Genomic DNA, 72089 nt, shown 5'->3' with positions numbered 1-72089 from the left:
TTTTATTTATTTATTTATTCATTTTATTTCAAAACTATTTAGATGTGCAATTTAAGAATTTAAGTTGACGATTTAGACTATTTAAATGTTTAGTTTTTAATTTAAGATCAATTAAATTTGTCATAAAGCATACTTTATTAGTTAAAACAATACTATTTATTTTAAAAAATTTGTAAAATTTACTTGTATTTACTGTCGTATGCGTATTTTTTTATTTTTTATCCCGTATCCGTATTCGCACCGAGTACAGGTAATTTGTACAACTTAGAGCCTCACACATTCTTCTCCATAGACTAGACCTGTAGACCATATTATTAACACAGCATGTGAGGGGTGAATATGAACATTTATTCAATAAAATTGAACCTCTAAATTGGATCATGCTTACAATCTTAGGAACAAAGTTGAACCTATACTCTAATATTTTAGGATAAGCTCATAAAACTTTTGGTAACACTCATTACCAAGTGCTACAAACGCAACAAGGAGTTGTGAATTTCTGAATGCATATTAATAATTTTTCCAAATTGCAGAATGAAACAGATGCTGCTAAAATTCATATGGTAGCTGCATGCCAGTCTCCTTATGGACAAAGGTTTGATTTTTTTTTTCGAATTCAAACAAATGGCTTAGCTACCTGGACAGAAGATGAAGCTTGTTTTTCATGCAGGTCTGATGATTACATGGCTTCTCTTTCAAAGGTTCACTGCCTTTGTCGAAATTGGGTCTTAAACTAAATTGTTCTGTTCAAGTTTATTGAGCATGTTGAACAATTGAAGGTGATGAAGCATCAGATATTTTCTATACGATATTGATGGTATGTTGTCGCTTGTCAGATTTTGTATTATAGAGACAGTTAAAATGAATTTATCATTTTTCCTTACGAAGTAGGTATGATTTCTGATAAGGTAAGGATCACCTGCCTTTTTTATCTACTAATGAAGAGATAAATTTATTAGACATCACTAGAGAAATAGAGAGTAAACATTTGTTTTGACACTACTATTTAGTTTCGCATGAACAAATCTTTTTGGTTAGATTAATTAAATCTAACCAAGTTAGCTCAATAATTTATTGGCCCAGGCGCCCAGCTAAAATTATTTACACAATGTGTGCGCAAATTACATACTAAATTTTTTTTTTTCAACTTCTGTGTTTTTTTATTATTATTTCTAATTGTTTTTTTTTTCTTGTTTTTCTTCCGAGAGACTGAGGAGGAAGAGGAGTATTTTGACGAAAAAATAAAACAAAAAAATACATAAATTTTTAGTTGCATAATAAAGAAATTGTTTTAAATTGTACAGATGTTTTAGTTGAATAACTAAAAAGAAAACATAAAGATTTTGTTGTATGATATTGTGATTTATGCACAATTTATAATCTAATCGAATTTAGTAGACATTACTACAGATTCGAATTTCAGACTTTTAGGTAAGGATGGGAAAATTATGTAATTTAAGTAATAGTTCATTGATAATAAAAATGTTTTCCTTAGTAAAGAATATAAGTGAAATAATACTCTTGTCAATAATTTTTTGTTGTTGACCGCACATGCACTGTTAGACTTTGGAATTAGAAATGATTAAAGGTTTTTTATCCTGATTGTGCCTCATGGTAACTCCTCGTAGAATGTAGCAATTTAGTGCTTTCTGCATTCATCTTACTAAATTGTGATGGGGGTAAAATTTACTGATCCAATCCCTACACTTATTAAAATTACAATTCAAAGATGGAAATATTATTCTGAAAATTGGATCCTAAAATTAATTAAGTGGAATAACTGCCAATTTCAGTAAAAAAAAAATCTCAAATATTTGCTAATCAAAATTGAAAAGATTTTTGGATCTTTTCTATAAAACGAGCCTATATACTAAAAAAATATGATTTCAAACTTTAAGGAGTATTTGTTTTTAGAGACTTAGAATTTAGTATTTTGTTTTGTGGCTAAAGATTGAAATTAAATTTTCAGTATTAGAACACAAAATTTTAATTCTATCACTATCTTTAAAAATTAAGAACACAGAAGACTAAAGAGATTAAGATTTTAATAATTTTTTTTAAACACACTCATTTAACTTTTTAAATTCCAAATCTACTCTTCAATCTTTATTTATCTTAAACTAAACCTAATATTGAGACATAACTCAGTTAAGTATATTTTACATTAAATACAATACAAATGTTTAATTTAGTCTCTGTCTCTTAGTCGTTGTCTCCTATAACAACCTGAATTTTTATGCCAACACAATGTTTTTCAGAAAATGTTATTTTCAGCAATAGTTTTATTTCGATTAGTCGATTCCGAATTTCGAAATAAAATAAATGATAATATAATTTTATTATTATGTTATTAATTTATTTTACATGCTATAATTATAATAGAGTTTAGATAATAATAATAATATTATTATTATCAAGTTAGATATTCGCCGATATAAGTAAATATCAGTACTCTTTGATGAGCTTAGAGTTGCTAATGATCCATCATATACCTTTTATCATTAAGTTACTAATGGCATTTATATCAGTAACTCATATATTTAACCCTATATATTTATTACTTATGTTTTAATATAGCCATTTTTTATAATTATCCATTTAAAATAGTTATAATTTGAATCACTGACTCATCAACCAAAAAAGGTAACACCCAACCCCCATGTACCACCAAACCATATTAGTCATCATGATCACCATTAATCATCATCATTTGCATCTCTTTAACGGAACCACTAAAGAAAAAAAGAGACAGAATGTCGTGAGTGAGAAGAACGAGAAACCATGACACCAAAAACCTTTTGAACTTGATTTCTTGAGATACGTAGCTCCCGGCAAAATTTTGAACTAATTAAAATGTTCATATCTTTCATCTCTTTACGTTGATGTCACTTTTGATTGAGAGAAGTCGACAAAGAAGCCACTGTTCTCCTTGCATGTCTCGACCAAATTGAAGAGTTGGAGGGAGTAATTGATTTTTGAGATTTTCGTCTTCAATTTCTCATTCAGGAGCTTTCTCTAGTTTCAGTTATTGTAATTTCGTACAGAAGTATGAGTTTGGTAATTTTTCACCAATTAAATATTAATGTGATAAGTGATTGTTGGTTTGGTTGATTATTGATTGAATTTGATTAAGTTTATGTTAAAATTTTGTTGAATTATTGTTGTTACTTGTGAATTGTGGTTCGGCCATGAAGAACAACCAAGTTGCGGTTATTTTGATGATTTTAGGATGGTTATGAATGAGAATTGTTGAGAAAAATTGATGACGTTTGATGGCCGAAAGATTAACTAAAAAAGGTAAAAAATTGGTAACCGTAAAGTTCAAAAACAGATTTAAAATCATATATATTTTCAAACAGATTTTAATATAGGATTTTTAGGTTTTAAAAGTTGTGTTTGTCATCAACATTATTATTTTGAGAATGAAATTATATTTTGACAAAAGTTGAGATTTATTTTATAAATATAAAATTTTTGGAGTATTTTGAATAAAAAGTAAGAGTTAAAAGATAAATAGTGATATTTTATAAAAATTATGAATTACTTTTATAAATATTAAAATATGTGAGATTTAATTGATATTTTTCTAAAAAATATTGGGATAAAAATAAATACTTACAAACTTGGGATTTAAAATGTAATTTCTAAAAATTTAAGAATAAAACTTTAAAAAAATTAGTTTTGGTATATCAACTTATAAACATTGAATATTAATACTCTTTTAATATTATTTTACTTATATCAATTTAATTAGTATACATTTTCATTTAGTTATTTTTATTAAGACCATTATTTTTATTAAATAAGAAAGGAAAAGTGAGACAATAAGACTTTCTAAAATAATTAGAAACACAAAATTATATTAAGAATTTTATAAATCTCTTTTCATAAAATATTTAGGAAAAGGCGAGCAAATAGTACAAACATATTTTGATATATTAGGAATAACAAAGTAAAAAACTAAAGAAAGAGAAAAGAGATGGAAACAAAAAGAAAACGAGCATAAATATGATAGTAATTCCATTGAGAAAGTTGCTTTCTAAGAATACATCGGCCACAGAGGGACCTATTAGGCCGGGTTGCTTACAAAGATTTATCTTAACATATAATGTAAGAACCCGAGTTTTCACGAATAAAATAATTTAAATGCCCAAATTAAATTCTGGAAAGTTAGGATGAGAATTGGGGATTTAAATATGATTTTTAGACTCAGTAGGTCCTTTCGAGTCAGAAAAAGTGTTTTCTAACAAAAAACCGTGAAAAATTGCAAACCGGCAGTCGAACCGGTTGAACCGGTTCATGTCTGCTCGGTGCTGTGCGAGAAGCAGTGAAGCAGTCGAAAACTTTAGAAAAATATTAGAAATGAAAAACCGTGCGTTAGTGTTAAAGGTTTGGCCCAAAGCTAAAAATGTTAACGAGTTGGACCGAGTCCAAGTTGGGTCCAAACCCAACATATATAAGGGTTTATTAATGAACCCAAACACTCACAACACACTCAAACACACACACACCCAGCTGAGAAGGAGAAGAAGAGAACCTCCATTTTCACTATTCACTTCAATCTTCACGAGCTCATATCTTGAGCTACAGAGCTTCGATCGCCACACCGTTTGCGGCCACGCGTTCCTTGTAAAGAGCTCTACAAAACCCATATAAAAAATAGAGAGGTAACCATGAAATATTTTCTATGCTTCTCCTCAAAGTTTCAATTTTTTAGGATTTTGACTAAGTGAGGTTTTGTAATTTTTGGGTGTTTAGGTACATTCTAGCCTTTGATTGATGTTGGTTTTGGCTTCCAAAACTATTGGGCAAGGTAAGAGGCATTGAAACTCTTGTGAAATTTCAATTATAATGAGCCCTAGGTTGATTTATGATGGTTTATGTATATATAGCTTGATTATGGTGATGTTTGGAGCTTGTTGATGATTGTTGATGCTTGTTGGAGATTCTTAGTGGCTTAGATTGTGCTTGAAATCTTATCTTGGGCTCAATTTGGGGTTTTGGTGCATATTGGGGATCGACTAATGTATGGTTTCAGTTTTTTCTATGTAGTATATAATATTCATGAACACTTAGGCTAGTGACCCATAGGCTAGGTTTGGATTTGAATGATGGTATGTGATGATTTGTTGATGATTTGATGATTGATGAGTTTGATTATAATGATTAATAAGGATATGATGAGGATGAATGATTTGTGAAGTTAATGAGGGTTGATATATGTGATATATTGATGTTGATATTGTAGATGAGGAAAATTGAAGGAAAAATGTGGTAAGCTTGGTGTAATATGGCATAGAGGGTTAATTTTGATGAAAAGTGCAGTTTGGAGTGGGTTGGTTTGGTTTTGGTTGGGTTTTACAATGAAATTGTGGAAATTGTGATTTTGGGTAAAAGTTAGTTTTTGGTGAACTTTGTCTGATCATAACTTTTACCTCGGTTTTCAAAATTGTTTGAAATTTATTTAGAATTAAAGTTCATTGAAAACTCTTTAAACCAATATAAAGTTTGCAAAATTTGGAGTTTTGTAGAGGAAGTTATGATCATTCAAAGTTGGTATTGAAAATCTGAAATTCTGCAAAGTTGCAGAATTTCTGAATTTCTGATATGTGCGTACGCAGACACACCCTGCGAAAATCTCATTCTGTGCGGATGCACAGACTTGTGCATACGCACAGGCAGAAAAGGGTGTGCTGCTGGAAGCGGTAGCACAGCTTGTGCGCATGCACATCAATGAAGAGTTACGACCTGTGCGCACGCAAGTCGGGAAGGGTAGTCTGTTGGGGGTGCTTGCACAGCTTGTGCGAGTAAACAAATTGTAAACTTTAGTACCTGTGCATACGCACACCTCTGTGTGCACGCACACTTTCAAAATCTTCATGGGCGTGCGCACGCACACCCCTGTGCAGACGCACACGCCATGTTTCACAAATTTAAACTTTATTTTCAATTAATTTACCTTCCCAACAAGGTTGTAAGCTTCTATAACACCATTTTAAGGCTTTTGGGCTTAGTTTTGAGTATGAGAATATGAGAGATAGGCTAAGGGTTTTAGTTAATGATTATTATGAAAGATTAGAGAAACAGAGGGTTAGGTTTCTGGTGTACTGAGGATGGGTTGGCAGAGTGAGGAGAGGAATGGAAGTATGAATTGGCAATGGTTGAGATGAGTCGAGGAATCTGAAGGAAATAATGGATCCATGACATATTGAAAATGTTTTCTGAAAACCATTGATGTATCATTGTATTTTGAGATTATGAGACGCTATGTGCCCAGCAGGGGCCGAGGTTGGATCCCGCCTGTTCGAGGTAGCGGCGGCGGCGTAAGGGCGGTGGTTTGTCCTACTTGCGCTTAGATGTGAGGTCGGTGGCAATAGATCCCACTCGCATCCCTTTGGATCTATAGAGCGTATAGGCGCAAAACCCTAGATAGTAATCCGAGCACTATATCTCGGGGTTCCCATATAATGATTCCAAAGGGTAACATCTCCATGGAGATGTGTCGAGTTGGCAGTTGAACCGACAATGTGATATCACAGCCAATAGGGCAGTCATTTATCATGTGCATTTTCTATTTGTTTGTATGCTTTGCCGACTTGAATTCGTTTGCCTATTTGTATAACATGTCTAATTGCTATTTGAATTACTTGTCTTATATGCTTCTACTTATGTTTTACTCGCATTGTATATAATTGTGCTTTCCACTGGGATTGAGGAGATTCGGAAGGTGGTGGCAATGGGATCGCACAGAGGATAGGTTGGTGAAGGCTGTGGGACAGCGGTATTTGGTTAGAGTAGAAATCCCTTAAGAATAGATTGCCCTTTTGATATACTAAGGTTTTAAGTCTTTTGTTAAGGTTTTACGTATTATGCTTATGGTTTAGTATGCCTTAAGATTGAATATTGTGATGAATACGGAGTCTAGGATTGCCTTTGGCGTCCCGGGGTCTTATATCCTACATCACTGTTGATGAGCGGATAATTTATACGCTTTTTGGCATTGTTTTCAGTATGTTTTTAGTATGTTTTAACTAGTTTTTATTATATTTTTATTAGTTTTTAGTTAAAATTCACTTTTCTAGACTTTACTATGAGTTTGTGTGTTTTTCTGTGATTTCAGGTATTTTCTGGCTGAAATTGAGGGTCCTGAGCAAAAATCTGATTCAGAGGCTGAAAAGGACTGCAGATGCTGTTGGATTCTGACCTCCCTGCACTCGAAGTGAATTTTCTGAAGCTACAGAAGCTCAATTGGCGCGCTCTCAACGGCATTGGAAAGTAGACATCCTGTGCTTTCCATCAATGTATAATAGTCCATACTTTGCCCGAGATTTGATGGCCCAAACCGGCGTTGCAAATCAGCTTTAAAATTCCCAGCGTTTAACGCTGGAACTGGCATAAAAATTGGAGTTAAACGCCCAAACTGGCATAAAAGCTGGCGTTTAACTCCAGAAAAAGTCTCTACACATGAAAGCTTTAATGCTCAGCCCAAGCACACACCAAGTGGACCCAGAAGTGGATTTTTACGTCATTTACTCAATTCTGTATACCCTAGGTTACTAGTTCACTATTAATAGGATCTTTTGACATTGTATCTACACCTCATGACACATTACACGTTTCTCATTGTATTTTCTACGGCATGAGTCTCTAAACCCCATGGTTGGGGGTGAGGAGCTCTGCTGTGTCTTGATGGATTAATGCAATTACTACTGTTTTTCATTCAATCATGCTTGCTTCCATTCTAAGATATCACTTGTTCTTAAACCTGATGAATGTGATGATCCGTGACACTCATCATCATTCTCAACTATGAATGTGTGCCTGACAACCACCTCCGTTCTACCTTAGATTGAGTAGATATCTCTTGGATTCCTTAATCAGAATCTTCGTGGTATAAGCTAGAATTGATGGCGGCATTCAAGAGAATCCGGAAGGTCTAAACCTTGTCTGTGGTATTCTGAGTAGGATTCAATGATTGAATGACTGTGACGAGCTTCAAACTCGCGATTGTGGGGCGTTAGTGACAGACGCAAAAGAATCACTGGATTCTATTCCGACATGATCGAGAACCGACAGCTGAATAGCCGTGCCGTGACAGGGTGCGTTGAACATTTTCATTGAGAGGATGGGAGGTAGCCATTGACAACGGTGAAACCCTACATACAGCTTGCCATGGAAGGAGCCTTGCGTGCTTGAAGAAGAAGACAGTAGGAAAGCAGAGATTCAGAAGATAGAGCATCTCCAAAACCTCAACCTGTTCCCCATTACTGCAAAACAAGTACTTATTTCATGTTCTTTTGCTTTTTACAATCAACCCTGATAATTATTGATATCCTGACTAAGAGTTACAAGATAACCATAGCTTGCTTCAAGCCGACAATCTCCGTGGGATCGACCCTTACTCACGTAAAGTATTACTTGGACGACCCAGTGCACTTGCTGGTTAGTTGTGCGGAATTGCAAAAGTGTGATTGCAATTTCGTGCACCAACTGCACTGTTACCATATTTCTGTTGTGTTTTTCAGATGCAGGTCGCAACCCACCTCGGTGAGTTGTCTGGTTGGTAACAGAAGCAGAGGATCGCGAAGTGAGTCTTTTTGAGTTACTTTATATATGTCTCTCACTTTTGTACTTTGTTTTGCCTAGAGGCATGTACTGAGGGAACAAAATTTGTATAAGTCATTTTAAACTTCAGTTTCTTGTGTCTATATTTTTGGCTAGCCGGCTTAAACTCCACGAGCCGTGGCTAGGTCCTTATGATATTATACTATCATATTTTGGTATATCGCATCTGTTTCTTGTGCTTTAAGTTAGACGCTTCGTTAGTACGTTTTGTGCTTTTAAATCCTATTTTTTGAGTTATGTCCTTCATCGGGCTTCTAGATTATACTGTTCTATATATATATATATATATATATATATATATATATATGAGCTTAGAACTGTCGTAATCTCTGGTTAACCTTTGCTTTACGACGCGAGGTAAAGCTTAGGCTAATTAGGATGTTACATACAACAGCTAGAAAGAGCTACACCTGTAAGGCGAGATTACTTACAGAGGTTATGTTCGGCATTTAATAACTAGAGACAGCTACACCTGTAAGGCGAGGTTGCTTACAGAGATTGTGCCAACTAAAAAGTCATGTCCGGAACTAGTACCGGATAATGTCCGGAGCGGGTAGAAACTGACAGATGATCTCATTACCTGCAGTAGGAATAGACAGATATGAGGGGCTTTGTTGTGTTTATTGGTTGTTGTTGTTGACTGAGTATAGTATTAAAACGGACTTAACTAATTACCCCGATCCTACTAAAAACTCTCCAGTTCTTACCCTTGCTTTTTCCTCCCTTCATACAGAGACGAGAGTCATCTCCTTCGAGCATGACCATGGACAGATATGAGGGGCAGCATATTTTAGACGGCGTGTCCAATTTAGCATAGACTTTTATGTTTAGTCTCTCACTTTTGACTAGATTCACCGAGAGATTAGAGATTGTATAGCTTTGTTAGATTAGTTCGAATACTAGTTTAGGAGGTTTCCTAAATGGACCGGGCCGGGAGTGTCATATATATATATATATATGTAAGTAAACGTAAGTTGTATAAGAGGTAGGGATGAAAACAGGCCAGACTAGGTTAGACTTTATTCTTAACTGGTCTGACTGTTATGTGGTTAATTGACTTGGGTCTGATCTATAACTTATTATAGACTTTTTTATAGTACAAAGTCTGACCTGTTATTCACTCTGATTTGGTCTGTAGTATGTTAAAAGGTCTCATAATTTTTTTTTACAAAAATAAAAATATTATTTAAGAAAAGTCAATTTTTAATAAAAATATTTATATGTAATATGTCATATTTAATATTTATAAGAATTTTTAAACTTTTAAAGTATTTAAAATATATAAAAGTATTTATAATAAAATATAATAAATTTAAAATATTTAATAGTTGTGTTAATAATAAAATAATTTATATATTCATGTTTTAACAGGTTCACACAGACTAGGCCAATAAAACTAAGAGCAGTGCTACACATACAAGTCATTTAGTTTACAAGTCATACAAGTTAGGAAAAACTTAACAAAAAGCACGCTGGCCCATATCCGATTTGCATGGCGTGCTTCGCGTTCCTCCTTCTCCTCCTCCTCTTCCTTCTTCTTCTTCTTCTACTTTTCTTCTTCTTCCTCCATGAAAACGAGTTTCTTGTCAAATTTGTTCAATCTCCTTCGTGCGTTCTCTCTTTGCCTTTTCATTCGTTGTTTTATCTGCGTTTATCATTGGTATTCTTGCCTTGTTTTTTTTCGATTTTCATGGTTTTTGAAATCAAGCTTTGAAATCGTTTTGAAGATAATGGAACTTCAAAAATACACCCAAATGATTACAGAAATACACCCAACTGATTACAGAAATACACCCAAACGGTTACAGAAATTCACCCAAACGATTATAAAAATACACCCAAAGGATTACAGAAATACACCCAAAGGATTACAAAAATACACCGAAAGGATTTAAAAAATATACCCAAAATTCGTTGAAGTACAACTTATGCATAATTTAGAACTCTTCCTCTTTCTCTTCCTCATCTTCTACTGCTTCTTCTTCTTCTTCATTTTCTTATTTCATATTTTCATATTTAATAGTTGTGTTAATAATAAAATAATTTATATATTCATGTTTTAACAGGTTCACACAGACTAGGCCAATAAAACTAAGAGGAGTGCTACACATACAAGTCATTTGGTTTACAAGTCATCATGGTTCTGAAAACCGGACCGGATCGGTCGGTTCAACCGGAAAAATCGGGAACCGGTTACCTGGCCGGTCCGGGTAACCTCAAAAACCGAGTGGCAAAAAACCGGTGGAAAAACCGGTCGAACCGGCAGTTAACCGGTGAACCGGAAGAATCGTCCAGTTTTTTGACGGTTCAGTGGTTTCGAAATTCAAAAGCCAAACGACGTCGTTTTGGCTATTTACAAAAAAAAAAAAAAACTGGTGTACGCGTTAACCTTGACGAACCTAACCCTAATCAATCAGGTCAGCCACCCACCAAACCCCCGAAGCTCTCAGCCTCCTCCCCTTTCTTCCCCCCTCATCCACCAAGGCCACCATTGCCACCGCCCACGAAGCTCCAGCTTACAGCAGCGCTCCTCATTCGCGACCCAGCATCGCTCCTCATTCGCCACCCAGCAGCGCTCCTCAGCAGCCGCGGCCACCACCGCGTAGCCCGCCTCCTCGTCGCCGAACCTCGACGAGCTCGCCGAGCCCGCCTCGCATTTGCCGGTAAGACTGATTTTGCTTGTCTTCTTGATTTTGAACATGCTTCCTTCTAGCTCGCCTGTTCTGTTTGAAAAAAATAACAGGGCATCTGATTCTGTTTGTTGGTTCATGGATAACATGCTGATCTTAATTTTTGTTTTTGATTCTCTATGCTACCTGTTTTGTTTGCTGATTCTGTTTGTTGGTTCATGAATATGCTCTATGCTTCTGTTTGCTCTATGCTCGACCATTCTGTTTGCTTCTGCTTTTTGTTGCTTCTGAATGGAAATGGTTTTACATTTTTATTTTACCTGAATCAGTGATTTCTGTGACTGTCAAGCTGCATGAAGTTGATCTATGCTGCCTGTTCTGTTTGCTGGAATCTGGAAATAGTTTTTGATTTTCTATGCTGCCTGTTCTGTTTGTTGGAAATAGTTTTTGATTCTCTATGCTGCCTGTTCTGTTTGCTGATTCTGTTTGCTGGTTCATGAATATGCTCTATGCTTCTGTTTGCTCTATGCTCGACCATTCTGTTTGCTTCTGCTTTTTGTTGCTTCTGAATGGAAATGGTTTTACATTTTTATTTTACCTGAATTAGTTGATTTCTGTGACTATCAAGCTGCATGAAGTTGATCTATGCTGCCTGTTCTGTTTGCTGGAATCTGGAAATAGTTTTTGATTCTCTATGCTGCCTGTTCTGTTTGCTGGAAATAGTTTTTGATTCTCTATGCTGCCTGTTCTGTTTGCTGGAATCTGGAAATAGTTTTTGATTCTCTATGCTGCCTGTTCTGTTTCTGATTGTTTTAGATGGAACAATCACAAAGTAACTCACAGCCACAAGATAATGCTGCTCAAAATTCTCAAACTGGTTCATCTAGAGGTAAATCTGATCCAGCTTGGCAGTATTTTACAGTGAGGTATGACAAAAATAACAAGGCTCAATATACATGTATTTTCTGCTTGAATACTTATAATGGAGGGAGGATATATAGAATGAAATATCATCTTGCAAAAATCCCTGGACAAATTAAAGTCTGTAACAAAGTTACTAAAGATGTTGAGCTTCAATTCAAAAGGCTTTTGGAGGAAAACAAAAAAAATAAGGCAGAAAAAAGAAAATTTACATCTGAGTGTTATGATGTGGAAAGTGAAAGAGAAGCGGAAGAAGAGGGTGAAGCGCCTAATCCTATACAACCTCCGGCTCCTGCAACAATGGGAGACAAAGGAAAGAGAAGAGCGATTGCTGCTACTCCAATTGGAAGTTATTTTAAGGAAAGGACTACGCCAGGCTCTCAACCAGCTTTGAAAAGTGTATTGGCCAGTAAACAAGTTAAACACAAGGTTAAGTTGGGGCTTGCAAGATGGATCATTGATGCACAGATTCCATTCAATGCAATTCAATCGCCTTACTTTCAACCTGCCTTGGACGACGTTGCTGCAATTGGACCTGGTTTCAAGGGACCGTCGTATGACGAAATGAGAGTTCATTTGCTAGCCGATCTTAAGAAGGAGTGTCAGTTACTTGTTGAAGGTTATAGGAGCTCGTGGAAAAGGACTGGTTGTACACTGATGGCAGATGGCTGGACTGATCAAAGGCAGCGTACGTTAATTAATTTTCTAGTTTATTGTCCTGCTGGTATGTCATTTGTTAAGTCTGTTGATGCTTCTAATATGATAAAAACTGCCGATACCTTGTTTAAATTGTTTGCTGAGGTTATTGAGTGGGTTGGGTCTAGTAACATTGTGCATGTGGTTACTGATAATGCTGCGAATTATGTATCTGCTGGAAAACTCATTCATGAAAAGTATCCAAACATTTTTTGGTCTCCTTGTGCTGCTCATTGCATCAATCTTATCTTAAAAGACATAGCAAGTCTTCCTCACATAGCTGACCTTGCCTCTCGTGCTTCAAAAGTGACTGTCTTTGTTTACAATCATATGATTTTCTTGTCATGGCTTAGAAAAAGAAAAGAGTGGAAAGAAATTGTTCGACCAGGTGTAACACGTTTTGCTACTGTTTTCATTACTTTGAAAAGTATATATGATCATAAACAAGACTTGCAAGCATTGGTGATTGACAAATATTTCACTTCTCATAAATTATCCAAGAGTGTCAATGGGAAGATGGTTAGTTCAATTATCTTGGATAGTAAGTTTTGGGAGGATTGTTTTACTACTGTTATGCTTGTTGGTCCTCTAATTAAGTTATTGAGGCTTGTTGATGCTGATGAGAAACCTTCTCTGGGTATCGTGTATGCGGGCATGCAAAGAGCCAAAATTAATATCAAGACAATGTTTAGAAATAGGAAATCTGCATACACACCCTATACAAGTATCTTGAAAATGCGGTGGGATAAGCATTTGAAGCGTGACCTCCATGCAGCAGCATACTTTTTGAATCCAGATTACTTCTATAGTGAGGGGTTTGTTGAGAAGGCAAATATCTTGAGGTCTTTGCTTGATTTATTTGATATTGAAACTCTTTGCGATGACTCGGTTGCCGCAATGCAAGAGATACAGTTGTATCGAGATCGAAAAGGAAGTTTTGGAAGGGAAAGTGCATTAAAAGCAATTAAGAGACTTGAACCTGGTAAGTATTTATATTTCTATGTTCAATTTACTTTGAATGTTTTTTAAATATTGAATGAGAATTGATAGTTGAATTTCATATTCTGGTAGGTGAATGGTGGAGGCTACACGGTGGGAGTGCTCCTAACTTGCAAAAAATGGCAATTCGTCTTCTTCATCAAACATCTTCATCATCCGGCTGCGAGAGGAACTCTTTGAACAAATCCATTCAAAGAGGAGGAACCGATTAGAGCATCAAAGGCTAAGTGACATTGTTTATGTCACTTATAATCTACGCCTTCAATCTAGAATGCATCGCAAGAAGAAGAATTATGATCCAATTGACATTCAAAGCATTGACACAGTAGATTTTTGGGTAATGCCGGATGAAGAAGATCCTGAATTTACTAATGGAGACATTGAAGGCATTGAAAATTTAATCTATACGGATAATGCTATGCCTTCATATCCTACAGGTTATTGAAATAGCAAAACTTGTTTCATTTCCTCTCAATATCTGATGTATAGTTCTAACTTTAATTTTTTCTTGGTTTTCTATTTTATTTTATTAGATGGAGGAGATGTGGAACTTGATATGGATTTCCCTAATGTTGCTGATTCTTCAAATACAGCTTCTTTTGGTGTTACCTCTGATGATGGTGGCTTTGGATTACCTGTTTATGATGGAGATGTTGGAACACTTAATGATAATTATGATTTTTGATGAGTTGCATCTTTGATTAGTTGAAAACTTGCTAGTAATTGTATCTTTTGAATGTAGAACATTATGGGTTTGTCATTATGTACGTTTTATTTTTTGTTTAGTTATAAACTTTGATGTTTGAAGTTGTTTGTGAAACTCTAATATTAAGTAATGGATAATTTATTATGTGAAATATTAAATTTTATTAAGTTAGAAATTATTGAATTTATATACTTAAGATTATTTTAAGTTTTTTAATAATTTTATTTAATATTTAATTAAACCGGTTGAACCCCGGTCGAACCAGTGAACCATTAAACCAGTGACCTCACTGGTTCATTGACCGGTCCGGTTTTCGCAACCTTGCAAGTCATACAAGTTAGGAAAAACTTAACAAAAAGCACGCTGGCCCATATCCGATTTGCATGGCGTGCTTTGCGTTCCTCCTTCTCCTCCTCCTCTTCCTTCTTCTTCTTCTACTCTTCTTCTTCTTCCTCCATAAAAACGAGTTTCTTGTCAAATTTGTTCGATCTCCTTCGTGTGTTCTCTCTTTGCCTTTTCATTCGTTGTTTTATCTGCGTTTATCATTGGTATTCTTGCCTTGTTTTTTTTTTCGATTTTCATGGTTTTTGAAATCAAGCTTTGAAATCGTTTTGAAGATAATGGAACTTCAAAAATACACCCAAATGATTACAGAAATACACCCAACTGATTACAGAAATACACCCAAACGGTTACAGAAATTCACCCAAACGATTATAAAAATACACCCAAAGGATTACAGAAATACACTCAAAGGATTACAAAAATACACCGAAAGGATTTAAAAAATATACCCAAAATTCGTTGAAGTACAACTTATGCATAATTTAGAACTCTTCCTCTTTCTCTTCCTCATCTTCTACTGCTTCTTCTTCTTCTTCATTTTCTTATTTCATATTTTCATATTTAATAGTTGTGTTAATAATAAAATAATTTATATATTCATGTTTTAACAGGTTCACACAGACTAGGCCAATAAAACTAAGAGGAGTGCTACACATACAAGTCATTTGGTTTACAAGTCATACAAGTTAGGAAAAACTTAACAAAAAGCACGCTGGCCCATATCCGATTTCCATGGCGTGCTTCGCGTTCCTCCTTCTCCTCCGCTTCTTCCTTCTTCTTCTTCTACTCTTCTTCTTCTTCCTCCATGAAAACGAGTTTCTTGTCAAATTTGTTCGATCTCCTTCGTGCATTCTCTCTTTGCCTTTTCATTCGTTGTTTTATCTGCGTTTATCATTGGTATTATTGCTTTGTTTTTTTTCGATTTTCATGGTTTTTGAAATCAAGCTTTGAAATCGTTTTGAAGATAATGGAACTTCAAAAATACGCCCAAATGATTACAGAAATACACCCAACTGATTACAGAAATACACCCAAATGGTTACAGAAATTCACCCAAACGATTATAAAAATACACCCAAAGGATTACAGAAATACACCCAAAGGATTACAAAAATATACCGAAAGGATTTAAAAAATATACCCAAAATTCATTGAAGTACAACTTATGCATAATTTAGAACTCTTCCTCTTTCTCCTCCTCATCTTATGCTGCTTCTTCTTCTTCATTTTCTTATTTCATATTCTCATAATTATTTTTGGGAGGAAAAAATCAAACAAAGAAAAAAATACATAATGTTGCAAAATCAAAAGAAGAATGAGGAGAAACACGACAATGAAGATGAAACACTTCAAAAACGAAGAAGAAGAAGAAGAAGAAAAAGAAGAAAGAGGAGAAGAAAAAGAGGAGGTATGAAGAAAGAAAAAGAAGAAGAAATAAATGACTTGTATGACTTGTATGGGAAAACACTTGTACGTGGAGAATTCCTCTAAAACTAATTAGTAAACTTAGGTCCGACTTTTTAATATATTAAAACTTTTACAAAAACCTGACCTTATATCTATTTTATAACAGACTAAATTAGGCCAAACAGATTGCAAATTTCTGATATGCCATTAGAGCTATTTTCATCCCTAAGACCTCACTAAACAACAAAAATAATATGTATAACTTATCGGTTCCGTTACGTTACCAACATCATATCTGCCAACTTCTGCCAACTCTTATTTATAATTGTGTTTCATGGAAGCGTGTTCATGGATGTGTCTAATAAAAATGTCTTTTTTATAACTGTGTTTAATAGAAGTGTCTTTATCGATATATTTTCTGGATGTGTCTCTTTATATATGTATTTAAAATATATTAATTATTAGACACATCTACGAACACACTTCCATGAAACACAAATATAAATAAGAGTTAGCAGAAGTTGGCAGATAATATGTTGGTATCCTATACTTTTTCATAACTTATTAGTATAAAGTAGGGTGGGATACGGTATAATTTTTCAATGAGAAATATTAGGAGGTTAGCAGAATTTATGATGTTTAATCATTAATTAATTATTATCAATATTTTTAATGGTCTAAAATGATATTTAATAGAATAGAATTATTTTTTTTTTTATGATTAAGTGCTAGACAGATTTCAATAAAAGTGTTCGGGTATACACTTTCTCTTTTCTAATACTATTAACAAAAAAAAAATGCAATCTGATCTTTAAAATGCTTTTCTTATGTTTTTTAAATTTTTGTGGCTTACTTATTATCATTTAAGATATTTTTATCAACCACGTAAACTTTTAGCACCATTTTACTAGTTTACATTTTCTATTTTTAAAGATCATTTGGGATGGTTAACGATTTTTTTCGGGTAGCAGGCAAGTAGCAGATAACATAGTAGGTTTCGGCGTTTGGCAATGGAAAGGGCCGCGATTGTTCGTTCTCTATCGTGCACTTCTATGGCTTGCGGCAGATACCTCTTATCCCGCTCCTGCAGAACTTCTCTTTCTTCATCCATCCTCTTCCCCTCAACGCCAAAGCCAAAGCTATCGTTATCGCCATCCCCAACTGTAAGACACTCTTTGCAACGCCGCCGCTGGAGATTTGCCCCCTCGCCTTACTTGAGCAGCAGGAAGCACTTCTCGTTGCTGTGTCCTAGAGCAGTTGCATCCCCTTCTATTCCATCATCTCCTTCTTCTTCTCCTTCTCCAGGTACGTTACGGTATTGGAACTGTTTAATTAGTAATGCTTTTCTATATCTTGTTTGCAGTTAGTTAATTTTATGATTTTCTTGGATGCACTATGCAGAGTTTCCTCATGTAAAGGACGAAGTTGCCCTTGAGTTGGGGTTTGAGAAAGTTTCCGAGGAATTCATTCCAGAATGCAAATCTAAAGCAGTGCTTTTCCGGCACAGGAAGACTGGGGCAGAGGTCATGTCTGTTTCCAATCACGATGAGAATAAAGTATTTGGTATTGTTTTTCGCACTCCTCCGTAAGTGCTCTGTTTCTCTATCAAAGGATATTTACTCTTCAGCACTCCATACAGCCTATTCTGTTCACTGCCTAACTGTCACATTTTTCTTGTTAGAAGCAATTACTTAATGAAGATGTATAGGGAATCAACTTTTAGTTAGCCAACATTACCCATCTTTACTGTTTAACTTTACTCCATACAGCCTATTCTGTTCAGTGTTCAGAACCTAGTTATCACATTTTCCTGTTAGAAGCAATTACTTAACGACAATGTATGGGAACCAACTTTTAGTTAGCCAACATTAGCCGGCTTTAGTGTTTAGGTTTATAATTTTTTATTTAGGATTAAAGGTTTATGATTTAGGGTCTATAATAGAATTTAAAATAAATAAAGTTTTAAAAAAAGTTGGTTGATATTAGCTGAAAAAGGTTTGTTATCTAACATTACTCTTAATTAAATATTATGCCGGAGCATTGTCTTCCTTAATTAAAACTTCAATCACCAAATTATTGACTATTTTCTAATGCAGGAAAGATTCTACTGGTATTCCTCACATCTTGGAGCATAGTGTATTATGTGGATCAAGAAAATATCCTTTAAAAGAACCATTTGTTGAATTATTGAAAGGAAGCTTGCACACTTTCCTCAATGCATTCACATATCCTGATAGGACATGTTACCCGGTTGCTTCCACAAATACTAAGGTAACCAACTCTATGACATTATCAGTTTAACTTTACCCTTTCATTCTTGAATCTAATAATTGGGACTGAGATGAGCTGCAAGATTGGTATCTTTCTGAACAGGATTTCTATAATTTGGTTGATGTCTACCTAGATGCGGTTTTCTTTCCTAGATGTGTGGAGGACTTTCAGACTTTTCAGCAGGAGGGTTGGCACTTTGAGCTCAATGATCCTTCTGAAGATATCACTTATAAAGGTTCGTAAAACACAACATGTATCTCTTCCAAGTAAAGGTTCATGATGGTCATTGAGATTTAGTGACTCCATGATTCAAATTGGTCCTTGCGATTTCAAAAATAACAATTTAGTCGTTGAAGCTACACACTATGAATCACAAAAGGACGTGAATCATAAAGTGTAACCGCAGGATTGCTATTTTGAAATATCCGGGCCTAGAATATTCCTTTATCTCTATTTCTTTGTATCACTCTAGGCCTTGTAGAATTTTTCTTGCATTAATAATTTTGGCATTGTATGTTTTTCAATAACTTTCCGTAATGTTTTTTTATCTGCTTCCAGGTGTTGTATTTAATGAAATGAAGGGTGTCTATTCTCAACCAGATAATATACTTGGCCGGATTTCTCAGCAGGCAAGTTTCTAACTAGCTTCCTCTTTTTCTTTTCTCTACTTATCAACTGTAGTTGTCAAATATTGAATCATTTCAATGAAACCCATAAACATAATTGTACTCATTCCTAAAGATGAATAAAATTCTTGAAAGTAAGCTGTAAAGTGAGTGACTTATTGTCGAAACTCTGAAGAAGATTGAAAACAGCTGTAGTGTAAAGAAGATTATCCACTAAGTAACAATTAGAAGAACAGAAGACAAGCAACCAAGAGAATGATATGCTGACAACATGTTAATTGAACACAAGCGGTGGATAAATATTAAATAACAAAGAAGATAACCACCGGTTAAACATAGATAAAAGATGGCAGAAGACGAAGATATCTCACTGGTGATGTACTCCCTGAACGGAAAATTAACCACATGAAAAGAAAACATCCTGCAACTCAATGACAGGAATGGGTAGATCCATTTAATTCATTTTTCTTTAAGATTTTAATTCAGTGCCTCTTAACATTTGATGTTGAAAAAAGAAAAGAAAGGGGGATAGGGGGCAGAAAACTGTAAGATAACACATAACACGTTGTAATTGTGATTCTAAACCGGTATAACAATGGTGTCGGTATTGGAGAATATTATCTTATGAAGTTTTTTTCCTATTTTTTTTTTCAATTATGTCAACATTTGAAGTGCAATTTGCAAGCTCGAGTCTCTTGAGCCTGAAAGCATCATTCATTCTTTGTGAATATATGTTAGTTATCAATTATATATTTTCATTTTATACAATTACTACAAGTTTTAGTACTTCTATTATTTTATGTTTTATTTATTTTTTTTTCTTAAATTTTTTGGTGTGTTTGTTGAATGTAACTATGTTGCAGGCCCTTTACCCTGATACTACCTATGGTGTTGACAGTGGAGGTGATCCTCAAGTCATTCCCAAGTTGACATTTGAGGAGTTTAAGGTTTGTATTGACTATTGACAATCATGTTCAAGCATGCTTGTAGTACACCATTCATCATTCCCAATATTGTTTCAGTAGTAGCTGTCCTTGCTCTTTATGTAGCATAATGGCGAAACATTATGGATATTCTTGTGCATTATACCTTGGTGACGGATCTATTTTTTTCTTTTTCGTTTTCTTTTTTTGTTTGACAGGAATTTCATCGCAAGTATTACCATCCCAGCAATTCACGAATATGGTTTTATGGAGATGATGATCCAAATGAGCGCCTCCGCATCCTGGGTGGTAATAAAATTTTGTTTAACTTACTCTTTAAATACACATGCTTACAATAGTGGTCTCATTGTGGTGGTCCTGTAGATTGTAGCCCTTACTCCTAGTCATTCTGAATGACTAAAGCCTATACTTGACTAACTTTCCAAAATGCATTTTACCTTGCGGGGGCTATTTTGATGCTCACAGAGGACCCTCTAGGTCTTAGCTAAGCGAATCTGTATTGCTCAGTCTCTTGCATCTACCTTGTGCAATGACAAGTAGATACTCTATATTTATGCCAAGACTGGTAGCTCTCTACTACAGTTTTTCTCAACCCATTGAATCTTGATGTTTACAAGGGCTTCCTCTTATTTCTGGGTGCATCCTCCTTTGTATATAGTTGTGCTACTGCTTAATATATTCCTGTCTTTATTTTACTTGTATACGCTGTGTATATTTGTTGCCAAGTAAGTTATGAATTTTTCATTTTAGAGTTTATACTTGTAGCAGTTAACACTTAGCAGCTTACTTCTTTCTGCCTTGTGTTTTTTGTCCAGAGTATTTAGACATGTTTGATGCAAGTTCGGCTCCAAATGAATCAAAGATTGAACCACAGAAACTATTTTCTAAGCCGGTTCGGATTATTGAGAAATATCCTGCTAGTGAAGGGGCTGATTTGAAGAAGCAGCATATGGTCACCCTTAACTGGTTGCTCTCTGATAAACCATTGGACTTGGAAACTGAGCTAGCACTTGGGTTTCTGGATCATCTTCTGTTGGGAACTCCTGCTTCACCACTGAGAAAAATTTTGCTAGAAAGTGGACTCGGAGATGCCATTGTTGGTGGTGGGGTTGAAGATGAACTACTTCAGCCTCAATTCAGCATTGGGTTGAAGGGAGTTTCTGAACAGGATATTCATAAGGTAGAAGAGCTAGTCATGACTACACTAAAAAAGTTGGCCAACGAAGGTTTTGATACGGATGCTGTTGAGGCATCTATGAATACAATTGAGTTTTCTCTAAGGGAGAACAACACTGGTTCGTTTCCTCGTGGCTTGTCACTCATGCTCCGGTCCATTGTAAGTTTGCATAATTGTGGTGTGGAAAATGGGCATTCTTTATACTGATGATTCAGATTTATAATTGCTATAATTGCGTATTGTAGGGTAAATGGATTTATGATATGAATCCATTTGAGCCATTGAAATATGAGAAACCTCTTCAAGATCTAAAATCCAGACTTGCAAAGGAGGGATCTAAAGCTGTCTTTTCTCCTCTAATAGAGAAATTCATCTTGAATAACCCGCATCGAGTTACTGTGGAAATGCAGGTACTTATTTACTTACTTTTCCCCTGAAAACACATGTTAGATTTTGCTGTGTTGTTTATTGATGAAAATATTTCCTTGTCAGCCTGATCCAGAAAAGGCTGCTCATGATGAAGCCACAGAAAAAGAGATCCTGCAGAAAGTTAAAGCTGGGATGACAAAAGAAGATTTGGAGGAACTCTCCCAAGCTACTCATGACCTTCGGCTTAAGCAGGAAACTCCTGACCCACCAGAAGCTCTGAAAACTGTTCCTAGCCTTTCTTTGCAAGATATTCCAAAAGAACCTATTTATGTTCCCATTGAGGTTATCATTGCTACTTTCCATGATCAGAGCTTACACATTTTCTTTATGATCTCTAGAGATTTCACAAGGACTTCCATGCTAAATGCAGGTTGGTGATATCAATGGAGTAAAAGTTTTGCAGCATGATCTCTTCACCAATGATGTGTTTTACACTGAATTAGTATTTGACATGAGTTCATTGAAGCAAGAGCTTCTTCCCTTGGTCCCACTGTTTTGGTAATTCTTTAACCTTTGAAGGATGTTTAATATTTTGCTTCTATCAATTAACAGCTCCTAGTATTGTATGGTTGATTTATCGGGGATAGCAAATTTGATTGAGGATATATTTGGTTGGGAGTAAAAATTTTACACATGAAATTCATTTAAGTAAAATTGCACCCACTTTTTACCTCCAAACAAATGTACCCTCATAGTTATATTTTCCTTGACTTTTATCATGAGTTTTGTTACCCATTCTTGTTAAATCTAATTTAAGAAGTTGCTTTGGTTGCTTATAGGTAATGTTATGATGTTAAACAAATCGTTAGATTTTTCCTATCCAAATTCTGCACTCTTCAATCCTCCCCAGCCCCCTCCCACAATTACCACCACCACCACAATATGTTCCTTTTTAGCATAATAGTTTACAATAAATATTTTCTTTTCTTTGTCCTTTCGTGTTTTGGTTCTTCTGTTTTATATTGTGAGGAACCCATCAATACAGTAGTAGAAGGGATAAGTTTTTGGTATTTTTTACACAAGTAAAGCTGGATCTTAGCTTACTGATGACAGAGATGAGAATTAGCAAAATAAAAGGGGAAGCTCCTCTCTCCCAAGCCTATTCTCAAGGACAGCATAAAACCCTTTTCCCTTACTCCTGTGCACCAACAGAATTCACACATGCTGCTCTACATGCGAATGGCATTTCTTTCACCTCACCTATGTCAGTTAGGCCTTGAGGGTCCACTTGAACCTTCTATTATGATTCTGCGTAATTCCTAGGCTGTCCCTGAACCTTTTCCGCTAAGGGAATTTCTGCTTAATACTAACATATATCTGGTTAGGCTGCCTACCTACATTACACCCTTTGGGGCGGTCCTTTCTCGGACCTTGTGTTAATGTGGATACTTGATCACCAGACTGTCCTTTACTAACATATATCAAAAGCATCTTCTTGGCAGATATGATTACATTTAGCTTTTGAACTCTCCTATTTTTTATTTTTTATATTTTTTCAGCCAATCATTGCTGGAAATGGGAACAAAGGACTTGACATTTGTCCAACTAAACCAATTAATCGGAAGAAAAACCGGAGGAATATCAGTTTATCCATTTACCTCATCAGTGCGGGGCAAGGATGATCCATGTAGTCACATGATTGTTCGAGGCAAAGCCATGGCTGGGCGTGCTGAAGATCTTTATGATTTGGTATTTTCAAGTTTGCTTTAGTTTTCCCAAGTTTATTAGTGTATTCATGTCGAGCCTAATTTCTTGCATGCTACTTTACTATAGATTAATACCATTATTCAAGATGTACAATTTGAAGATCAACAGCGTTTCAAACAATTTGTTTCCCAGAGTAGAGCAAGAATGGAGGTAATTATCACATTGTCATATGTAAAGAGATGGCTAAAAAGGCAGACTATACAGATAATAATATCTAAACTGATATGTTGTGCATTTTTGTCTGTTGTCAGAACCGGTTAAGAGGCAGTGGTCATGGAATTGCAGCTGCAAGGATGGATGCTAAACTAAATACTGCAGGCTGGATGTCAGAAAAGATGGGTGGTCTCAGGTTGGAATTTTGAGATACTACTATGATTTGTTGTTCGGGCTGGTTTAACTTTTGTTTACTGTAGTTTTTGAAGTTTCATGATTGATTTTTTAATTTACTTTCCTGTTCAATATGGAAACAAAATCATATACTTAAATGCCTGCTATATTCTTTTCCAGTTACCTTGAATTCCTGCGAACTCTTGAAGAGAGAGTTGATCAAGATTGGGTGAATATATCGTCATCTCTTGAGGAGATTCGTAAATCTGTATTTTCCAAGCAAGGTTGCTTAATAAATATCACCGCTGATGGAAAAAACCTAGCAAACACAGAAAAGGCTGTGGGGAAGTTTGTTGATCTGCTGCCTACTAGGTCTCCCATTACCACAACTAATTGGAGTGCTACACTTCCATTGACAAATGAAGCTATTGTCATACCTACTCAGGTAAGATGATTCCTTTTTATCATCCCTTGTTAACCTATTATTTCTGATATTCAAGGATATATGAAATTTTATTCTGATTCTTATTGGTTGCATGTAATCTATGTTTCTAAGGGAAATATATTTATATATATGGTGTTTCCTTCTATAGGTTAATTATGTCGGTAAAGCAGCTAACATTTATGATAGTGGTTATAAGCTTAGTGGGAGTGCCTATGTTATTTCCAAATACATTAGCAATACATGGTTATGGGATCGTGTACGTGTTAGCGGTGGAGCTTATGGAGGTTTCTGCGATTTTGATACTCATTCAGGTATGTCTCTACTTTGTTTTAGCCGTAAAGGTAGGCTTATTGAGCACCATCCTTTCAGCCCTAACTATAAATTATTTCTCCAGGTGTTTTTAGCTTCTTATCTTATCGAGATCCGAACTTGCTGAAGACACTTGATGTATATGATGGAACTGGTGACTTTTTAAGAGAATTGGAAATGGATAATGATACTCTGACAAAAGCTATCATAGGAACCATTGGAGATGTAGATTCCTATCAACTTCCTGATGCCAAAGGATATAGCAGGTATGTCTGTCATATCATTTATACATCTGAAGCTTGTTTTCACTGGATATTTTTTTTACTTGGTCTCAATGGAAGAATTGGATTAATTGCTGAAATATTAACTATTGGTCCTAGCTTTGCTTTTATTGGTGCTTTTCTTGTCATAACAATTCCTGTGCTTTTATTTCGAATTGCAGCATGTTACGATACTTGCTGGGAATCACAGAGGAAGAAAGGCAAAGGAGACGTGAAGAGATATTAGCTACTAGGTAAATGTGCTCATTGTTTATAATGCTTTGTAATGTTCTACTTTTTCTTTCAATACTTGCTACTTTTGGACTTTTTGGATCCACTACTATTGGATGTAGCATTTTTTTCCCAAAAACGGAAGAGATCACCGATGAAGCAAAGTGATGCAGTTTGCTCTTCTTACCCAGAGTGGTACCTAAGATGGGCCGCTTGCGGTGAAAAGGTCTCCAAGATTTCAATTGCACCATAAACTTCTTTGAGATTTAAAATGTTGCACCATGTTAGTCCCTCACTTTTCTGTTGAGGTATTTCTCATGCCGTGAGTGACCTGGTATATCCCTTCCATGCTGGACTTGACGAAACAACATTTTAGTTTTGGCATTAAATGTTTGATTAAACGACATTATTTAACCTTAATGGCCATACATTTTTTCGTGGGACATACGACACTTTCTAGTTCATTAAAGTTAAATGATGTCGTTTCATCAAAGAATTTGGTGGCAAAACTAAAATAATGTTGTTTCGTCTAGTCCACCGTGAAAGGGTACGTGCCACGTCACTCACGGCGTGATGAGTAACTCGACGGAACGGGGGGTGGGGGACCAATGTGGTGCAAATTTTTCAATCTTGAGGACCTTTATGGTACAATTGGAATACATCTTTTTGGTACAAGCAGTCAATTTCAAAGACCACTCTGGAGTTTAACTTTCTTACCCGAAATTAGTTTCTAAGTCCAGAATCAATATCAACATGATCACGGATTAATTCGGAAGTGACTTTCCATAAGATGTAATCAATTTGTTACATTTTGTTGCTCAGAGGCCTAATCTTCCCAAATACATTTGAAACATGTTGCTAGAGGGTTTTGCCTCGTTAATGGTCTTGGATGCTGTTGTATACTTACAGAAGAAAGACCAAGGAATCAAAGGAATATGAATTTTTTTTTTGACAAATTCTTTATACTAGCACAATTTGATGCTGAAACATCTGTTTTGGTCCAACTTTGAAACCAATTTGTTCTCATTCGATTGTGTTTCTTCCCCAGTTTGAAAGACTTCAAAGAATTCGTGGATGCAATGGAAGCAGTCAAGGATAAAGGGGTTACTGTTGCAGTGGCATCTCCCGAGGATGTGGATGCGGCTAACAAGGAGCGTTTCAACTTCTTTCAAGTAAAGAAAGCCCTTTAGAATAAGGATTTATTAGTCACCAATTGGTACCTTTTATTATTTTGTACAATATACTGTAGCTGCCTATAGATTTATTAAGGCCGATGTATTTTAATTTAAAGCTGTTGATTTCAAACTTTAGGCATATGATGATACGAAATCTTCAAGAATATAGCAAATAGTTGCACGCTGTAAAAACATTATACAATACGAACTAATAGACAATACGTGGTTCTATTCGTTGTTTGGAAACTGTTATCTTTGTATCCTTTACTTTAAGGTACATTCTATGGTGTAGAAATGAAATTGTTTTTACATGTGTAGAAGGACATGTGTCAATGCATTAGTAGTTCACGCTAATGATTTTTAGATGGGGAAGAATTAATTAAAGTACACAATTGTTGATTCTTTGAACTCACAAAAAAAAAGACAGTGTGTGACAGTGTATCTGTGACATAGAGACAACTTATTAGATTTTTTTATTTTAATAAATTGAATAAATATTTTATTTATTAAAATAAATAATTTTAAAATTTATTACCATGTAGACGAGATATATGTATTTGGAAATATAAAAATATATTTTATAAAAATAATAAAAAATATTAATAATTTAAATTAGACCAAACTCTTAAAAATAGAACATTTCAAATAATATGGAAGGTGGACGATCTTAACCATACTATTTCCATCTACTGACGTTTTTTTATTAGAATTTACACTAAATCAATTCAAATAATGACAAGGCGGCTGCATATTTCTTCTGTTATTTTGAAACTGTACATCTTTTTTATTATTTGAAATTGCTTATCTTTCTTATTATTTGAAATATTCTATTTTTAAGAGTTTGATTTAATTTAAATTATTAATATTTTTTATTATTTTCAAAAATTATATTTTTATATTTACAAATACACATCTTGTTTACACTATAAACGAGATAATTTTTTATGTATCTCATTCACAGTAAGGAGATATATGAAAATTGAAAAAATACACATCTCGATACGGGTAAAATTATCTCGTTTACTGTATAAACAAGATAAGAGATTAGAATTAAGACCATTATTTATTAACAATAAATCAAATAATATGTGGGAATTTTTTGTTTTAATAAATTAAATAAATGTTTTATTTTTTGAAATAAATAATTTTAAAAATTATTAGAAAAATATGTCAGCATCTCTTATCTTGTTTATACCGTAAACGAGATAATTTTACCCGTATCGAGATATGCGTATTTTTTCAATTTTCATATATCTCCTTAGTGTAAACGAAATACATAAAAGATTATCTTGTTTATAGTGTAAACGAAATATGTGTATTTGTAAATATAAAAATATAATTTTTGAAAATAATAAAAAATATTAATAATTTAAATTAAATCAAACTCTTAAAAATAGAATATTTCAAATAATAAGAAAGATAAGCAGTTTCAAATAATAGAAAAGATGAGCAGTTTCAAAGTAACAGAAGAAATAGGCGGTTTTAACTAACTAATTAATGAATTTGGTCTAGTGGTTAGCTCACTAATTTGTTTAAGTAAGTGTTGGGGTTCAGTAGATGGAAGTAATACGGTTAAGATCGTCCACCTTTCTTATTATTTGAAATGTTCTAGTTTTAAGAATTTGGTCTAATTCAAATTATTAATATTTTTTATTATTTTTATAAAATATATTTTTATATTTACAAATATATATATCTCGTCTATATGGTAATAAATTTTAAAATTATTTATTTTAATAAATAAAATATTTATTCAATTTATTAAAATAAAAAAATCTAATAAGTTGTCTCTATGTCACAAATACACTGTTATACACTCTCTTTTTGTGAGTCTAAGAAATCAATAATTATATACTTTAATTAATTTTTCTTTATCTAAGAGCTATCAGCATAAACTACTAATACATTGACATATATCTTTCTATACATGTATAAACAATTTTATTTCTACATTATCGAATGCACCTTACTTTAAAAGACTAACACGGTCACTTTTGCAATTTAGAGAATAAAATGCGGTTTCTCTCAAAGTAAATCACACCAATTGATGCTTTAAATTTGATCCAAATTACTACTAGACACTTAATTAGATGTGCAATAGTGAAAATGACCCGAAATTTTTCTCTAAGCTTAATCTTATTGACTACTAAATTGACACTAAATTTTGTGTGTAATAGTGAACTACTTTACGTGGCGTGATGCTCCCAATTTGATCCAAATCAATAATTGACATTCAAATCATGCTTTAAATTGGATCTCAACAATATATTAACACACACTAAATTTTGGCTGCAAAAGTAAACTTCACATGAAGTGATGATTTAAATTAAATTCAAAGTGTTTATGGGCCTATCAGAATGAGTTTCATAACTTTAATTAGACCCAAATCTAGCCTAAAAGTCACTGAATTTATTTTAACCTGACTTGGAAGAGAGCAAAATAAATCAGATCGATCCAATATAAAATTAGCATATAAAAATTTGTAAATTTTATATACTAAAATAATAAAAATTTATTTTTAAAAATTAAATTTAATAAATGTTATATCGTATTTATACTAAAATAAATTATTTTAAAATAAAAATAATATCGTATAATATAAAAAATATTAATTGAAGTCAAATAGTAACAATTAATTAGAGGTCAAATAATAAGCTTTACATCAAATTATGTGCTAAAGTTTATCTAAATCACTAAATTATAATTAATTATAAATAAAATGGTATTTGAGATGAAATAATGATCTAATTCAATAAAATCAATAATTTACACTTAATTAAGATCAAAATCGTGCTCTTGACATTAAATTATAATATTAAGTTTCATCAAAATAAAATTTTCTCATAAATACTACTGGAATAATAATTTTTAACATTAATTTAACATTCTATTTAATTACAAATACTGATTATATTTTTTATGATCGAAATCAGTTGCTTAATTGAATTAACCTTTCCTCATTAATGTGATTTTTTTAGTTTATACTTTATACAAATAACGCCTAATTTTTGTTGTTAAAAGATTAAAATAATATCAAATAAATTTTAACAGCAAAGCAAAATCTAGTTTAATTTTGAATTATCTTTATTCAAAAATTTATAAATATAAAAAAAGCGGGGCCCATCTTTTGGTTCATCTCGGTCCATAACTCGGACCGTAATTGTAGCAGAACCAAATCAGTGCTGGGTATATGAAGATGGTAAGATGATAAGATGACAAAATCTTATATTTGTGTAGTGGTTTCAAGGCACGATTAGATCGCTTTCTTTAGAGAGATATTTGTCCCCACACTTAGTTGCTATAGGGTTGATGACAATACTCTCCCAGGATACAATGAAACCTAAGAATTTCTTAATTAGCAATAGTAAGAAATTCTCAACTCTCTTGAACAAAGAAAATCTTTTAATGGTTGAGTAAATTGTACACTTAGTACTTCATTTCTGAAATAGTGGACAAGGACTTATTTATACATATTGCACGTAGCAATTATGATTAGTTACGTATACAAATGGTTGTGTCATTTCTATTGCCAATAGATACAATGTTTTGAACATATACAACTCTTAAAGAGTTGTGTCCCTTTAGCCAATAGACACAATGTTTTGAACATACACAATCCTTAAAAGGTTGTGTCCCTTCAACCAAATGGTACAAAACGGTTAGTAACCGTTTATTAGTATTAATAATATTAATAATAATATTAATAATATTAATAATATTATTTAATCAAATTTGTAAATACCCTTCAATCCCCCACTATTTACAAAATTTAAATGTCATACAAGTATATGCATAAAGAATGTGTCACTAAGATTAAACATTCTTTTAGTGTAAATTTTAAAGTTCTAACGAAGTAATAGGTGTCTAATCGATTAAACCTATACTCCATATGCTAGTACCAAAAATCACACACATTACTTATACCCTCCAAGTTCAAGAGTTTATAATTTTAAGCACTTATATGGCCTTGTGCTCATCCTGGTTTCATGAATATTTACGAGAATAAAACCTCTAAAATTCTCGATTAAAGCGGCACCACTCCTATATTCATATAGGTGGAATCTTTTGATAAATAATATTATCATTCCATTAAGATTTTTAACTCACCCTCCTAATTTATTGTAAATAGCACTAAATCCTATACCTTAGTGCTCCAATTGCTAAATAACTTGTTGTTACCCATTAAACCTTGAAACTAGTGGTCTACTAGAATAAGGTTGGGTTCCCATCATTTAGCAATAATAGGTTTTAATCCCATTTTAGCAGCAGTTTCTTTGATTTTATCCCTTGACAAACCTTTAGTCAAAGGGTCTGCTAAATTTTCTTGAGATCTTACATAAGTGATGGTAATTACACCATCATCTATTAGTTGCCTCACAAATTCATGTCTCAAACTTATATGTCTAGACTTTCCATTATAAACCTTATTATATGCTCGAGACATGGTTGATTCACTATCACAGAAGATTGAAATGGCTGTCGTCTGCTGTGGCCACAGCTTTATATCATATAACAAATTTCTTAACCATTCCGCTTCTTTACCTGCGGTTGATAAAGCTACAAACTCAGCCTCCATAGTAGAATGTGTAATACATGTTTGTTTCTTTGAGGCCCAACTGATTGCTCCACCACCTATGGTGAAAATCCATCCTGAAGTGGATTTGTTATCACTAAGATTTATAATCCAACTTGCGTCGGAATAACCTTCTAAAACTGCGGGATAATCACTATAATGTAATCCCAAGTTTATGATTTTCTTGAGATAACCAAGAACTCTTATTATAGCTTTCCAATGTTGATTGCTAGGCTTTCCTGTAAACCTTGATAGTTTGCACACAGCAAATGCTATATCAGGTCTAGTACAATGCATTGCATACATTAAACTTTCTATAGCACTAGCATATTCTAATTGTGCTATAGGTCTTCCCATATTTCCTTCTAATTTAAGATTAGGATCATACGGCGTATTGGATTCTTTAATTGTGAGATGATTAAACTTTTCCAATACCTTTTCAATATAATGAGATTGACTTAAAGTAAAGCCAACTTCATTCTTATGCACCTTTATGCCTAATATTGTATCAACTTCATTCAAATCCTTCATCTTGAATTTAGAAGTTAGATACTCCTTCGTTATACGAATTCCTTCTAAATTTGTTCCGATGATTAACATATCATCAACATATAAACAAATGATTACTCCATAATCTTTAGTAAATTTTGAGTAAATACATTTATCCGCACTATTATGTGAGAAGCCATTTGATAACACCACTGAATCAAACTTCTCATGCCATTGTTTAGGTGCTTGTTTTAGCCCATACAAAGACTTAATTAATTTGAAAACTTTCTTTTCATTTTCGGGTAGCACATAGCTTTTCGGTTGCTCCATATAAATTTCTTCATTAAGATATCCATTTAGAAAAGCCGTTTTAACATCCATTTGATGTATATGAAGCTTGTGTATGGATGCTAATGCTATAAGAGCCCTAATAGAAGTCATTCTTGCCACAGGTGCGTAGGTATCAAAATAGTCTAGACCTTCTTGTTGTCTAAACCCCTTGGCCACTAACCTTGCTTTAAAGGTTTGTAATGAACCATCAGTGTTATACTTTCTTCTAGATACCCACTTACATCCTATAGGCTTTGATCCTGGAGGCAAATCAACCAAGACCCAAGTATTGTTAGATAATATTGACTCCATTTCATCATTTATTGCTTCTTTCCAAAAAGCAGAATCCCTTGAAGCCATAGCCTCTTTGAACGTTTGAGGATCACCCTCTATGTTCATCACAATAGGAATCTTGTTTGTTACAGAATTCCTAGTTCCTTCTACCAAAAAGGTGATAGCCTGAGAAGAAATAAAATCTGGACCCAAGTCCTTTTCTTTTCTTACTCTCAAACTCTTCCTTGGTTCAATCAACTCTTTGTCGTTTAGACGTTTATTATTTTGATTATTTATTTCTTGTGAAATATTAGTATCATTTTGGAGATACTCTGAATTAGAAGTTGAACCATTAATAAATTTATTTTCAATAAATTCTACTTCTCTTGATTCAACAACTACATTAGACACTATGTCTAATATTCTATATGCTTTAGAATTTTGAGCATATCCTATAAAAGTGCCTTTTATGGCTCTTGGCCCCAATTTGGTTCTCTTTTGATCAGGAACTCGATAAAAGGCTAAACACCCCCACACTTTAAGATAATTTAAATTAGGTTTCCTTCCTTTCCAAATTTCATAAGGAGAAACATTTCTATGTCTTGATGATATCCTATTATGGATATGACATGATGTTAATAATGCTTCACCCCACAAATTGTAAGACAATTTTGCATTTAGTAACATTGAATTAACCATATCCACTAAGGTACAGTTTTTTTCTTTCCGCCAAACCATTTTTGTTGCGGAGTATACGGAGCGGAAGATTCATGCACAATACCATATAATTCACAAAAGTGATCAAATTCATTAGAAAAATATTCTTCACCTTGTAATGATTCAAGGATCACCACTCGTAGATCACGAAGTCTACTTACAAAGATTTGTAATTCATGAATTTGATCCATAATATCATTCATAACAAATTCAAAATATTTCATCATAGTAAACTTATCTGTTCCTTGTCGTTTAGTATTGTACTTTTCTTCCAAAGATTTCCAAATCTCCAATGGTGATTGAATTAACATATGACCTCGACATACAATAGTATCTGCATCATGTTTCTTCTTCAATTTGAACAATTGTTTCTTCCTCTTCCATTGTGGAACTTCCAGCAGCATTGGCAATTGGTGTAGTCTTTGGGTCAATCACATATGCAAGATTGAGAACCGAAAGAAGGAATATCATCTTGTCTTTCCAACGGTTGAAGTTCGTTCCATCAAAGCGATCTAACTTGACAAACTCTTGATTCATGACCTTGAACGTGGTGTTTTGATCTTGTGCCATCTTCAACTAATATCTCTCTAAAATTGCTGGGTATATGAAGATGGTAAGATGATAAGATGACAAAATCTTATATTTGTGTAGTGGTTTCAAGGCACGATTAGATCGCTTTCTTTAGAGAGATATTTGTCCCCACACTTAGTTGCTATAGGGTTGATGACAATACTCTCCCAAGATACAATGAAACCTAAGAATTTCTTAATTAGCAATAGTAAGAAATTCTCAACTCTCTTGAACAAAGAAAATCTTTTAATGGTTGAGTAAATTGTACACTTAGTACTTCATTTCTGAAATAGTGGACAATGACTTATTTATACATATTGCACGTAGCAATTATGATTAGTTACGTATACAAATGGTTGTGTCATTTCTATTGCCAATAGATACAATGTTTTGAACATATACAACTCTTAAAGAATTGTGTCCCTTTAGCCAATAGACACAATATTTTGAACATACACAATCCTTAAAAGGTTGTGTCCCTTCAACCAAATGGTACAAAACGGTTAGTAACCGTTTATTAATATTAATAATATTAATAATATTATTTAATCAAATTTGTAAATACTCTTCGATCAGTTTATAAAGTGAATAAGGATTTGACTCTCTTGTTATGTTTTGAACGTGTGTAGCGTTAGGAACAGTGCCACGGAAGTAAGTTTAAGGTAAGCCACAAAGGATAACTTCATTATTTAAAGACGTTGCCACTTTGTAATATCGTACTGTAGGATATCTCATTGGCATGTTTTTGGTAAAAGCTCCAAAGGTTATTTTATATAGGTGTTTTGAGAAAATAACCGCAAAGTAATATATGTGCAGCAAAGAGACAGCAATTCTAGGTTAGTAAGATAATATATCATGAAGGTTTTTTTTTTCCCTGTCAATATTAATGTCGATGGAGTGTTGTTAAACTGAAAAATTATGTGTAAGCATCACCAATATTAAAATATACTTGTACATGAGTACGACTTAACGTTAGGTTACAATTCTCGTAGGGGGCGTGCTTATTTTTTAGACATTTTTATTAACATCCTTCTTACTAATTATAGTTTTATTTAGTTCTCTAAAATATTTTCTCTCTTTTGGTCTATTTCATAATTAAATTATACTTCTATAGTCATTCTTATTTTTTATTTTATTTATTGGTATGCCTTAAAAAAAATACCTAATATTTTATGTGAATATTGTAAATATAGATTTTAGATATCTGAAAAATTTAGGAACACTTTTATTATGATTTTTGATCGGACATGATTTTTGAATTATTCTTATTTATTGTAAATATTTATAGGTGGCGATGTCTGTGGTGCCCAAGGCCAAACGGTGGCTAAGATGACCAAAGATAGATATCCAATAGTAGTGTAACACGTGCCTCCTTTGGAATGTGCTGACTACGGAAGTTGACTTGGTGAATCACGATAAAATTTCTAATAAGGGTAGGATGATTGTTGTGGCTCTATGATAAAAATTAATCAAAAAGTTAATCATCGATGTTAGAGAAATAAGTGATATGATGTCATTGAAAACAACGGCTGTGTACCACAAATTGAGGGGGTGAAGGAAGACTGCTGACATCACAAATGGGGGAAAGGATTTGCATTGGTGACAGAGTGGCATAGTGAGATTGGTATCGAATCCCGTCGTGGGTGGCATTGAGGCATCACAAATTAGGTAGGAGCTTGGGTAAACACTCGTAAAGTTTTCTTTTATCGAACATGCTATGTTAATGGTGGTCAACACAAGTGAAATAGAGCAAGAGATCCAATGAATATGAGACATTCGTTATTGGGAAGCAGTGGGGGGAAGGGAGGGGGAGAAGGTGGGGTTTTAGGAGAATCCGATACTGTACACTTCATTTTTTTTGTGTCAAAATATTAACTTCGATATAAGTTGGTTAGATAAATTGTGTGGTGTGTGACATGCTTTGATGTTGACGAGATTAACTGTGGTTTGACCCAGGTATGTCCAACGGTGAGATGGATTGGGAGAATAGCAGCATGTCGGAGTTGTTAGGACAATGGACCGATGGTTGAAGTATTGATTCTGGAGACGATGATGATTCAAAAGGGTCGGAGGCAGACAAGGAAGGGAATAGTGGTCTAGTAGACAATGAATATCAAGGCTGGAATGGTGGTGGAAGAATAACTTACAAATATTCAAAAGGATAATTAATTATAGCTTCTTTTATTATTTTTGATTTTTGAAGACCATCTTTAACTTATGAAGTATCTAGTTTGGATTTGAAATATTATTTACTCCTGAAAGATTTAAAGACCATCTTTAACTTAGGTTTTTTTTTGGTCGGTCGATTGGACAACTCCTAATTTTAGGTATTCCAATGAATTGGACAACCTCTAATCCTAAGTACACAACACACCCACATACCCTTCACACATTTTATCATATTTTTCTTCAATTGCATTTTTTAAGGTTTGAACCCTAGACCTTTGAAGTGAGGAGGGGGAGATATGCCATTAGAGCCAAGGCTCATTGCGTGCTCTTGTCTTACTTAACTGAAGATTTTTTTGTATGGAGTTAAATGCAATTCAAAACTTAGACTAATTTATTGAACCATTTTTTGGAAAATTTTTTTCTCTTCATGGTTCGAGCCACTTATACTAAGGCCCAAATCACACAAATAATTTTTGGCCTGCAAAATTCGTAAAATGCCAATGCAGTAAATAAGAGACTTACTAGATAGTACCGAAAAACTTATCTCACTAGGAGAGTGTTTCTTCTTAACTGGAGAGCTACATAGAACGTTAGGTTCTTTAAACACTAGTTGTTTATAATTCGGATTCCACTCAATTCAACCATATTTACGTCCCTTAATCATATATCATCTTTCCTCCAAATCACTGCGACATTTTAGCAACTAAAATCTCATAACACATTGAGATTGCCAGCATACCACGTATCCTTTTGTGCTGTTATAACTAAAAAACCACCAAAACATATTTGGTTATATATATACTATCCTTGTAAGAACAAAGAACAAATTAATTTTTACCCTATTATCCACACTAAAGTCTATCATTTTCAAACCTGGATAACCCCTAATATTCTAGCACCATTTGCCTTCTTTCTCACTCAACATGGCCAAATGTGGAATAATACCATACAAGGCAAAATCATATACCTAAAAACAAATAACAATCTTGGCTTTACCCTAAACTGCTTTAATATGGTTGAAAAAATAATCACAGACAAAGTGATAAAATTCAAAGTTATCAAGAACTCCATCATGGGGATGTGGAAAAACCCTGAGGGAGTAATAATTTTTGAAGTGGGAAGAAACAAAGTGCTGATAAGTTTCAAAAATCAAAGAAAAGGAGCACAAATGATGGCGAATGGGTCGTGGATAATAAGGGAAAATCTGCTAAATCTAAGGGCGTGGTCTCAAGAGAAGAGTATATATGAAGTCAATCATGACTTCATAGATTTTTTGATTTAGATCCATGGAATCGCTGTAAAATGTATGAACAAGGACATAGCCACAACCATTGGAAAAATGGAGGGAATTTTGCTGGAAGTGGAAGATCCTGTGGTTGAAGGCACATTAGCAAGAAATTATCTGAGATTCAGGCTGCCATAGACATTACAAGGTAGTTGCAGACCGGGTTTTGGTTGAAGAGAGACTCTCTCCCAAGTACTTGGGTGAGTTTTAAATATGAACGCCTCATGAACTGCTACTGCTATAACTGCGGTATAATCGAACATGAAAGAAAGAACTGTAAAAATCTGACGGTAATGGCGAGCTGGGACCCAGAAGTACCAAGGTTTGAGGTTTGGCTTGGAGTTAGTGGAGTCCAAAAATTTCCAGATCAAGGCGAAGGAAAGATTAGGAGGAGATCAGAATAGGAGAGAAGGGAAGAAGTAGAGGCGCGTGCAAGTCAAAGGCAGTCACAGAAGAGTGTAAGTCCCCAAGAAACATACGAGAGCATTAACCGTAGGGTAGGGAAGTGCTCAGAAACGAAAGTGTCATTGAGAAGGCAAAGAAAGCAAGCTACCTACTGTAGAGGTGGCAATGTGAGAAGAAGGCAAGCCAAAAAAAAAACCCTTTTGGAACATAAAAAGGGACAAAAAATTTGAAAATAGAGATCAGAGTCAATTGGGAAGCTTCTCACAAATAACAAGAAAGTTAAAAGATATAAGAAAAGAGGAAGAAATGGGGACACCAATTAAAATAAAAGAAACATGATATGAAGGTAATCAATATGGGCCTGGCTTTACAAAAAGATCATCAAAGGTATAGAGGAAAAATAGAAGGTCATGTCCACAGTAGCAAAGAAAAAAAAAAGAAGATAGACCAAGCTTTTGAAAAGTGCAATACCAGAAGGTCACTAACAAGTTGACTATGTAGGAACTGGTTAATCAATTAACTAACAAATTATCAAGCCCGTAATGAAGAAAAACAAAGCTAGACTTAAATTGTAGCAAAGAAAAAATGGGTTGTGAATAAACAAAAGGAGAAAGAAGGTATTTGGAACACAAGGAACAATAGCCACCGCGACAAAACATGTGATAGAAAGAAAGGAAAACAAATTCACCAATATAAAACAGGGAGCTTCTACATAGTCGAACCAGTGCCGAATGACGGAAATGAGCAAGTTGAAGAGGAAGTTCAATCCAACAGGGAGAGCATATGGGAATTAGACCTCATTGAAGAAATGAAAAAAAGGAATGAAGCTTAAGAGGAAAAGAAAGATACAACAATCATTAAAGATAATTCATGAAAGGCAAGAAGTGGAAGAATAGGAAACAAGGAAGAAAGGAAGAATGGAACAGGAGGGTAACACTGAGGAAGTCGAGAGCTTAACAAGCTTCAAGAGAGATACACCTGCACCAAGAGAACTCATTGACAAGGCTGAGGAGGCGGGCCATACCATTCCCCTCAAAAGCCATGATCATCCTAAGCTGGAACTATCACGGAGTGGCGGCGATCGTGATAGCTTCCAAGTTGAAATGTATGTGCAAATTGCACAAGTTGAACATAGTTTATCTTATGAAATCTAGAACTAAGGAGGACAGAATTAGAAAAGTAGCAAAGCTATTGAAATTCGATGAGTATATCTGTGTTTAACCCCAAGGCTTATAGGAGGCTGTGTATTTTGTGAAAAAAATCAATGAAAGTTAATGTTCAGGCCTGGTACTAAAACTTTATTAATACTTGCATAACTGATGAGTTGGGAAATAGTTGAAAATATTAATATTTGTGGAAGCAAAATACAGAAAGAAACTCCAACAAGAATGAGGCGGGATGCTTTATTGGAGACTTTAATGAGGTTATAAGCCAGGAGAAAAAAATTGGTAAACACCCAAAGCCAAAAATTCAAATAGATGCATTCAAAGAATTCATAAAGAAGTTTGACTATGGATTTGGAGCTAAAGAGGAACAAGTTTACTTAGTTCAGTAATCCAAGGGATGATTTCATAACAAGGAAGAGATTAGATAGAGATCTTGTTAATTGGAGATGGAGAGAAGTTTATGAGCATACTACTTTAAAGGATCTTCCGATGGTGAGTTCAGACTATTGATCTCTTATCCTCAATCTAAAGCTGAAGCACAAAAGTAAAAGAATGACCAGATTTGAAGCTTTTTGGGAAGATAATTCTGAAAATGAAGAGATAATTGTTCCGGGGGTTACCTGAAACTGTAGGTCGATCTCGGACGAGATCTTCTGTACTGGTCGGAACGGAGGTATCCAATTTGTAGGACTTGATGGAGGTGCTGATTCCTTCGTCTCCGGAGGGTGGGAGGTACCTGCAAGGGACTCCGATGCTTAAGTTAGCAAGGGTATTAAGCAGGTATTGAGTAGAATCAGAGTATGAGTTATACCTGGGTGCTCCAGTGTATTTATAATGGCGTAGAGTGACCTTCTTAGATAAGATAAGTTAGTTATCTTATCTTATCTTTATCTTATCTTCAAGGGAACTGCCTTTATCTCTATAGGCTTGGGCTGTCCTTGGATTCGGGTTGTGTTCCTCTGTTTAGGCTCTTTATTGGGCTTTCCTGGTAGTTTGGCCAAGCTCTTTGAGAAGAGGTTGGTTGTCCTGACCTAAGGAGGTTGGTCGCTTTGTCTGTAGAACATCCCGGGTCGGACAGCTCGACCCTGGGTATGAACAGTGCCCTGCTCGAGCTCGGTCTTCCTTTGGAGGTAGAGTATTAGTTTTTAGGACTTCGAACCTTCTCGGATGGAGCCGAACTCGAGCATTTTGTCGACTTCATCTTTTGCAGAGTTCATTTGAATGTGGAACGTTTCGCTTCCTCTGAGAGCACGTGCTTTTGTATTAGCGTCCTTGCCTTGGGAATATGCGAGGGTTTAAATGCCCTCATTAATTGGTTTTTTAATGCCCCTATTTTTTCTTGGTTTTCTTTATTTCAAATTTTGTATCCATGAGACGGTTTCCCTTTTCCCGTAACTTCCCTTCTTTCTCGCCGTTTCCTGTTCTGCATTTCTTATTTTCTTCCTGTGACGTTTTGGCATTCGCTGGTGCTTCTGCTTCGTGGTCAATCCCTGCTGCTCTGCTCTTCAGCTTTTCCCTTCAAAGCTTCCTCCTTTTTCCAGGTTGGTTTTGTTTTTTATTCTTTGATGACGCTCTGATTTTGTATGTTGGAAAGTTTTGAACTTTTTCTTTAATTTCTGTACTTGGTTTATTGCTGTGATGCTTGTTTCCTGGTCTTCTTTCGTCCTTATGTATGCTTTGGGTGATTTTCCTGGTTCTGGCTTCTTTTTAGGGTTGATTTCCATACTGCTGTTTCGCAAAAGGTTGCTCCTTTGATAACTTGTTTGCTTCATTGATGATTTTGCTATACTGGTTGATGACTGTTCTTCGATAGAGATGATGGTTTTTGATGACTTTCTTCTGACTTTTCGCTTTTTTCTTCTCGAAACGCTTGTTTTGTTTGAAAGAGGGTTTTATCTTTGTAGCTTTTTCTGGGACTTCACTTTGTCATTGCCTCCAAAGGATGCCCCTGGACCCTGGTGTGTGTCTTGGTGTTTTCCTTTGACTGTTTTTGTGTGCTTAAGGTCGCATTTGTTCGAGTTACTTCCTTTTTGTCCGAACTTGCTTTTTGGGGTTAGTAACCCGTTTCCTTTTCTTTGTAGGATTAGTTGGCCATGTCGTCTCGCAAAAATATTGTCGAGGCGTCCTCTAAGGTACCTGAAGGGATGTCCGAGAGGTTGGACTCCCTGGTGCTACTGTGTGTATCCCTAGCTAATGCAGAATTCTGCACAGAGCTTAGAAAACACCATCGGATCTGTAGTAGTGAGAATCAGGAGCGCAACTATGAGTTGGTGGAACCCGATTCTGATGACAGGGTCTGTTTTCCTACTTCGAGCCAGGGAGAGCGTCCTTTCTTTTATGCATACGATTTCTTCTTTAGCCAGATGGATATTACCCTTCCTTTTTCTTCCTTTGAGACCGACTTGTTGTGGTCTTGCAACGTGGCCCCATCTCAGCTTCATCCGAATTCTTGGGGCTTTTTCAAGATTTTTCAGATGGTTTGTCATGAGCTTGGCATTAAACCCTCTTTAACCCCTTTTCTGTATCTCTTTGTGTTGACCAAGCCTGGGACTACCAAAAAGAAAGCTTCTTGGATTTCTTTTAGGTCGGCCCAGGGACATAAAGTCTTCTCCATGTATGATGAGTCTTTTCGTGATTTTAAGAATTATTTTTTCAAGATTCGAGCTATTGAAGGAGCTCGTCTTTTCTTCTTGGATGAGAATGGCGAGCCTCGTTTTCCTTTAGAGTGGCAGAGGAATGTAGTTGTGTCTAGGTATACTTGGGAGATGTTAGACGAGGTCGAGCAGGCCTTTGTCGCTGCTTTAGAGGATATTTGGGGGAAGCCTCCTCATCTTGAGACCAAGAAGTTTCTGGGGGATCCATCCTTGATTCGCGATGTGCTGGGTATTTTATAAACTGTACTCCTATGTCATTTGTTTTCTGCTTTCCTTTCTGGGTATTCATAAGTCGTTTGTATTTTTCTTATTTTTCAGAGATGTCGAAGAATAATGATTCACTGAAGGCCTTTAAGAAGGTGAGGAAGGCTACTGCGGCTCAGAACGTCCCGGCCAAAGAGGCCAGGGAAGGGTCCTCCCAAGTTTTGTCGAAGCCATCTGTCCCGAGCTCTCCTGGGCCGAGGAGGATGATCCTGACTCCCCGGGTTCGTTTGGTTGACCCGCCTTTGACTTCAGTGGGTACCTCTGCTCCTCCAGTTGCTCCTCCTCCAAAAAGACCTCGGACTGTCGAGCCATTTAATCTTGGAGCTCCGGATTTTGATGCGGTTAGATTTGTAGACCAACAGATTGCTCCGTGTGGTGTCATGCCTACCGACGATGTATCCATTCTTCGTCATTTGGAATTTATTACTCGGAGTGGTATTACTCTGGCACACATGGGAGCGGCTTTATACCGAACTGCTCAAGATCTTCCTGTTCATGCTACCAAGGCTGTTATGGAGGAGTCGAAATCAGAATTTGACCGAATTAAGGGTTTGAAGGAGGAGCTCGAGGTGGAAGTGGCCGAGCTGAAAAAAGAGCTGAAGGGGGAGAAGGCCCGGGCTGTTGGCCTGGCGGTTGCCGCGCAACTGGCCGAGGATACGACTCAAAAATACAATGATAGCTATGTTACTACCTATAGAGAGGTGATGGAGTTCAGGAGTAGGTTGGAATCTCGTAGGTAGTGTTACTGCGGCCTATGAGAATCTGAAAGAGCAGGTTCGGGTTATCACCCCGGGAGCTGATCTTGCCTTATTTAGCTTGGATAATGTTGTGAAGGATGGTAAGATTGTCCCTGACGATCCCGATGATGATGAAGATGTCTTCCCTCCTCCGGTCACTTCTGCCAAAGCCTCTATTGTCCTGCCTTCCTCAACCTTGGCAGTTAAAGCTACACAGCCGGGATCTGATCCAGACGTCCAGAATTTGAACCGGAGTGATGGGACAGTGGACGCAATTCCCCTTCAGACTCGCCCTCCTTCTCCCCAAGATACTGCTACTGGAAAGCCCTTGGATCCTCTATAACTTTTCTGATATGTTTATGTATAGCCTGGTTTTTGTGGGCTTTTGAACTCTTTATTTTTGTAAGTTTGTGATCTTTGACTTTGGATGCTCCAGTTGCTACTTCAGCAACTTTATTTTGAAAAACAGAATAGTTTCTCTTGCTCTTGAGGTTGGCTTCAAGCGGCCTCTTGAGTCTTATTTTATGGTAACTGCCTTGTTTCTTTGTGATATGCTTGCTTGCAGTTTTCTTTAGCACTTACCTGGAATCTTCATAGTGTTCTTTACAGGACCTCTGTTGATTGCCGTTGTGCTTTGTTTAGTTTTTTGCCATAGTTGAAGTGTCCCTTTTAAGGCTAGTTGTTTGTTTGAGGATTCTTTGATAGAATACTTTATAGATTGACTTTGGCGAGGTCGAGGTCTTTCGGGTCGAGTTATCTCCCCTCTGTTGGTTGATTCTCTCCGTTGATCTTTTCTGGAGTTATTTCTAGTAACCCATTGGGATTACTTTTTATAACTTTTTGTAGCTTTAGTCCGACTTCTTCATGTCGGTCCCTGTTCCGTTACTAGGTAATCCTTTTTCTTGGATCTTTGTTCAGATCTCTTTTGGGGTTTTACCTTTTGTAGCTTTATCTTTTCCGGGCCGACTTCGTCATGTCGGCTTTGTCGAGTTACTTGATAATCCTCTTTCTTGGACCTTGTTCAGGTCTCTTTCAGGGATTTATCTTTTGTAACTTTATCTTTTCTGGGCCGACTTTATCATGTCGGGCTTTGTCGAGTTACTTGATAATCCTCTTACTTGGACCTTGTTCAGGTCTCTTTTAGGCATTTATCTTTTGTAACTTTATCTTTCCAGGCCGACTTTGTCATGTCGGGCCCTGTCGAGTTACTTGATAATCCTCTTTCTTGGACCTTGTTCAGGTCTCTTTCAGGGATTTATCTTTTGTAACTTTATCTTTCCGGGCCGACTTTGTCACGTCGGGCCTTGTCGAGTTACTTGATAATCCTCTTTCTTGGACCTTGTTTCAGATCTCTTTCAGGGATTATCTATGTAACTTGTTTGTAGGAGTCCGACTTCCTCATGTCGGGCTCTTCGAAGTTATAGTAATCCTTTTTTATAGGGTTGGCCAGACCTCTTTCCAGGGCTTTGCTTATAACTTGAGTTGTTGTGGCTAGTCCGACTTTTTGTGCCGGCTAGTCTTTAAGTTATTTTATAGCAATCCATTTTATTAGGACCTCGTCAAGTCCTTTCTATGGATCACTTTCTATAACTTCTTGCATTATTCTATTTTCATCTTTGCCGATTTTGTAGATCTTGGGTTTTAACCCTCATTTTTATCGTGATCGCGCAGTGAATTCGGTTTTCACTTTTTGTCGATCTGTAGCTTTATAATCGGGCGATGAATGTTTTCAGAATAATACGACTTGAGCGTTTGTAGAGAATCTAAACAAATTTTATTAAAAAATAATGCAAATATACATGAGGAGTTAATTTCCTAAGTCGGGTGATTTGTAAGTCTTGGCGGGGCGCCTCGTTAAAAAACCTTTTTTTTTCAGGAAAAAGAGTTCGCCTTGTCCAAGATCTTTTATCCCTAGCTATAGTACCTTCTTAGGTTGCAGGCGTGCCATGACCTGGGAAGCTCTCGCCCGTCGAGTTCGGAAAGCCTGTAATTGCCCTTTCCCAGCACTTCTATGACTCGGTAGGGTCCTTTCCAGTTTGCTGCCAGCTTTCCTTCTCCTGGTCGAGTTGTTCCGATGTCATTTCGTATTAGGATGAGGTCATCCTCAGTGAAGGTCTGTCGTATTACCTTTTGATTATACCTGGAGGCCATTCATCATTTTAGCGCCTCTTCCATTATTCGAGCTCTTTCTCAGATTTTCGGAAGTAAGTCGAGCTCTTTCCTTTGAAGTTGGTGATTGGCTTTCTCATTAAAGTGGATCACTCTGGGTGACCCTTCTTTGACCTCCACTGGGATCATCACCTCCACTCCATATGCTAATCGAAAGGGTGATTCCTTTGTGGTGGAATGTGGCGTCGTTCGATATGCCCATAGAACTTGTGGGAGTTCCTCAGCCCAGGCTCCCTTTGCATCCTGTAATCTCCGTTTTAACCCTGCTAATATAACTTTCTTAGCAGCTTCAGCTTGCCATTGGCTTGGGGGTGCTCAACGATGTGAATGATTGTTTTATATTCAGGTCGGCCGCTAGTTTTCTGAAGCCTGCGTCTGTGAACTGGGTACCATTGTCTGTGGTGATGGAGTATGGAACTCCGAACCTTGTGACGATATTTCTATATAGAAATTTCTGACTTCTTTGAGCTGTGGCATTGGCTAGGTGTTCTACCTCGATCCATTTTGTGAAGTAATCTATTCTTACTATGAGAAATTTGACTTGTCCTGGTCCTTGAGGAAAAGGTCCGAGGAGATCGAGTCCCCATTTTGCGAATGGCCAAGGTGAGGTTATGCTGATGAATTCCTCTGGCGGAGCGGTGTAAAAGTTAGCATGCTTCTGACATGGTGAACATGTCCATATAAATTCTGTGGCTTTTTTTTTGTAGAGTTGGCCAATAAAATCCTGCTTGAAGTACTTTTTTGGCGAGTGCCTGTGCTCCGAGGTGATTGCCACAGATGTTACTGTGCACTTCTTCTAGGACGTCTTTTATGTTGGAAGTCGGCACGCATTTTAGCAGTGGTATCGAAATCTTTCTTTTGTATAGAGTATTATTTATGAGGGTATAGTACTGTGCTTCTCGTTTTAACCTCTTTGCCTCTTTCTCATCTGTGGGGAGAACTTCTGTTCTGAGGTAGTTAATTATGGGAGTCATCCATCCCTGATCGTGACCTGTTATGGCTAGGACTTTTTCTTCTTCTGAGATTGATGGATTCTGTAGAATTTCTTGTATGAGGCTTTTATTGTTGCCTCTTGGTTTGGTGCTGACTAGTTTTGAGTGTGCATCGGCCCGGGCATTTTGTTCTCGGGGTATGTGACGAACCTCATACTCTCTGAGTTGTCCGAGCTGTTCTCTGGTTTTGTCTAAGTACTTTTTCATAGTTGGATCTTTGGCTTGGTAGCTTCCTGTTATTTGTGAAGTAACTACCTGTGAATCACTGAAGATGATAAGTTTTTGAGCTCCAACCTCCCTAGCCAGCTTTAAACCAGCTAGTAGTGCTTCATATTCCGCTTGATTGTTTGAGGCAGGGAACCCGAATTTGAAGGAGAGTTCGATTTGGGTTCCCTGGTCGCTTTCAATTATTACGCCTGTGCCACTTCCCATTTTATTTGAGGAGCCATCCACATATAGATTCCATTCTGCGGGGATTTCTGGTATGTCCGTAAATTCCGTAATGAAGTCGGCCAGATATTGAGATTTGATGGCCATCCGAGCTTCGTATTGAAGGTCGAATTCGAACAACTCGACTGCCCATTGCAAGATTCTGCCTGCCAAGTCTGTTTTCTGTAAGATTCCTTTTATGGGCTGGTTGGTCCGAACTTTAATGGTGTGAGATTGAAAATATGGGCGAAGTCGTCGAGATGTTATTATGAGAGCGTAAGCGAACTTTTCTATTTTCTGGTAGTTCAACTCGGATCCTTGTAACACTTTGCTGATAAAGTATATGGGTTGTTGCCCACTGTTGTCTTCTCGGACTAGTGCTGAGGCTATTGCCCGATTTCCCACTGCGAGGTACTAGATGAGTGGTTCTCCTTCCCATGGCCGACTTAATATGGGTGGCCGTCCCAGGAATTTTTTGAAGTCTTAGAAGGTTTGCTCGCATTTAGCTGTCCATTCAAACTCCTTTCTCTTCCTTAGAGTGGCGTAGAAGGGGATATATCTTATTGCTGATCCAGCCAGGAATCTGGACAAGGCTGCCAACCGCCCGTTGAGTTGTTGTACCTCTTTGATACAAGTCGGACTTTTCATGTCGAGTACGGCCCTGCACTTGTTTGGGTTTGTCTCGATTCCTCTCTGTGTGATCATAAAACCCAAGAATTTATCAGCTTCTACTGCGAAGGTACATTTCGCGGGATTGAGCCGCATGCCGTGTCGTCTTATGGTGTTGAATACTTGTGTCAGGTCGGATAATAACATCTCTTCGTTTTGTGTCTTCACTAGCATGTCGTCTACGTAGACCTCCATGATCTTTCCGATGTGATCCGAAAAAACTTTGTTCATTAATCTTTGGTAAGTGGCTCCCGCGTTTTTGAGACCAAAGGGCATAACAATGTAGCAGTAATTTGCCTTTGGGGTTAAGAAAGAGGTTTTTTCTTGGTCGGGTTGGTACATTGGGATTTGGTTATATCTCGAGTATGCGTCCATAAAGGAGAGGTATTTGTATCCGGAGGAGGCATCTACCAGTGCGTCGATGTTTAGGAGCGGATAAGGATCTTTCGGGCAAACTTTGTTGAGGTCGGTATAGTCGGTGCACATTCTCCACTTCCTATTTGACCTTTTTACCAAAACGACATTAGCAAGACATAACGGGTATTTGACTTCTCTTGTAAAGCCTGCCTTCAGTAGAGCTCGTACCTGTTCTTCCACCGTTTGAGAGTGTTTTGGTCCTAGCTTTCTGCGCCTTTGTTGTACCGGCCGAGATCCTGGGTAGACTGCTAGCTTGTGGCACATTAGTTTGGGATCTATGCCTGGCATTTCTGCGGCCTTCCACTCAAAGAGGTCGGCGTTGTCGCATAGAAACTGTATGAGTGATTCTTTTATGTCCCCTTTTAGGAGTGTGCCGATGTTGGTTGTTTGGTCCGGGGTGTTCCCGACCTGGATTTTCTCTATTTCTCCTTCAGGTTGTAGGCGGAGCTCATCCCGCCTCCGAACTCCACCGAGCTCGATTGTGTGGAATTTCTTCTCCTCTGCCTTTGAGGTTTAGACTTTCGTTATAACAGCGGCGCGCCATCTTCTGATCTGCCTTTATCGTGGCTATTCCTCCTGCAGTTGGGAACTTCATGCATAGATGCGGAGTCAAGACTATTGCGCCGAGCTGATTTAACGTTGCCAGACCTATTAGGGTATTGTAGGCTGAGCTTACGTCAAAAGACGATGTAATCTATTTTGAGTGTTCTTGACTGACTTCCTTTTATAAAAGTTATGTGGAGTGAGATATATCCCATCGGTTGAACTGGGGTATCTCCTAGCCCGAACAGGCTGTCCAGATATGCTCTGAGTTCTTTTTCTTCCAAGCCGAGTTTGTCGAAAGCGGTTTTGATTAAGATATCGGCAGAGCTCCCTTGGTCTATCAATGTGCAGTGAATATTTGCGTTTGCCAGTATAATAGTGATGACCATGGGATCGTCATGCCTTGATGCGACGCTGGATGCGTCTTCCTTGGTAAAAGTGATCGCCGGGATGTCGGGTGCTTCCTCCTTTTCTGCGACGTGATATACGTCTTTGAGATGTCTTTTGCGGGATGATTTGGAGATTCCTCCCCCGGCGAATCCGCCGTGTATCATGTTGACATGTCTTTTTGGCATCTGGGATGATCGCGCGGTTGGTCCGACATCTTCTACTTTTCTTCTTTTCCTTTGTTCATCATCATGGGTGGCTAGGTATCGATCTAGCTTTCCTTCTCGTACGAGCTTTTCTATGATATTTTTTAGGTCAAAACACTCATTGGTGGAGTGCCCATGGATTCGATGGTATTCACAATATTCAGCCTGGTTTCCTCCTCCTTTTTTGCCTTTGAGTGGTCGAGCTGGTGGTATTTTTTCCGTGTTGCAAACCTCTCTGTATACATCCACAAGAGACACTCGAAGAGGGGTATAATTGTGGTATTTTTTGATTTTCTTTCCATGTCGATCTTCTTTCTTTCTGAAATCTTTGTCTTTATCCCGGGGGTGAACCCGGCCTTCGAGGTTTTTCCAAACCGGGAGTTTTCCTCCATGTTGATATATTTTTCTGCTCGTTCCTGCACCTCGTTCAGAGATGTGGGGTACTTTTTTGATATAGATTGACTAAAGGGCCCTTCTCGCAAGCTGTTAATGAGGCCCATAATAGCGGCTTCTGTTGGCAAGTTCTGTATATCCATACATGTCTTGTTGAATCTTTCCATGTAGTTACGTAGGGTTTCCCGTTCTCCTTGCCTGATTCCCAATAAGCTCGGAGCATGTTTAGCTTTGTCCTTTTGGATGGAGAATCCGGCCAGGAATTTTTTAGCCATGTCGTCGAAACTTGAGATGGACCTAGGAGGGAGATTGTCGAAACATCTAATTGCTATTTTTGTTAAAGTAGTTGGAAAGGCTCTGAAACGAACTGCATCTGAGGCGTCAGTGCGATACATTCTGCTTCTGAAGTTACTGAGATGATGGCTGGGATCTGTAGTGCCGTCGTATAAGGTCATGTCTGGGAAAAGTCCTTTGAAATTTTCATCTTCATGATCTCTTTGGTGAATGGGTCTTGCTCCTTTCGTGCGTTATCTTTGGGAGTGGATCCGCTGGCTTTGGTCTTGACATCGGCTTCAAGTTTTAGGAGTTTGGTTTCCAGTTCCCGGCGTCACCTTATTTCTCTTTGTAGATCCTTCTCGGCCTCTCGTTGATGTAGAGCATCTTCCTCAAGTTGTTTTTACCGATCTTGAAATGCATCCAGGGCTCCCTCGTTTGGGGAGTTCTTATTGTTGATTTGGGGAGTATCTTTTGGTGTGGAGTCCACGATTTTATGCGGCATTCTTTCTTCTAGATCTGAGGTGTGATCGTTGTCATGATTATTCGCCATGGTAATGGGATGACTTCCAGGTCCCCGGCAACGGCGCCAATGTTCCGGGGGTTACCTGAAACTGTAGGTCGATCTCGAACGAGATCTTCTGTACTTGGTCAGAACGGAGGTATCAGATTTGTAGGACTTGATGGAGGTGCTGATTCCTTCATCTCCGGAGGGTGGGGGGTACCGGAAAGGGACTTCGATGCTTAAGTTAGCAAGGGTATTAAGCAGGTATTGAGTAGAATCAGAGTATGAGTTATACCTGGGTGCTCCAGTGTATTTATAATGGCGTAGAGTGACCTTCTTAGATAAGATAAGTTAGTTATCTTATCTTATCTTTATCTTATCTTCAAGGGAACCGCCTTTATCTCTATAGGCTTGGGCTGCCCTTGGATTCGGGTCGTGTTCCTCTGTTTGGCCCTTTATTAGGCTTTCCTGGTAGTTTGGCCGAGCTCTTTGAGAAGAGGTTGGTTGTCCTGACCTAAGGAGGTCGGTCGCTTTGTCTGTAGAACATCCCGGGTCGGACAGCTCGACCCCGGGTATGAACAGTAATCAAGAGAGATAGGCAGAGTAACGATTAGAGAAGATGATTGGGGAAGCATTTTGAGAAAAATGGCTAATTACAAAAAAAACTCACTTATTAGAGTAACAACACTTTCAAAAGAGCTCATAGAGAGATAGCAAAATGGCAAGACAAGTTAAGGAAGCTTCAGAGTTCAGGTCACATTAGTCAGCAACAACAATAAATTCTAGAAGCCAAGGAAGCTATTGCAAGTCTTTGTAAGTGAGAGGAGAAATATTAGGGCCAAAGAGCGAGATTGAAATGGATCAAATGGGGAGATGAAAATACAACCTTCTTTCATGCCTCAACCATCCAAAGGAGAGACAGAAATAAGATAGAGAGATTAAAGGATCATGTTGGGCGGTGGGTTTGTGGAGAAGAAGAGGTGATAAAGCTGATTGAGGAGCACTACGGGGAGCTATTTAAAACTAAGGGACAATAAAATATGAGCGAGTATTTGAGTAAGATGCCCAGAAGGGTAACAATTGAAATGAATGAGAACCTCAATGATCCTATCACTGTTGAGGAGATCAAAAAAGCAGTTTTCAGTATAATGGGTTGAGAGCTCCAGGACCAGATAGGTTAGGAGGGATTTTCTTTCAAAAATATTGGGAAGTGGTTTAAGGTAAATGATAGTAATCAGTGGCTAAGAGAAGGGGGGTTGAATCTTAGCCCCTTTTTGCTGAATATTAATTTCTGATTTTTCAAAGGAACTTTAGGAGATATTTCTGCTTTTGTCTCGTGCCGAGTTGAGAGACACTTTTGTTTTTGTCTCCTGATAAACAGGAACAGAGAAAGGAGTAGGGAAGAAAAAATAACACCAGTTATATCCTAGTTCAGCTACTAGGTGCAATGTAGCCTATATCTAGCTCCATCACCACAATGATGGAATTTTACTATATTTTCACAACATTACAAACACCAATTTTCCCTAGGAACTACCCATTCCTATCTGGGACAAATCCAGATTCTAACCCCAATCTGAACTTGACTAGACCTCAATCTAGCTTTCAACTGCAAAGTGCTAACCCAACTTGCAAGAGAATCCCACAGGATCATGACACACAACATACAGATGTACAAAGAAACTCTGAGACATCTATGGCTTTTTCTCTAATATTGATCACTGTCTTTTTCCTCTCACTGGATTTTTCTTACAAACTTCACCATGTTTGCATTTTTCACCATGAGACTCAGACAGACAATACAAAGAAAAAGAAAATAAAATGAACATCATTGAAGGAGAAGAACTCAGAAAGCTTGGGTAGCTATGAGCACTCTGTGTTTTTCACTTACTCTCCTTGATCTCAACCCTTGGCCGTTCAACCTTAATATAGAACGGGAAGCTTCCAAGGTTGAAACCCTAATTGAGCAACTTCTTCTCCTACCAAAGAGTAGTAGCGACTTCATTAGAGAGGGTTGAGAGACCGAGACTGATGCATGCAAGCTTACCTTATCACTCTCATCCTTTCTCTTCAAGCTTCTTTAATTTGGACCCTTGATTTTGACTTTGGCCCCAAGAATGAATTTGGACCCTTGATGAGCTTCTGACGCAGGATAGCTTCAGGCTTTTTATTTTTGCTTATACCTTTCCTGAGGTTTAGACGCTATCTTCCTCTTGGAGGAACAAAAATGGAAATGAACTTTTAACAATCTAGATCTTCTTCCTGACAGAGACGGATTGCTTTTTTTCTTGGCAACAAAAATCTTGAAGCCTTTCTCCAAATCTTTCCTTCTGTAGTAAAGATCCTCCTTAGCCTTTCTACTTCATAGCCTTTTTCTTCAAAGGCTTTCCTTTTCTTTTATCTTCTCTGATGGATAAATGTGACCGAAGGAGAGAGTAGAGAAAAGAGAGAAAGAAAGAAGGCTTTTGGTGGAAGCATTAAATAGAATTATATCAAATTGAATTCTCACTTCCATTACCCAAGATAAAGTAACGTGTGAGGCTTTGATAAATCACTATTTTATGGTTTATCTTGTGCTCAATTGAGTGGTTTTTATCAAACCTTTGCCCACTTATTCATATGATTTGCATGATTTTACATTCTCCTTCCTGATTTTGTGCTATGATTGAAAACATGCTTCTTTGGCTTTTATTTTCTTTTATTTGAATCCTCTCTTATTATCATTCGATGCCTTGATATGTGTGTTAAGTGATTTCAGAGATTACAGGACAGGAATGGCTTAGAGGATGGAAAGGAAGCATGCAAAAGTGAAAGGAATACAAGAAGTTGAAGGAACTGCAAAGCTGTCAGCTTAACCCTCTCGCACTAAAATGACCATAACTTGAGCTACAAATGTCCAAATTATACGGTTCCAGTTGCGTTGGAAAGCTAACGTCAGGGACTTCGATTTAATATATAATTTGTCATAGTATCCGTACAGTTAGGCGACACGAACGCGTGCTTCACGCGGACACGTTGCATCTGCGAAAATCAGCGTGGCAGAATTCGTTTCCAGCGAATCCTGGGCTATTTCCGGCCTAGTTTCAAACCCAGAAAATACAGATTAAAGGCTGAAAAGTGGAGGAATGAAGAGGATGACTCATAATTCACTTTTCATAATTTAGATGTAGTTTTAGAGAGAGAGAGGTTCTCTCTTCTCTCTTCTCTCTTAGGATTAGGAATCCTCTTAAAGGATTTAGGAATATTTTTATCTTCTTCATCACAGGTTCAATGTTCTTTTTATTTATTTTCTCTTTTATTTGTTTATGAACTTTTCATGTTAGGATTTTCTTAATTAATAGAATTTGAGGTATTTCAGACTCATGATTGCTTTCTTCTATTTATTATATAAATAATTTAGATTTTTCCCTTTTGGCTTTGGTTGATTAATTGGTAACTCTTGAGTTGTCAAACTCATCGTGATTGATAATTGTTACCTTTACTGATTAATTTAGATTCCTATAACTCTAGTCTTTCCTCAGTAGTTGACTAGGACTTTAGGTGTTAAATTAATTTGTCCACTTAACTGACCTTCATAGTTAGAGGTTGACTTAGTGGTAGCAAAAATATAATTCTCATCACCATTGATAAGGATAACTAGGATAGGACTTCTAATTTTCATACCTTGCCAAGAGTTTTATTGGCTATTGATTTATTAATTCCCGCAATCTCTTTCTCCTGTTCAAAACCCTTTCCAAATCCAAAAATACTATTTTTCATAACCAATAATAAATCATACTTTCCTTTGGCATAAATTGGTCCACGCGACCGCATTGCTGACGCATCCGCGTCATGTGGGAAAAATGCCTCCCACGCGTCCGCGTCACCCACGCGAACGCGTGCCGCAAAATTGACGTAAAAAGGATGTATGGCCAAAATTTGAGCTAGAATTGGGCTGGACTCGTGCTAGAAGCACAAGCCCTGCCACGCGTACGCGTGCCCCACACGTCCGCCCCGTTATTTAAAACAAGGCCAACCACGCGATCGTGTCGTGGACGCGATCGCGTCACCCAAAGTTTTGGCAAAATAAGTTTTTCACCAGAGAGTTGCGCGGTCGCGAGGCTGCACTCGCGCTGAAGGCACGAATCACTTCACGCGAACGCGTGACCCGTGCGTTTGCGTCATTTCATCAAAGCGCTATCCACGCGACCGCGTGCCCCACGCGCTCGTGTCGATTGCGCCGCACAGCTTATCCAACACAGCCAAATATCTTATCTTTTCTTCCCCAAATCTAAATTTTTTCTTTCCCCTTTCTTAATTCTTTCTTCTTCCTCCTTTACTTTCTTCTATTATCTCCACTCTTCATCTTATTCATTCTTTTTCTTCTTCTTTCTTTACTCTCTTCTTTCTCTTCTTCTTCCTTCCTTTTCTATATTTACTATTTTATATTGGTGTTACAATCTTTTTACTCATCTGTTGTATATCTCCTGCATTATTTTAGGTGCTTCTTAACTTGTTGCTATTTAGTTGACATGCCATGTGCTTCTATTGTTTTCTCACTTGCATGTTGTAGCTACAATGTAATTGAGACCCTCATTATTTGGCATTAACCCACCCAGACTTTATTTATTTTCTTATCTTTATTTCTGGGTTACTTTTTCTTCTTTTTCCTCTTCTTTCAGGCTAGCCACCAAGAGGGAAAAAGACGAGTTTCTAACTGAAATAGTGAACAAGTCTACCGCACAATCTTTGGAGAAAAGCATCAGTTGGAGTAACCCGTCCACCTGCACATCTCAGCATGCACCGAGGACGGTGCAATCTTTAAGTGTGGGGAGGTCGATATCAATCTCCACGGGTTAGTTATTCTCTTCTCAACACCAATATTCTATTTTCTTTGTTTGTTCATTGTTGCATTGCATAATAGATTGCATGTGTAGTTGATTGTTTGCATTTAAGTGCTACTTGGTTGAAAAATAATAAGTTTCTTTTTAAGACCCCATTTTTGAAAAAAAAAATTCACTAATTTAAATTAAAAAAATTATTAAAATTTTCTATGTGTTAAATTTGTTTGGAAGTTGTAATTGGAACATGGTTTTTGAGCTAAAGAACACATAACCCATGAAAACTTTGAGCCTAATTATATGGTTATATTATTTAACCATAAATATTTTATTCTTATGTGTTTTCTTCTCTATAATTGCAATCTTTACTTTGTTCCATTCTATATGTCCATTATTTAGTGTGTTTACATGCTTGCATATGATTGAGGCTATTACTTATTTTTACTTACTTATCCCAAATAAGCCTACCCTTTTATGTCACCCTTGTTAGCCCCCTTGAGCCTTTTTATCCCTCCTCTATTTTATAACCACATTACTAGCCTTAAGTAGAAAAACAAAATAAAAATCCCAAGTTGAATCCTTGGTTAGCTTAAGATAGATATTGTGTATAATTTAAGTGCGGGAAATTTTATGGGAACATGGGATGATAAAAAAAAGTAGGGAATTAAATTGTATAAGTTATTTCAAAATTTGGGAAGCATGCTCATGTGAAATCAAAATAATTAAATTACCATGTGTATTGAAAAAAATAAAAAAATTATTAAGTAATTAAATAAGGGGATACTAAAAAAAATATATTACCCCAAATGCAAAATAAAAAGAATCAATGCACATGGGACAAAATTCAAAAATAAGTTTGATACATGAGCATGTAATACAAAAGTGGGAAAAATTTGGGTAGCTAGGTAAAGCATTTTAAATTATATAAAGTATGTATATGTTAGGTGAAATCTTAGACTAATCAAGGATTCACTTTGTTAGCTCACTTAGCCATATATATATCCTCACCTTTACCTGAGCTCCATTACAACCTTGAAAAGACCTCATGATGTTTGCATTGGTACATTAAATATTTGTTGACTGGTTAGATGAAGAACAAAGTTTAAAAAGCATGATTAGAGAAGAGTATAGTGATTGACCCTAGACAATTGAGAGTTAGAGTGATATACACTACGAGTAAGGGTTCAGTGCTTAATTCTATGTTCCCTGCTTTCATGAGTAATATTCTTACAAGTTTACTTGATTTTTATTGTATGATTTGAATTAGTGGAGTTTGATTCATATCTGTCTTGGAGAACTTATTTACTTTTAACCAAGTAGGTAGAAACATTTTGCATGTAGTTGCATTCACATAGATAGGTTGCATTGCATACTCTCTATCATTCCTCTTCACTCCTTTATAGCTTCTCTTGAGCTTAGCATGAGGACATGCTAATGTTTAAGTGTGGAAAAGTTGATAAACCACTATTTTATGGTTTATCTTGTGCTCAATTGAGTGGTTTTTTATCAAGTCTTTGCCCACTTATTCATATGATTTGCATGATTTTACATTCTCCTTCATGATTTTGTGCTATGATTGAAAATATGCTTCTTTGGCTTTTATTTTCTTTTATTTAAATCCTCTCTTATTATCATTCGATGCCTTGATATGTATGTTAAGTGATTTCAGAGATTACAGGGCAGGAATGGCTTAGAGAATGGAAAGGAAGCATGCAAAAGTGGAAGGAATACAAGAAGTTGAAGGAACTGCAAAGCTGTCAGCCTGACCCTCTCGCACTAAAACAACCATAACTTGAGCTACAGATGTCCAAATGATGCGGTTCCAGTTGCGTTGGAAAGCTAACGTCCGAGGCTTCGATTTGATATATGATATGCCATAGTAGCCATATAGTTAGGCGATGCGAACGCGTGCTCTACTGGACACGTCGCATCTGCAAAAATCAACGTGGCAGAATTCGTTTCCAGCGAATCCTGGGCTATTTCCGGCCCAGTTTCAAGCCCAGAAAATACATATTAAAGGCTGCAAAGTGGAGGAATAAAGAGGATGAATCATAATTCGCTTTTCATAATTTAGATGTAGTTTTAGAGAGAGATGTTCTCTCCTCTCTCTTCTCTCTTAGGGTTAGGATTCCTCTTAAAGGATTTAGGAATATTTTTATCTTCTTGATCACAGGTTCAATGTTCTTTTTATTTATTTTCTCTTTTATTTGTTTATGAACTTTTCATGTTAGGATTTTCTTAATTAATATAATTTGTGGTATTTCAGACTCATGATTGCTTTCTTCTATTTATTATATAAATACTTTAGATTTTTCCCTTTTGGCTTTGGTTGATTAATTGGTAACTCTTGAGTTGTCAAAATCATTGTGATTGATAATTGTTACCTTTGCTGATTGATTTAGATTCCTATAACTCTAGTCTTTCCTCAGGAGTTGACTAGGACTTTAGGTGTTAAATTAATTTGTCCACTTAACTGACCTTCATAGTTAGAGGTTGACTTAGTGGTAGCAAAAATATAATTCTCAGCACCATTGATAAGGATAACTAGGATAGGACTTCTAATTTTCATACCTTGCCAAGAGTTTTATTAGCTATTGATTTATTAATTCCTGCAATCTCTTTCTCCTGTTCAAAACCCTTTCAAAACCCAAAAATACTATTTTTCATAACCAATAATAAAGCATACTTCCCTGCAATTCCTTGAGAAGACGACACGAGATTTGAATACTTCGGTTTATAAATTTTATTGGGTTTTGTGACAACTAAACGTTTGTAAGAAAGGGATTCTTGTCGGTCTAGAAGCTATACTTACAACAGGAATTTATTTGTGAAAATTCTAGATCGCGCGAGAATTTCGTTCTTCAGGCTTTCAAAGTACATTAAACTCAATTGAATTTTAGCTTCCAATTCCAAGGCATGGAGTAACCAAAGCATGCTTTGAAATCCTTGGGTTCCTTTCTTCTTTTTAATTCGGATCAATGCTGATGTTGGACCAAGAGAAGAGTTTACTTGGGCTTTTTATTTATTTCTTGGGCCAACTTTGGATTTTAGCCACTCTTAATTTTGCACAAGGCTAAATTAGTTCAATGATCCTCTTGGACTTGTTTAGCTTTTAGCCCAATATTGAAAAACTAAGTTGCTTCCTGCACACTTGAACAAAAATCATCAAACAACCTATTGGAAATAATTAAATAAAATACTTAACAGTAATTTTAATAATTTCTTAATTTATATTTTAATAATGTTTGGTCACTATATAAGTTTTTCAAACTCAACAATCTCCCCTTTGATGAAAAACATTATTAAAACTGAATTGAAGGAATTAGGATAGACAACTTCTCTTTGAAGAATTTTCAAAATCTCTCCCCCTTTCTTTTATTCAATGTACTCCCCCTGAATGTGTGCCTGATTTAACAAAAATATTTAAGGAAACAAACATTGTATACCAGCTCAAACAGGTTCCTAAAGATTAAAAATTTAAACAATGGAACCTTTTTAAAACCAAGCTAGGTTTTTTCTTTTTTAAATGCTTCTTAAACCTCTTAATTCCATAAACCAGACATCACATATATGCTCAAATAAAATTGTAAACATAACTCAAATTGGAGTTGATTCACTAACTCAAGGTACTCAAAATAAAGATCCAAAACAGAGCAAAAACAGAGCACAAGACAAAGCACAAATCAAAGCAGAAGTATGAAATAGAGTGCTCAAGAAATAGGCCAGCCAGATTGTTGAAGCAAATTAAGTTTTAATTTAGCCCTTTTTCTCCCCCTTTTTGTCATCAAGGAGGGGCTTCTACAAGCAAATTAGATAAAAAGAAATGCAGCCCATAATAATTTAACCATAAACAGTATAAAAGTTAAGTATTTAATACAGTCATCCAAAACAAAAGAGTTTAACTGAGACAAGTTCAAAGATAGCAAAAAATGTTCAGCAACAGTAACATCAAGGAGCAAATTTTAGGCATAAGAGAAATTATCATCAAAATTAAGAATGTTCTCTTCTTTTTCGAAATGATCCATGTCTTTATCCAAATGCTTAATGAGAAAATTTATCCTTTCATTAGATTTTTCCAAGCTTTTTCATTTTCAAAGGCTTGCATCCTAGCATCTTTGTAGGATTTCTCCATCAGTTTAGACATGGTTGAAAATTCCAAAAGAATATTTTTTATCATTCGAGAAAAGTGATGTTTGTATAATTTAGATGTTTCAAAGGTAGAGGGAAGACTTTCATCTTCACTTTTAGAACACAGATGCCTTTGAACCTTTGGCCTTTTTCCTTTTAGCCGATTCGGGTACACCCTCACATTTGATCACAGAAACCTTATTCTCTACAGGCTCATTACTGAGGTCAACATTAAAGTACTCAAAAACATATGTCAAAAATATGCCATAAGGCAGATTGCTCTTTTTATCACTTCGAACGTAATCCCACATGTGCCGAATCATCAAATATGCAAAAGATATAGGAACAACATTCAGAATGGTATACAATACTAGAGTGTCACAAACAGTTACCCTTTGATAAGAACCACTCTGTGGCATGATTATGTGGGTAATGATTCGGTGTAACAAAGCCTTTACAGGACCAAGGGCCTTGTGAGTGAGATTGGTCCCATCCAGAGATGAAAAATTTTCACAGACACTAGCTAGGGCATCCTAAAGTGAGATACCAACATGGTTATTCCATTTTCTGGACATTAAGGCCCTGACTCTATCATCTTCATAACTGAGTGCAATACTGATGGTTTCATGGCTTAGAGTAAAGTGAGTATTTTTAACATAATAATGAAGTTCACCCTCATGAAAGATCACATTTGCATAGAATTCTCGTACTAGGTTAGGATAAACCGGTTTTCTAATTTTGAAAAGGGAAGTCCATTTTAAGTCATGAAAATATGTTTTAAAATAAATTCTTTTTTCAAAAAGTGCTTCAAGATCAACATCATAGGAAGCACACAGTTTTCGGTTTATCAAAATTTGAGTATGGATTCATATGCTGCACAAGATATGAAATGATGAGGATCATAGTGAGAGTGACTTTTACCAAACTTGTTCTTGAAATCCAGCAAGTCGAGATTTTGGGGTTCTCTGGTATTGTGAAGGACAGTGCATTTAGAATGTTGAGAGGGGGCAGAGCGTCCTGAGGAGCGTTGTGGTGGTGGAGAATGGTGTGGAGGAGGAGATGAAGAGTCATCTTCTTCGTGTATTGGCTCCTTTCCCTTCAAACTCTTCCCCTGCAACGAGCCCGCTTCCTTGCGAGGATTTGAACCTTTTGGATGAATAACCTTATATGCCATAGACTCAGAGGACTATGAAGTGGGTGAAGAAGAAGAGTGTGAGTGTGTGTGAATGTGAGTTTGAGTTTGTGGCCTTTTGGAGGATGGAGGATTTTTAGGAGGGATTGGTGTTCTGGTGCTCCTTCTTGTGGGAAGTTTCTTTCTCATTTTGAATGAAAAAAAGTAGAAATAGAGAAGATGAAGGGAGTGGCAAAGAGAAAGGAAGGTGGAGAGAGAGGTTAGTTGTAAATGACCGCCATTAATGCACGGTGGAAACTTCCTCTTTTAAAAACAAATGCCTTTAATGAAAACGGTTTTCAAAAATTAATTTAAAATTAAAATCATGATAACCAAAAAGACTCTCCATGAAAAGTGGTGAGAAGTTATGACATAAGAAGATATGATTTGACAAAAAGATATGATGTGAAAGCCCCTTTCTAAAAAAAATAAAAATAAGAAAAATTTATGAAACCAAAAAATAATGAGCCCGTATCATAGAATAGGACCCGGGGTGGTTGAATTGGCTTAGTCCAAATTACCATATTTCTTGTCTTCCCTTTTTACGAATTGTTCATTACTTGCCCAAATTTGTCTCCCTGCTACCTACGAGACAAAAACACACAGAGACATGAAACATAGCATTTATTCAACAGAATTTAAATCTATCATCCCCGAATTGATTCTCAGCAAATAAATCTGTTTTTACACAGTGGTTTAGTGAAAATGTCAGCAAGTTGCTCTTGGGATTTAACAAATTGAATATCAATAGTTTTCTTTTGCACATGTTCCCTAATGAAATGATATCTTACTTCAATGTGCTTGGTTCTAGAGTGCAGCACATGATTTTTTGAAATGTTTATCGCACTCATATTATCACAAAATAAGGGAATACTATTAATTTTCAATTTGTAATCCTCTAATTGAGTTTTAATCCATAAAAGTTGTGAGCAACAAGCGGCCGCAGATATATATTTAGCTTCAGCCGTGGATAGTTGGTAGCACGAATTCCCATACTTTCGTACAACTGTACCAGCAACTGCACTGGGTCATGCAAGTAATACTTGAGCGAGTCAGGATCGATCCCACGAGGATTGTGGTTTGAAGCAAGCTATCGTTATCTTGCAGGTCTTAGTCAGGTGAATCAGAAGGTTTATGTTTAGATGCAGTTTGATTGTGTAATTGAAAGGAATCACTAATAGGAATATAGTTGAGGATTGGAGTTGCCTTGTCTTTCTAAATTAACTCTGGTATTACTATCTTCTTTTCTTGTGAATGATCTCTTCAATGGCAGGCTGTAAGTGATTGGTGCCTTTATTGAGAGGTCATCAATACTCCTCCGGATCTGAACCCCAGGGTTAGTGTGGATCCATCTCTGCTTGAGGGTGAAGCGCATACAGTCTATTCTCCTTAATAAACCTACACAAAATGCCACAGACAAGGTCAGATCTTTTGAATTAGAGAATGTTGCATCTATGGTTCTAGCCTCTACCACAGAGACCCTAATCTTTCCGAAATTAGCTAAACTAGTGTCTCGAGAAGTCCGCAACGAAGTCGTGAATTAGCCATCTCAGAGACATATAAACATAGCTGGTGGTGCGTACTTTCCACTGAAGTATTCTTACGAACCCAAGTAGACGCGAATGTTTGTCAGGCACGTTCATCTTAGTATGATGAACATAGCTGTTTTTCACTGATCATCCTATTCACCATGTTTAAGTGCGAATATACATCTTAGAATTAATCACACATGGATCGAAGAAGAAATAGTAATACTTAATACTTTTATTAATTCATTGGACTCAGCAGGGCTTCCCCCCTCAACCTAGGAGGTTTAGAAATTCATACTGAAAGGAAAATACAGTGTGAAATGAAAATAGGGCTGTAAAGTGTGCGTTCTTCCCTATGATTATGTAAAAATACACTTTAAATACTAAACAGATGACTAGTGATGAGAGGATAATTTATACGCTTTTGGCATTGTTTTTAGGTTGTTTTTAGTATGATCTAGTTACTTTTAAGGATGTTTTCATTAGTTTTTATGCTAAAATCACAATTCTGAACTTTACTATGAGTTTGTGTGTTTTTCTGTGATTTCAGGTATTTTCTGGCTGAAATTGAGGGACCTGAGCAAAACTCTGATAAAAGGCTGACAAAGGACTGCTGATGATGTTGGATTCTGACCTCCCTGAACTAGAAATAAATTTTCTGGAGCTACAAAACTCCAAATGGTGAGCTCGCAATGGCGTTGGAAAGTAGACATCCAGAGCTTTCCAGCAATATATAATAGTCCATACTTTATTCGTGATTAGATGATGTAAACTGGCACTCAACGCCAGTTCCATGCTGCATTCTGGAGTCAAACGCCAGAAACACGTCACGAATCAGAGTTGAACGCCAAAAACACGTTACAACTTGGCGTTCAACTCCAAGATAAGCCTCAGCTCGTGTAAAGATCAAGCTCAGCCCAAGCACACACCAAGTGGGCCCCGGAAGTGGATTTATGCATCAATTACATACTTCTGTAAACCCTAGTAGCTAGTTTAGTATAAATAGAACTTTTTACCATTGTATTAGACATCTTTGGATTATTTTTTGATTACCTTATGATCCTTTGATCACATTCATAGGGGCTGGCCATTCGGCCATGCCTGGACCTTCATCACTTATGTATTTTCAACGGTGGAGTTTCTACACACCATAGATTAAGGGTGTGGAGCTCTGCTGTACCTCAAGTTTCAATGCAATTACTACTATTTTCTATTCAATTCCACTTGTTCTTATTCTAAGATATTCGTTGCACTTCAACATGATGAATGTGATGATCCATGGCACTCATCATCATTCTCACCTATGAACACGTGACTGACAACCACTTCCGTTCTACTTTCGACCGGGTGCATATCTCTTGGATTCCTTAATCAGAATCTTCGTGGTATAAGCTAGAATTGATGGCGACATTCATGGGAATCCGGAATGTTTAACCTTGTTTGTGGTATTCCGAGTAGGATTTTGGGATTGAATGACTGTGACGAGCTTCAAACTCCCGATTGTTGGGCGTGATGACAAACGCAAAAGAATCAAGGGATTCTATTCCGACATGATCGAGAACCAACATATGATTAGTTGTGCTATGATAGAGCATTTGTACCATTTTCACTGAGAGGATGGGACATAGCCATTGACAACAGTGATGCCCTACATATAGCTTGCCATGGAAAGGAATAAGAAGGATTGAAGGCAGACAGTAGGAAAGCAGAGATCCAACAGGGACAAGCACCTCCACACACTTATCTGAAATTCCCACCGTCGAAATACATGAGTAACTCTATCTTTATTCTCTATTTTATTTATTATTCGAAAACTCCATAACATTTACTATCCGCCTAACTGAGATTTACAAGATGACCATAACTTGCTTCATACCAACAATCTCCGTGGGATCGACCCTTACTCACGTAAGGTATTACTTGGATGATCCAGTGCACTTGCTGGTTAGTTTTACGAAGTTGTGACTAAATGTGATTCACGTTTGAGAGCGCTACCAAGTTCATTGGCGCCATTGTTGATGATCACAATTTCGTGCACCAAGTTTTTGGCGCCGTTGCCGGGGATTGTTCGAGTTTGGACAACTGACGGTTCATCTTGTTGCTCAGATTAGGTAATTTTATTTTTTATTTTCTTTTCAAAATGTTTTCAAAAATATTTTTCAAAATTTTTCCCTTTGTTTTCGAAAATTTTTCAAAATTTTTAAGAATGAATTCTAGTGTTTCATAAAGTATGGTGAAGCTTGGCTGGCTGTAAAGCCATGTCTAACTCAATTGGATTGAGGCTTCAAAACCATCAGCATAGAGGCAAGTTAATTGGAATATCAATTGTTACATGCCTGATTTATATCTTTTAAAGTTGGCTGGCTATTAAGCTATGCCCAACCCTTGGATTGGAGCTTTAGAGTAACATTGAAAGATTTTTGGAATTCTTATTAAAAATTTTGAATTTCTTATTTTATTTTTCCTATATGTTTTCGAAAAAAATATACAAAAATAAAAAAAAAACAAAAAATATTTTGTGTTTCTTGTTTGAGTCTTGAGTCAATTTTTAAGTTTGGTGTCAATTGCATGTTTTTAAATATTTATGCATTATTTTTTGAAAATTCATGCATTCATGGTGTTCTTCATGATCTTCAAGTTATTCTTGGTAAGTCTTCTTGTTTGATCTTGATGTTTTCTTGTTTTGTGTCTTTTATTGTTTTTCATGTGCATTTTTGCATTCATATTGTCTAAGCATTAAAGATTTCTAAGTTTGGTGTCTTGCATGTTTTCTTTGCATCAAAAATTTTTTCAAAAATATGTTCTTGATGTTCATCATGATCTTCAAAGTGTTCTTGGGGTTCATCTTGACATTCATAGTGTTCTTGTATGCATCATGTGTTTTGATTCAAAATTTTCATGTTTTGGGTCATTTTTGTGTTTTTCTCTCTCATCATTAAAAATTCAAAAATCAAAAAATATCTTTTCTTTATTTCTCTAAAAAAAAATTCGAAATTTTGGGTTGACTTGGTCAAAAATTTTTAAAATAAGTTGTTTTCTTGTTAGTCAAGTCAAAATTTCAATTTTAAAAATCTTATCTTTTCAAAACTTTTTCAAAACTCAAATCTTTTTTATTTTTTTTATATATTTTCGAAAATTTCTTTTAAATTGATTTTCAAAATCTTTTTTTATCTTTATTTCATAATTTTTGAAATTACACTAACAATTAATGTGATTGATTCAAAAATTTGAAGTTTGTTACTTTCTTGTTAAGAAAGGCTCAATCTTTAAATTCTAGAATCATATCTTTTAGTTTCTTGTTAGTTAAGTAATTACTTTTAATTTTAAAAATTAAATCTTTTTCAACCATATCTTTTTAATTATATCTTTTATATCATATCTTTTTCAAAATTTTATCGTTTTCAAAAATTTGATTTCAAAATATCTTATCTAACTTCTTATCTTCTTATCTTTTCAAATTTGATTTTAATATCTTTTTCAACTAACTAATTAACTTTTTGTTTGTTTCTTATCTCTTTCAAAATCACCTAACTACTTTTTCCTCTCTACTTTTCAAAAATATCTCATCCCTTTTTCAAAATTCTTTTTAAATTAACTAATTGTTTTAAATTTTAATTTTAATTCTATTTCACCTTTAATTTTCGAAAATCATTAACTGCTTTTCAAAAATTAATTTTCGAATTCTCTCTCTCATCTTCCTCTATTTCTTTATTTATTTACTAACACTTCTCTTCACCTCTCTTCATCTCAAATCACTACCCCTATCCTCACCCTTCTGTTTGGATTCTCCTTTCTTTATTCCCTTTCTTCTTCTACTAACAATAAGGAACCTCTTTACTGTGACATAGAGGATTCCTCTTCTCTTCTCTTTCATATGAGCAGGAACAAGGAAAAAGGTATTCTTGTTGAAGCTGACCCTGAACCTGAAAGGACTCTGAAGAGTAAACTAAGAGAAGCCAAATTACAACAATCCAGAGACAACCTTATTGAAATTTTCGAACAAGAGAAGGAGATGGTAGCTGAACCTAACAACAATAATGCAAGGAGGATGCTTGGTGATTATACTACACCTACTTCCAAGTTTGATGGAAGAAGCATCTCAATTCCTGCCATTGGAGCAAACAACTTTGAGCTGAAACCTCAACTAGTTGCTCTAATGCAACAAAACTGTAAGTTTTATGGACTTCCATCAGAAGATCCCTATCAGTTTTTAATTGAGTTCTTGTAGATCTATGAGACTGCAAAGATGAATGGAGTAGATCCTAAAGTCTACAGGCTCATGCTTTTCCCTTTTGCTGTAAGAGACAGAGCTAGAGCATGGTTGGACTCTCAACCTAAAGATAGCCTGGACTCTTGGGATAAGCTGGTTACGGCCTTCTTGGCTAAGTTCTTTCCTCCTCAAAAGCTGAGAACCCTGCAATAGCAAAGGTAAATTATATGGGTGAACCTTATGGAAACACCTATAATTCATCATGGAGAAATCATCCGAATTTCTCGTGGAAGGATCAACAAAAGCCTCAACAAGGCTTTAATAATGGTGGAAGAAATAGGCTCAGCAATATCAAGCCTTATCCATCATCTTCTCAGCAATAGACAGAGAATTCTGAACAGATCACCTCTAACTTAGCAAACTTAGTCTCTGATCTGTCTAAGGCCACTTTAAGTTTCATGAGTGAAACAAGGTCCTCCATTAGAAATTTGGAGGCACAAGTGGGCCAGCTGAGTAAGAAAATCACTGAAACTCCTCCTAGTACTCTCCCAAGCAATACAGAAGAGAATCCCAAGAGAGAGTGCAAGACCATTGATATAGTCAATATGGCCGAATACAAGGAGGAAGGGGAGGACATGAGTCCCAATGAGGAAGACCTCATGGGACGTCTCCCAACCAAGAAGGAGTTCTCTATTGAGGACCTAAAGGAATCTGAAGCTCATATAGAGACCATAGAGATTCCATTAAACCTCCTTCTACCATTCATGAGCTCTGAAGACCATTCTTCCTCTGAAGAGAATGAAGATGTAACTGGAGAGCAAGTTGCTCAATATCTAGGAGCTATCATGAAGCTGAATGCCAAGTTATTTGGTAATGAGACTTGGGAAGGTGAACCTTCCTTGCTCATTAGTGAACTTGATACATGGGCTCAACAAACTTTACCTCAAAAGAAACAAGATCCTGGGAAATTCTTAATACCCTATACCATAGGCTCCATGACCTTTGAGAAAGCTCTGTGTGATCTAGGGTCAGGCATAAATCTTATGCCACTCTCTGTAATGGAAAAGCTGGGGATCATTGAGGTATAGCCTGCCTTATTCTCATTACAATTGGCAGACAAGTTAGTAAGACAAGCTTATGGATTAGTAGAGGACGTGTTAGTAAAGGTTAAAGGCCTTTACATTCCTGTTGATTTCATAATCTTAGACACTAGGAAGTAGGAGGATGAATTCATCATCCTTGGAAGACCTTTCCTAGCCACAGCAGAAGCTGTAATAGATGTTAACAGAGGAGAATTAGTCCTTCAATTGAATGGAGACTACCTTGTGTTTAAGGCACACGACTATCCTTCTGTAATAAAGGAGAGTAAGCATGCAGAGCTTCTCTCAGTACAGAGTCAAACAGAGCCCCCACAGTCAAACTCTAAGTTTGGTGTTGGGAGGCCAAAACCAAACTCTAAGTTTGGTGTTGAATCCCCACAACCAAACTCTAAGTTTGGTGTTGGGACTATACAACATTGACCTGATCACCTGTGTGGCTCCATGAGAGCCCACTGTCAAGCTATTAACATTAAAGAAGTGCTTGTTGGGAGGCAACCCAATTTTTATTTATCTAATTTTATTTTATTTTCATTGTTCTTTTATGTTTTATTAAGTTCATGATCATGTGGAGTCACAAAAAAATATTAAAATTAAAAACAGAATAAAAAATAGCAGAAGAAAAATCACACCCTGGAGGAAGGACTTACTGGCGTTTAAACGCCAGTAAGGAGCATCTGGCTGGCGTTCAACGCCAGAACAGAGCATGGATCTGGCGTTGAACGCTAGAAACAAGCAACACCCTGGCGCTCAAATGCCAGGAATGCACCCTGAGGAGAGCTGGCGCTGAACACCAGAAACAAGTATGGAACTGGCGTTCAACGCCAGAAACATGCTACACATGGGCGTTGAACGCTCAGAACATGCATCACTTCGGCGTTTAAATGCCAGAATTGCATGCAAAGGCATTTTACATGCCTAATTGGCGCAGGGATGTAAATCCTTGACACTTCAGGATCTGTGGACCCCACAAGATCACCTCAGGATCTATGGACCTCACACGATTCCCACCTACCATATTCTCCCCTCTTCTCAACATTCATCCTCTCTTTTCAATAAACACTCTTCCCCAAAATCCTTCACCAATCACCTCAATCTCTCTTCCCAATTACTCCCTTCACCACTCACATCCATCCACTCTTCCCCATAAACCCCACCTACCTTCAAAATTTAAAATTTCTTTCCCACCCATACCCACCCTAAATGGCCGAACCTACTCCCTCTCCCCTCACTATATAAACCCCTCCATTCTCCTTAATTTTCACACAACACAACCCCCTCTTCTACACCTTGGCCGAATACACCTCCCTAACTCTCCTCCATATTTTCTCTTCTTCTTCTTCTTCTTTTCTTTCTTCTCTTGCTCGAGGGCGAGCAATATTTTAAGTTTGGTGTGGTAAAAGCATAAGCTTTTTATTTTTCCATTACCATTGATGGCACCTAAGGCCGGAGAAACCTCTAGAAAAGGGAAAGGGAAGACAAAAGCTTGCACCTCCGAGTCATGGGAGATGGAAAGATTCATCTCCAAAGCCCATCAAGACCACTTCTATGATGTTGTGACCAAGAAGAAGGTGATCCCCGAGGTCCCTTTCAAGCTCAAGAAAAATGAGTATCCGAAAATCCGACATGAGATCGAAAGAAGAGGTTGGGAAGTTCTAACCAACCCCATCCAACAAGTCGGAATCATGATGGTTCAAAAGTTATATGCCAATGCATGGATCACTAGGAACCATGATCAAAGTATAAACCCGAGTCCAAAGAATTATCTCACAATGGTTCGGGGGAAATACTTAGATTTTAGTCCGGAGAATGTGAGGTTGGCGTTCCACTTGCCCATGATGCAAGGAGATGAACGCCCCTACACTAGAAGGGTCAACTTTAATCAAAGGTTGGACCAAGTCCTTAGGGGAGAATCACAGTGGAGAATAGACTCCAAAGGCAAGCCGGTTCAACTAAGAAGACTGGACCTCAAGCCTGTGGCTAGAGGATGGTTGGAGTTCATCCAACACTCCATCATCCCCACTAGCAACCGATCTGAAGTTACTGTGGATCGGGCCATCATGATTCATATCATCATGAATGGAGAGGAAGTAGAAATTCATGAAGTTATCTCCCTTGAATTCTACAAAATAGCCGATAAGCCCTCTACTTTGGCAAGGCTAGCTTTTTCTCATCTTATTTGCCATCTATGTTACTCAGTTGGAGTCATCATAGAAGGAGACATCCCCATTGAGGAGGACAAGCCCATCACTAAGAAAAGGATGGAGCAAACAAGAGAGCCCACTCATGGAACCCAAGAGACGCATGAGGAAGCTCATCACCAAGAAATCCGGAGATGCCTCAAGGGATGCACTTTCCTCCCAACAACTATTGGGAACAACTCAACACTTCCCTTGAAGATTTGAGTTACAATATGGATCAATTAAGGGTGGAACATCAAGAGCACTCCATCATTCTCCATGAAATTAGAGAATATCAAAGAGCAATGAGGAAGGAGCAACAAAGGCAAGGAAGAGACATAGAAGAACTCAAGGACATCATTGGTTCTTCAAGAAGAAAGCGCCACCATCACTAAGGTGGATTCATTCCTTGTTCTTATTTTTCTGTTTTTCGATTTTTATGCTTATTATGTCATCTATATTTGTGTCTCTGTTACATGATCATTAGTATTGAGTAACTATGTCTTAAGGCTATAAATAATTCAATGAATCCTTCACCTCTCTTAAATGAAAAATGTTTCTAATTCAAAAGAACAAGAAGTACATGAATTTTGAATTTATCCTTGAAATTAGTTTAATTATATTAAAGTGCTAACAACACTTTTTGTTTTCTGAATGAATGATTGAACAGTGCATAATTTTGATCTTGTTGTTTATGAATGTTAAAATTGTTGGCTCTTGAAAGAATGATGAACAAAGAGAAATGCTATTGATAATCTAAAAAATCATGAAATTGATTCTTGAAGTAAGAAAAAGCAGTGAAAAAGCAAAAGCTGGCGAAAAAAATAGAAAGAAAAAGAAAAAGCAAGCAGAAAAAGCCAATAACCCTTAAAACCAAAAGGCAAAGCTAAAAAGGATCCAAGGCTTTGAGCATCAATGGATAGGAGGGCCCAAGGAAATAAAATCCAGGCTTAAGCGGCTAAATCAAGCTGTCCCTAACCATGTGCTTGTGGCATGCAGGTCCAAGTGAAAAGCTTGAGACTGAGTGGTTAAAGTCGTGATCCAAAGCAAAAAGAGTGTGCTTAAGAGCTCTGGACACCTCTAACTGGGGACTTTAGCAAAGCTGAGTCACAATCTAAAAAGGTTCACCGAGTCATGTGTCTGTGGCATTTATGTATCCGGTGGTAATACTGGAAAACAAAATGCTTAGGGCCACAACCAAGACTCATAAAAGTAGCTGTGTTCAAGAATCAACAAACTTAACAAGGAGAATCAATAACACTATCTGAAATTCTGAGTTCCTATAGATGCTAATCATTCTAAACTTCAAGGGAAAAAGTGAGATGCCAAAACTGTTCAGAGGCAAAAGACTACAAGTTCCGCTCATCTAATTAGAATTAATATTCATTGATATTTTGGGATTTATAGTATATTATCTTCTTTTTATCCTAATTTATTTTCAGTTGCTTGGGGACAAGCAAAAATTTAAGTTTGGTGTTGTGATGAGCGGATAATTTATACGCTTTTTGGCATTGTTTTTAGGTAATTTTTAGTATGATCTAGTTACTTTTAGGGATGTTTTCATTAGTTTTAATGCTAAAATCACATTTCTGGACTTTACTATGAGTTTGCGTGTTTTTCTGTGATTTCAGGTATTTTCTGGCTGAAATTGAGGGACCTGAGCAAAACTCTGATAAAAGGCTGACAAAGGACTGCTGATGTTGTTGGATTCTAACCTCCCTGAACTCGAAATAAATTTTCTGGAGTTACAGAAGTCCAAATGGCGCGCTCTCTACGGCGTTGGAAAGTAGACATCCAGAGCTTTCCAGCAATATATAATAGTCTATACTTTATTTGTGATTAGACAACGTAAACTGGCGCTCAACGCCAGTTCCATGCTGCATTCTGGAGTCAAACGCCAGAAACACGTCACGAACCAGAGTTGAACGCCAAAAACACGTTACAACTTGGCGTTCAACTCCAAGATAAGCCTCAGCTCGTGTAAAGATCAAGCTCAGCCCAAGCACACACCAAGTGGGCCTCGGAAGTGGATTTATGCTTCAATTACTTACTTCTGTAAACCCTAGTAGCTAGTTTAGTATAAATAGAACTTTTTACCATTGTATTAGACATCTTTGGATTATTTTTGGATTACCTTATGATCCTTTGATCACGTTCATGGGGGCTGGCCATTCGGCCATGCCTGGACCTTCATCACTTATGTATTTTCAACGGTGGAGTTTCTACACACCTTAGATTAAGGGTGTGGAGCTCTGCTGTACTTCAAGTTTCAATGCAATTACTACTATTTTCTATTCAATTCCGCTTGTTCTTATTCTAAGATATTCGTTGCACTTCAACATGATGAATGTGATGATCCGTGACACTCATCATCATTCTCACCTATGAACGCGTGACTGACAACCACTTCCGTTCTACTTTAGACCGGGCGCATATCTCTTGGATTCCTTAATCAGAGTCTTCGTGGTATAAGCTAGAATTGATGGCGGCATTCACAGGAATCCGGAAAGTTTAACCTTGTCTGTGGTATTCCGAGTAGGATTCCGGGATTGAATGACTGTGACGAGCTTCAAACTCGCGATTGTTGGGCGTGATGACAAACACAAAAGAATCAAGGGATTCTATTCCGACATGATCGAGAACCAACAGATGATTAGCCGTGATGTGATAGAGCATTTGGACCATTTTCACTGAGAGGATGGGATGTAGCCATTGACAATGGTGATGCCCTACATACAGCTTGCCATGGAAAGGAATAAGAAGGATTGAAGGCAGATAGTAGGAAAGCAGAGATCCAATAGGGACAATCACCTCCACACACTTATCTGAAATTCCCACCATTGAAATACATGAGTAACTCTATCTTTATTCTCTATTTTATTTATTATTCGAAAACTCGATAACATTTACTATCCGCCTAACTGAGATTTACAAGATGACCATAACTTGCTTCATACCAACAATCTCCGTGGGATCGACCCTTACTCACGTAAGGTATTACTTGGACGACCCAGTGCACTTGCTGGTTAGTTGTGCGGAGTTGTGACTAAGTGTGATTCATGTTTGAGAGCGCTACCAAGTTCATTGGTGCCATTGTTGATGATCACAATTTCGTGCACCAACTAGTAAGGGTAAAATAGTCTATTTAGTGCTAAAATCCACTTGGTGAGTGTTTGGGCTGATCTTTGATGAGATCCACGTGCTATGAGACTCCTAGGGAATGAAACACTGGCTAGGGGGTCCTCTTTGGGTGTTTGGACGCTGATCTCTACTTTTGGGCGTTGGACGCCAGGAAGGGGGCAGGAAGCTGGCGTTGGACGCCAGTTTTGGGTCTTTTAATCCGAAGCAAGGTATAAACTATTATACATTGCTAGAAAGCTCTAGAAGTCAGATTTCCATAGCCATTGAGAATGATCCATTTTAATTTCTGTAGCTCTACAAAAGCTCTTCCGAGTGCAAGTAGGTCAGATCCGGATAACATCTGTAGTGCTCTCTCTGTCTCTGAATCATACTTTTGCTCCAGCTTCTCAATTTCAGCCAGAAAAAACCTGAAATTATACAAAAATTCAAAAACTCATAGTAGAATCCAAAAATGTGAATTTAACACTAAAACCTATAAAAACCTAATAAAAACTAAACAAAAACATACTAAAACTATATGAAAATGATGCCAAAAAGCGTATAAAATATCTGTTAATCACAACACCAAACTTAAACTGTTGCTTGTCCCTAAGCAACTAAAAATACAGTAGGATAAAAAAAATAAAATTAAGATACAATAAATTTCAAAGTTTCAAATGAAGCTTAGTTACAATTAGATGAGCGGGACTTAGTAGCTTTTTGCTTCTGAATAGTTTTGGCATCTCACTATCCATTGAAACTTAGAATGGTTGGCATCTTTAGGAACTTAGAATCCAGATGATATTTTTGATTCTCCTAGTTAAGTCCCTTTTGATTCTTGAACACAGCTTTTTGAGTCTTGGCCGTGACCCTAAGCACTCTGTTTTCGAGTATTACCACCGGATACATACATGCCACAGACACTTTAACCGGGTGAACCTTTTTAGATTGCGACTCAGCTTTGCTAGAGTCCCAAGATAGATGTGTCC

General features: G+C 36.5%; 3 protein-coding genes and 1 long non-coding RNA gene across 5 annotated transcripts in view; all 4 read left to right on the top strand.

Moving 5' to 3' along the window:
• The window catches only part of LOC112710775 (uncharacterized), a 4117-nt gene extending 3007 nt beyond the window's left edge, over nt 1–1110 (top strand). For both annotated transcript variants that reach the window (XM_025763179.3, XM_025763180.3), the window contains 2 exons: nt 534–595; nt 671–1110. In XM_025763179.3, the coding sequence (XP_025618964.1) occupies nt 534–595; nt 671–737 (129 nt within the window). In that variant the 3' untranslated portion in view covers nt 738–1110. The remainder of the gene's footprint in view (nt 1–533; nt 596–670) is intronic.
• An 11366-nt stretch (nt 1111–12476) lies between these two features.
• Nucleotides 12477–14083, top strand: LOC112709052 (uncharacterized). Its single transcript, XM_025760953.1, has 2 exons — nt 12477–13854; nt 13944–14083. The coding sequence occupies exons 1-2, from the start codon at nt 12477–12479 to the stop codon at nt 14081–14083; spliced, it is 1518 nt and encodes a 505-aa protein (XP_025616738.1).
• Nucleotides 14084–17147: 3064 nt separating this feature from the next.
• On the top strand, nt 17148–26476 carry LOC112710774 (presequence protease 1, chloroplastic/mitochondrial). The gene is made up of 19 exons (XM_025763178.3): nt 17148–17634; nt 17731–17914; nt 18426–18600; nt 18703–18835; nt 19159–19229; nt 20090–20173; nt 20368–20458; nt 20986–21506; nt 21593–21757; nt 21840–22058; nt 22147–22274; nt 23276–23465; nt 23550–23633; nt 23735–23832; nt 23991–24255; nt 24404–24566; nt 24650–24830; nt 25007–25078; nt 26104–26476. The coding sequence occupies exons 1-19, from the start codon at nt 17340–17342 to the stop codon at nt 26243–26245; spliced, it is 3261 nt and encodes a 1086-aa protein (XP_025618963.1). The 5' UTR covers nt 17148–17339; the 3' UTR covers nt 26246–26476.
• An 8251-nt stretch (nt 26477–34727) lies between these two features.
• Nucleotides 34728–35468, top strand: LOC140174960 (uncharacterized). The gene is made up of 2 exons (XR_011865115.1): nt 34728–34850; nt 35139–35468. It is a non-coding gene; the product is annotated as an uncharacterized lncRNA (long non-coding RNA).
• The last annotated feature ends 36621 nt before the right edge of the window (nt 35469–72089 follow it).

Source organism: Arachis hypogaea, chromosome 9 (assembly GCF_003086295.3).
Source record: "Arachis hypogaea cultivar Tifrunner chromosome 9, arahy.Tifrunner.gnm2.J5K5, whole genome shotgun sequence".
Taxonomy (NCBI): Eukaryota; Viridiplantae; Streptophyta; class Magnoliopsida; order Fabales; family Fabaceae; genus Arachis; species Arachis hypogaea.
This window is presented reverse-complemented; position numbering and strand designations above follow the sequence as displayed.

Excerpts from the sequence above, each read along its gene's own strand:
- LOC112709052 (XM_025760953.1), top strand. The coding sequence starts at position 12,477 with ATGGGAGACAAAGGAAAGAGAAGAGCGATTGCTGCTACTCCAATTGGA. Across the intron at positions 13,855-13,943 it reads AATTAAGAGACTTGAACCTG|GTGAATGGTGGAGGCTACAC; the intron begins GTAAGTATTTAT and ends ATATTCTGGTAG.
- LOC112710774 (XM_025763178.3), top strand. The coding sequence starts at position 17,340 with ATGGAAAGGGCCGCGATTGTTCGTTCTCTATCGTGCACTTCTATGGCT. Across the intron at positions 19,230-20,089 it reads TTGGCCGGATTTCTCAGCAG|GCCCTTTACCCTGATACTAC; the intron begins GCAAGTTTCTAA and ends ACTATGTTGCAG. Across the intron at positions 22,275-23,275 it reads CCCTTGGTCCCACTGTTTTG|CCAATCATTGCTGGAAATGG; the intron begins GTAATTCTTTAA and ends ATATTTTTTCAG.